General features: G+C 37.5%; 1 protein-coding gene across 2 annotated transcripts; it reads right to left on the bottom strand.

Moving 5' to 3' along the window:
- Nucleotides 1-3,505: 3,505 nt before the first annotated feature.
- RANBP3L (RAN binding protein 3 like) lies at nt 3,506-47,315 on the bottom strand. Of its 2 annotated transcripts, none has more exons than XM_038535307.1 (15): nt 46,722-47,315; nt 26,711-26,769; nt 25,143-25,182; nt 24,584-24,661; nt 23,439-23,513; nt 21,097-21,168; nt 20,419-20,558; nt 17,432-17,535; nt 16,187-16,271; nt 13,714-13,816; nt 13,040-13,170; nt 11,092-11,212; nt 9,276-9,418; nt 5,912-6,101; nt 3,506-4,369 (listed from the first exon to the last, which is right to left on the bottom strand). In XM_038535307.1, exons 1-15 carry the CDS (start codon nt 46,810-46,812, stop codon nt 4,326-4,328), a joined length of 1,476 nt encoding a protein of 491 aa, XP_038391235.1. In that variant the 5' UTR covers nt 46,813-47,315; the 3' UTR covers nt 3,506-4,325. The 2 variants fall into 2 exon arrangements, with proteins under 2 accessions (XP_038391235.1, XP_038391236.1); XM_038535308.1 differs by lacking the exon at nt 46,722-47,315 and adding an exon at nt 36,981-37,059.
- Between the last annotated feature and the right edge of the window lie 16,454 nt (nt 47,316-63,769).

The raw sequence follows: 63,769 nt of genomic DNA, 5'->3' as shown, positions 1-63,769 counted from the left end.
GTCACTTCATCTTGCTGGGCCTCAGCTTCCTTATCTATAAAATGAAGGTGTTTAACTAGAGTGATACCAAGGTTCAGTCAAGCCCCAATTGATTCAGAATCAGGACTCTTGCTTTTCAGCTAGCCGCCACCACCAACATTCATCCATCGGTTCACCGAATATTTATGGGGTCCCTACTGTGTGCCAGGTAGTATATTAGAATAGGAAATACAGAGTGGAGGCTGGTGTCTGCTTTTAGTAGGTCTCTGATCCCTTCTGTCCAGGAGCTATGTCTCACAGCAGGTGCTCCTAGCGACTTGCATTGAACATGGAATCCTCTCTTAACTTCTATGGGGTGTGAATTACTCATCTATAACTTGAACATCCTCAAGGTCCTTCCTCTTCCCACTATTCCAACACCTTGTTTAGTAAGGATTTCCACAGAGGAAACAGCGCGAACAGAAGTATGGAGCAATGAAACAGCAGTTCTGAATTGCTAGAGAATTTAGAGGAGGCAGGCCACAGTGGGAAGTGAGGCTAGGGAGGCAGATGGGGGAAAGACGTGGAAAGTGTTCTATCTATGCTTAGGAACTTGGCCTTTATCCTGCATATTCTAAGAAGCCACTAAGAGGGGAAAATGATATGCTTAGCTTTGCAAAGATTACAAACAGGAATTTCTTAGAAGAAACAAGCAGAGAATAAATGCCTGAAAGATACTCAACCTTATTAGAAGTAGAAAAATGCAAATGAAGGTAATTTCACTGAGTCTTTTACATCCACTAGCTTGGCAGAAATTAAGAAGTTTTGGCAAACTTCTAATTGTTTGAAAACTATTACATCAAATCTTTATTAGGCTATACATTTGCCAGTTATTTCAATAACTTCTCCAATGCCATGGTTTTCCAAATATTGTCTTAGAAACTTTAAATGTGTTCATGTTTCCAGTTTGTCCACTCTTAAGTCTGATGTCAAAAATCATGCAGTACTGTAGGTGTGACCTGCCTATTGCAAAACAAACCAAAGTGCTTGCATTCGTGGATTTAATATGAGTTTCAATACTCTCAAAACTACTAAAATAATCGGTTATGTTACTGAGTTTCAAATTCAAACCCCATCTATGGCAGGGCTGGTGTACTTTTCTAGTAGGTGAGCTTACCCAACCACCTCATAACCACATCTCAAGAAGTTTATTTGTTTTCAACATTTTATGGAGTAAATTATATATCATTGTGATAATCACAATTTGATGGCTTACAAAGGTTAAGATGTATCCTTCCCAATCCCTAGAGCCCCCTCCAACCGACATACATTCTGACTCTATGAAAGATAAACTCCCTCCCCTTTTAAAATGACATCCACATACTCTAGGACTTGTATATTAATCCTTGGAGTCAAAGGATTCCTGGCTTTGGCAGTAATGGATGTAAAATAATATTTTAATAGAGAATGTTTTGATGGTCCATAATTAAGCTGAATAACTTGGTAGAGTCTAAAGCCTTGTTGAAAGAGAAGAATATTAAGGTTACTTGAATATAAGAGATGTATAATTGGATATATTAAATGTATATCTAGTACCTTTGGGAAGTATTTAAATTTTAACAAAAGCAGCTTCTATCAAAATCTAAGAATTATGCTTTGAAATCGTCTATCTAAAAACTTATGAAAATTATTTCATTGTATGATGATCTCTTCACCTTAAAGAGAGGTCAAAGTCTGTAGAAAAAAACAAAAAAGAAGAAGGCTAAATGAAGATAGAGGGCAAAAAAGAAAGTATAAGATGTTTCTACTTTTATTACCCCCTCCAAAATATTACTAAATATTTGCATAATGATCATGAGAAGGCATAATAGTGTGGACGGAAAATTATTTGAAAGTCATAAGCTAAATAAAATGTTTCTGCTGTTGGTAATTGTGTCATAATCCAGAAATTTTCACTCTTTTTTTCTCTGCCTTCCTGATATTCTAATACTATTTTTTATTTTTTATACTGGCATTAACGTATAGATAAGTAATTGAAGTAGTCTAATTTTTTTGTTTGGTATATGCAGAGAAGTACAAGAAAGATCACAGAAAGAAAGAATGAATTCAAATGATACTAAAATATTTGAGGCATTGAGAAAATACTGCTTTATCTTCACCCTCAAGTCAGGGCAAGAATGAACATATCAAGAAGATAAAGAAGATCTCTGTTCTCTGCTTCACTTTAATGATTTAGTGAAATCACAATGTTCCTGTATCAGCTAAGATCCTACAGGAAAAGAGAACCAATTTCTTCTCCAGATGTCTTCCTGTTTATTTTAGCTTCTAAAGAAATTTTCCACTGTGTTCTACATCAAAGGCACTTTTTTGGGGGTTAAGATACCCCAACCAACTTTAAACTTTTGTTTTCCCATTGTTTTTATTCTTCCTTTTACGCTAGAGCTGTTTTTTTTTTTAATTTTTTAAATTATTCTATTCCTCTCTCACATTAACTTTTCTTTTCCATTTCCTGAATCATTGCTTAATTTAGAAGGATGCTATGTTTCTTTTATATTCTCTAAAATGAATGGCCTAAAAGTTAATAGTTAACTTTTACTAAGTTAATACTTACTCAGTTATGAGGAAAGAGCAAAACCCTGAATGATTTATATACTAACCAAATTACAGTCTAAAAGAGTTAATTCAACTTTCATATGCAAAACTATCAGGCATTAGCTCAGGTTTGACTGTATCCATATCTATATGTAAGAATCTATATAATTGCTTTTATTACTATAAAAGGTACTGTAACAAAATAATGTAACTTTTAAAAAATGTGTATTCACATGTATATATCCAAATGAATATTGTTCTTCAAAGTAGCATTTAGTGAAGTTATACTCGTTATTCCAAATATGTTGTCATTGTTGAAAAATTTTTCAGAAATCATTTTGGGATTGTAAATCTTATTTCCTAGTTATGGACAATGTTTGTATTCTCTCCCAAATGTATACGTTGAAGCCCTAATCCCCAATGTGATTGAATTTGGAGATGGGGCTTTGGGAGTTAATTAGGGTTAGATAAATTTATGGGGGTGGGGCCCTAGTCTAATGGGATTAGTGCTCTTATAGGAAGACACACTAGAGAGCTTGCTCTCTCTCTTTGCCTGTGCTCCCACCAAGAGGTCCTGTGAGAACATGAGCCAACAACCAAGAGCACAGGCCTCAGAATGAAACCTATTTTGTTGACCCTTTGATCATCAACTTCTTGAACTGTGAGAAATAAATTTATATTATTGAAGCTGCACAGTGTGGTATTTTGTTAAGGCACCTGAGAAGACTAAAATGCCTCTAACAAGGGAATATTTAGAAGTCATGATCAAAAGTCATTTGAAGTCATGAGGTGATCAAACTGGATTGAAAAATGAAATATGGCTATAAGCACTAATTTTTATAAGTATTTGTAAAGTATCTCTGAGACAAATCTCAAAAGAGGAGCATCCAAACCTTGTTGCACAGTTGTTGAAATCATTATGGTCTACCACAACAAAGGCATTTAAAAAAATTAATTTGGGTATATATGAATATATATATATTTTTTTAAAAAGGTCACTATACAGCTACAACCATTAGACTATTAATGACAATTTAATTACATAAAACAAAGAACAAGTTAACATATTTTACTTTCTGTATACTTACTGTTTTGTTACATAGATAATGTATTTTGCTCATCCTTTCAACAACTACTGGATGCTGAACTGGAGTCAAGCATATACAAGGTAAAATGGATACAGGTCCAAGAACAATACTATCTTTAAAGGAATTCACACCATGAATATACAATAGTATTATAGTATTAGTAAATCCAAAGGTTAAATGAAAATACACATTTCCCAGAAGAGAAACATGACTTCATGAAATGTTAGCATGCGATTACAGTGTTTTGGAAGAAATGACTGGAAATCTTGTAAAATATTTGTTTTATGACCAGACTATGTATGACTGAAAAAATATTTTAGTTAGGTATTTATCAAATCCAGCAATTTATTTTAACTATTATATCCACCAATGTGATGAATAGTCCAAATTAGTTTTTAAATCCTATTCTAAATTAGCTTCTTCAAAAATGATAAATTTTGAACTTCCAAAGTCCATGTATTTCTTAAATTCCGTCATTTTCTCCACAATAATCAAAATGTAAAATCTTGCAATTATTAGACTATATAGAGAAAAATCTTAATTGCAACAAATTATATTTCATGAACTTTACTATAAAAACTCTTCAAGGAATGAATCGGATCTTCTTATTTAGTTAAGATGGTTTAGTATTTTCAGTAAGATGACCAATCTTTTTGTAGATGTTGTCACGTTTATAGTAGATAGCGCTCATGAACAGGCAACCGACTGTCTGTGGGTCCACCTAGAAGGATCTGTGATATAAATTTCAAATATTATAAAATGTTATATCCAGATTAGATTTAATATTGAACACAAATGAACATGAATATGCTTACTGTGAGGAAATGCAATATATAGAATTTACATTTTACACGTAACGTTTGGAAATGTTGCTAATTTTAAACATGACATTTTCAGATAATGAAACCCTTAACTTGTGGGCAGCACAGTTTAAAAAGATTAGACTTTTTATTGCTTTCGTAACAGCTTAGCATTTGTATGCAACGCCTCCTGTGTGAAAAGGGAAAAATGACAGAGGAAGGGTGGGTTCATACGATTGTCGTTTACTTTGCATTATTTCCATTGTTTCTCATTTTGTATGAAGACATTACTCTTTCCTAAAATGGAATAAAGTATAGATTTCATAAGTGTGATTTTGTTGATGAGAGAATTTTGCCATTGAATCCTTATTTCATGTTAATATTTCTAATGGATACCAATTCATTTTCTATTAGATCCTATTTTATTGACAATATAAAATATCACTTATACATCTCACACATTTTAAAGAGTAAGAAACCATTTGTTTAGTAGCGACAAGAAAAATCATATTCACTTAGTTCTCTGGCTCACTGAGTCAAGCAGTTTATAATCCTAATCTGCACATTTTGTGCACTCTTCTTCTTGATTACATTTTTAATATTGGACAAAGGAAGATCTTTCATCAAGTTTTGCACGTGTACTTTGATAGATTCTTAAATTATGATTAAGTTACCTTTAAGATAAAAAATGATTAAAAGTTGGAAAAAATGCTTGCTCACACACTGTCATTGTAAGTATGTTACTCAGTTCTCTGTAGAGCAGAATTCAGGCCTAAATGAAACTATTACTGAAAATACTTGGCACCATTTATATAACAAAACTGGGCTTAATATTTTCTTGACAACGTTTCTTTCCAAAAATAATGATAAATTTTTGTTTTAAATCTACTCACCAGGACAAGCATTGAAGCCTAAAAATCTGCTAACTACTGGTTCCACTTTAACCTTGCTCAATTCATGAATCCTGACACAATAAAAAAAATAATACCTTTTGCCCTAGGCAAAAAAAAGTCCTTGAGAATAAAGCAAATTCAAAAAAGGAGATAAGCGGGAGTTTCAGCATTTCAAGCCAGATTTGTCTGGTGGGCTCCACTGTAATGTGTTTATTAACTTTATAACATATTTATGATTTTTCTATTATAGCCAATAATAGGAAAATGAGAGCAAGTGAAGAGAAATATGAATAAATGGTTAATTTCAGTGTACCAGTATAAGACTTTATGGTATTTTTATTAAATTTATGTGCAAATGACATGCGGGCATCACCCTGAGGATGACTTTTAGCAAAATCCTAATGAAGGCCACATATAGAGACCGTGATTTCCAAACCCACTCCTCTGATCCAAAGAGTGAGGACTCTAATTCCCATCCACTTTAAATAGATCAGTTCCACTTTACAAAAATCTATTTCATATATTAGGATTGTGCAGAAGATTTCTTTCTTAAACCTTTAACCTAAGAAAAGCTATTTACCTGATCTATTTTTAGTGACTTGGATGAAATCATCCTCATCTTCGTCACAGCTTTCGCAGTTTAGTTGTTGGAGGATTGTTTCTGACTGGCTTTCAGCTTGATTTAGATCTTTCTGTTTATCAAAACTTCGAAGTGCAACAAGCCGATGATGTATTGCTGCATACAGACATCCTGTGTCTTTGGCACTGGCCTGCATGAGGAAAATTAAGTTGTTGAGAATAAAAATAAGAGCCCCTGGTGCCTCAGTCAATTAAGCTGCTGACTCTTGATCTCAGCTCAGGTCATGATCTCAGGGTTGTGGGATCCAGCCTCATGTTCCCCACCCAGTGTGAGTCTACTTGAGATTCTCTCTCCCCTTCTCCCTCTGCCCCTCCCCCCTAAAAATGAATAAATAAAATCTTAAAGAGTATAAATAACTTAATAGCCACATTTTAGAGATTTTTAATCTTTCACTATTAATGAGGAAGAAAGGAATTACATGGCATAAATCTAGAATCTAAATAACCCTAAAAAATAAAGAGTAAAAAGCCATTCATCTTGAACCAAATTGATTCTGAAAGTGAATAATTTTATAACAGGTCCCAATTTGTGCATTTAAACTGAGAAAGAAATTTCTGTGATTTAAAATTTCTATTTGAATTTAAGACTATCCTTCCTCCACTATTTTACACTGTAGGAAATTTTAGGGTGGATGAAAAAACCCCTCCATTTCCTTTACATAACCGTGTTTAGATCTCCCCTGCAAGCTTCACAGCTCAGTGGAAAAGCAGAGTTTATTACAGCAATCTATAATATTGCATTGTAGAAGCCCAGGGTACTTTCCATTACACCACAGAGTCACACTTATGATATGTATCATCAATACATCAGAAGTCATTGCTTTCAGTACTTTTCTATGCTGTTTTATGGATGCTGTTAATATGAAAAATGATGGTAACAATATCATTGGTATAATCGTTATGGTTACTACATTACTTTTTATTCAATCCTTACTATAAAACTATGAGTTAACTATTTATTTCATTTATATAAGCAAATGTGCACAGCACAAGTAGTCAATACATACTAATTCCCCTCATGTCTCTACAGATGAGATTAAGGCTCAGAAAGTTACAGTGACTTGCTTGGATTTAATTATCTAGTCAGCAAATTGGTTGGGCTCAAATCCCAGATCTTTGTCATCAAAGTCAGTGCTCTTTCAAGGTAACATGGCAGTAGTTTACATTTTTGCATCCTTTCACAATTTCAAAGAGAATCTAGGTAAATTATCTTTTTGCTACCCCTCCAGAAAGCTGTCTTACTTTTCAAAGTCTAGAACTGAGGGTTGAAAAAAACTACATGCCAACTTTTGGGGAGAAGAGTCTTAATTTCTATTTTTTCATTTGCATGTTCTTAAGTTCCCTTAATTACTGTGGAGGAAAATAACTATAAGTTAAATAAAATATTTTCGTTCCTCATATTGTGCTAAGTATTATATAGTAGATGTTTAGAAAATAATTGTTCACTCCCGAATGATTTAATTTTTACATTATGTGCAAAGGTGTAATTTTTCCTTATTAAGTTGATAAATATTGAAAGGGTATTTGTAATTGAAATATAAATACTACTCTGCCACCTTGACTTTCTAACATTAAAATTTAAATATACCTTCCACCAGTCAATATATTGCCATTTGGCAAACTCATTCAGATATTTTCATTCAAGAAATTCAAACAAGAAATTAAAAATAAAATCACAATGTCATACTTTTTTTGAATAACAAATTATCACTGCTTAAAAATATTATAATTCCCAGGAAGTACCATAAGAAAATGCTGGTGGGAATGAAAATCGATTCAGTCTTTCTGAAGAGAAACTTGTCAAGACAAGTCAAAACCTTATCTCGAGAAAATTAACGTGTATGTACACAGAGAATTCCTCATGTCTTTCTTGCAGAATTTATAATAATGAAAGACATAAATTACCTATTTAACAGAGTAGAATTAATGGAATAAATTATGGTGCATAACAGAATTCTTTTCACCCGTTAAAAGAACTTTTGAAGAATGAGCTATTTAATGCCACAAAAACACTCATTTTCATTGATAAGTGAAAAGGTTATATATGTGTACTTCATAATCAAATATTAGCTATCTAATTTATTCAACCACAAGTATATTATTATTATATTTGGCAGAGGAGTAAAATCAAGTTAAGGAATCTAAATAACCTGTCTGAAGATCATACAGTTTGTACTGTATATACATATTTATGCCCACACATATATGCTAAAATATAAGACAACATTAATAGTGACCATCTCTGGGAATGGAAGTTATTTGCATTTAGTTTGTTTATTCTAGCAAATATCCTACAATTTATGGAGCCAGCATGGGTCAGATATTGAACAGCAGAATCCCATCTAGTTAATGGTCTCAATCTCAGTATCGGTGGCAGGCAGGCTGGCTGCTTTACTCACTCTAAGCTAGGAGATCCAGCCTGGCAGGGTATCAAATATTGTCTCCCTAAATGGTAAATAATGTTTGGGCATTATCTTACTCTAACATCTCAATACTCAACATTACTTACACCTAACAGTGCACTTACTGGTAGTTAATAAAACCTGTGGTTTTTCATCACTGGGTACTTGCCACCTTTTTTACTTATTATACGGAAGCTAATTTACTTGTATTGTTACCTCCTGCTCGAGTCATGTGAGTACTCAGTCTTCTCCAATCTTCTGGGTCTCAGCCCATGTGGGAAACCTAGCCTTTCTTCTGGTCTGATCCCTGCCAGCTCTCTCTCTTTTGTGCCTGGATCTTGTATTTGAGGTCAAGCATTCCTGCTGCCAGGAACAGCTAAAGCTCTGCTCCCATCCTGTTACCTTGGAGACTGACTCATGTCCAGAATTGGAATTTGCTGCTGGACTGATTGTTTTAACTTAGTAGCCCTGTGTTTTTCCATTTCTCACTGGTTTCTTTCCAGGGATCTCAAAGCCTTCTCAATTTCAGCATTCAGTGTAAGCACTGGACTGTGTATTCCACTGGACTCCTAGGAGCCAGTCTTGACAACAGTCTCTTTTGGTCACTGAGTAGGATTGTTGACATAATTTCAGTGGTAAAGAAAAATGTGGAGGTTTGAAGCATATATACCAATACAAATGTCTTGGGACATATACCAATTGATTACTATAGATTTTGGTGTTAATCTGTAAATTTCATATAAAATTTAGGTGTTATATTAAACTGTAAACAACCAAAATGAATGATTGATTTTTTTTTTTTTGGCCAGTAGTGCAGGTTACAATGAAATTAAACAAATTAGCAATTGCAGAGATCTAGAAATACAGTAAGATAATTCTCTATTACTGAGATTTGTCACTTACCTGAATTAAAAACACTTTGATGCTATAGTCTTCTAAGTCAGTCGCTGTTATTCTCAAATTTTTGTGGTTTGCTCTTTGAATCTCCATTTGAGTCCAGAGTTTGCTATTGAGAATCAGCCTCAGGCTGCCTTGATTGCGCATAACTAAAATGGGAAGATGAATATATAAGACTACAGAACAGTTGATTCTTTGACCTTCCTGGGGAATTTGCCATTTTTGAAAGCAAAGTAAATCTTATAGTTGTTTTTCAGACTGAAATACAGTGAAATATCACTAGTGAAAATATTACTATTAAGTTGTAATTTGGGGCAGCCCCGGTGGTGCAGCGGTTTAGCGCCGCCTGCGGCCCGGGGTGTGACCCTGGGGACCCTGGATCGAGTCCCACGTCAGGCTCCCTGCATGGAGCCTGCTTCTCCCTCTGCCTCTCTCTCTGTGTCTCTATGAATAAATAAAGTCTTAAAAAAAAAAAAGAAAAAAGTTGTAATTTGGCTTATTTATCAGTTTTCAAATAGGGCTTTATGATGTTAGAGGACTATTTTTAGCTTAAAAGCTGGAATTCTTTAGGATTAAAATTTTAGAACTTCTTTGAAGATCTAGTGGTCTGAAGAATATTTACCCAAGAATTGCTTACAGTGGAGAAAACTTTGCTTTAAGGGTTCAAAAAATGGAATTAGCTAAATAAATGATGACATGGCTATTCATGATAATATGATGAATCCATTAAGAATTCGCAAGAAAGATAATTACTGATGTGGAAAGGTGATCATGTTATACTACATAAAAGGTAAAGTCAGGTTACACAGCAATAGAAACACCATGGGTCACAAATTTTGGCAGGCAGCGGGATGGGTGGCATTGAACAAGAGTAGATAACAACTAATACTTGCCTTGGGAATACTACTTGGTTGGGTTATTTAGAAACCTGTTTGCCAGTTATAGAACTGAAGACATGGTTCCTATTCTCTTAGTCTGAATTCTATTCCTTACAGATTTCTCGAGCTTGATATCTGAAGCTCAAAAAACATCCATATACATGGATCCAACTTCTACCAGTGGTCCCTGCCACAGCTTTGACTGCCTAATGTTGACCAGTAAACCTACCCACCCTACCCAGATCTCTGCCTGTGCTCACTTCCAGTTTGGGCCTCTGAACGATGCCCAGTGTGTCTCTTCAGGTGCCGAAAACTTTCAGTTTGAGTGACTCTAGATTCTTACCATTGCTCTGGATGTCAGCCACATACAGATTCAGTAACCACATACCTTTATTTCCTTGGAAACTGACCCTTCATCTCAACCCACACGCCATGTTTAGAATGCCAAGAATAAACTATAGGACAAATATTCTCTTTTAGAAAAACTATTTTTCCTTCAAAAATAATGTCATCATATTGTTTTAACCAATATGGAGATTACTACTTAGGTGTGTCCCGGGCTATCTCATAGGTGCTTAACATGCATTATTCCACTGAGTTCTCAGTTGGTCAATAAGTCACAGAGTACTATTATCCCCATTTTAAACTGATGTAACTAGGGCAGGGAGAGATTAAGTACCTTGTCCAAGGTCACTAGTTAGTCAATGATAGAGGAGAAGCAGAACCTGTGTGGTCTGACATCAGAGCCTGCTCTAAACAGGAAGCTCCTATAGTACATTAAAAACAACATTGTTAAACAAACAAACAAACAAACAAAAAAAACCATTGTTTTCAACAGTCTGATTTGTTTACTATTTTATAACACATCTCCAGAAAATGATGTATACCTACTGGAAATTTTACTCTGAGAAGTAGTGGGTTTGCTTTACAAAATGATTCCTTACTTAGTCTTGACTGGAATGTTCCACAGTCACTGCTTGCTGTGTCATTCAGCCTCAAAGCTCCTCTGCCCCTTTCAATCCACGACTGTGTTGTTTTGTTGAATATAAAAAGCTTGCAGTTGATCTAAAGGACAATTTTTTAAAATGTCAGATATATAAAAACGTTTTAAAGTGATTTCTTTCCTATGTTGTAACACTTTTATGTCTGATTTTACCAGAATAACATCTCTTAATGATTTGTAAACCAGCTTTAAAAATTTAACTTTTAAAACATATATTTTTTGAATACTTCAAATATCAAAAAGCAAAAAGATGTACTAAATGAAAAGTCCTTTCCAACCCTACTTCACCATCTGTCAATTTCCACCCCTGGAACAGGTGATCACTGTTACTAATAGTTTATTAGCAACGAATGTCTTCTAGAGATATTTGTATGTATATACATGCCAACACTTATGCCCTCTATTTTTCTATAAATGGTGAATACCGTAATACTTTCTGCATCGTGCCCTTTCACTTAACAATATATTTATATGTAGCAACTTTTAAATGAAATTCCATGTTATTGGGCTGCCTGAGTGGCTCAGCGGTTAAGCATCTGCCTTCTGCTCAGGAAGTGATCCTGGGGTCCTGGGATCAAGTCCCACATTGGGCTCCCCGCAGGGAGCCTGCTTCTCCCTCTACCTGTGTCTCTGCCTCTCTCTGTGTATGTCTTTCATGAATAAATAAATAAAATCTTAAAAAAAAGAAATTCAATGTTATTTGACCCATGTAACATGTGAAAGTAAAGGAATAGTGAAATTATTTGTATGCCTAACCATTTTTTGAAGAATACAGCATCAGAACTAGGATGTGATACCACAGAGTACTGTACTATAATTTAATGCTTACTAGAATTAAATCTTATTGTGTACAAGAATCACCCAGATGACTTATTAAAAATACAGCATGCCAGGGCCTCACCCCTAGCAATTACTTCAATTAATCTCGGTTTAATCTGACCTGAGAGTTATGCCTGGAAGCACACATGCATAGTATATGTATCAGTAAATCATGGGAGAAAAGAAAAGAGATGGAGAGATTTGGGGGTAAAAGCAGATGGAGAAAGAAAAAGGGAAATCTACACCTCATTGAAAAATGATTATGTCATAGCAATTACATTTCACATGCCTAGACCGATAGGTAGGCCGCTCAATACTCAAATCCTACATATGCTACTGTATACTACAACTGTGAAAGTCTTGCTTGATATAAAACCCAAAACTTATATAAAAGAACTTTTCAAAGAAAAACAGAATTTTTTTTATTATCTAGAACTGAAATCTATTCATCTTACCATCATTTTTACAATGTCTACAGTACGTAGATCTTCCACATCATAGGATGATAGCACTGATTATAAAAGCAAGCATAAGTATAAAACATAGGTCTGAATTTGTTTTAAGACACCGTACCTGGCTGTCTTCTTTCTAAGAAACTAATGTGAATGGTTAACGCAATAACCCATTTTCCTGAAAATTACACAAACTAATGTAAGTATACGACAAAATATCAGCTCAGTCATTGGAAGCCTTTCACATTTTTATTGAAGCAGCTCGGACTTCACGAAAAATATACTTCTGCCTTATTTATTTATTTATTTATTTATTTATTTATTTATTTATTTATAAATTTATTTTTTATTGCTGTTCAATGTGCCAACATATAGAATAACACCCAGTGCTCATCCCATCAAGTGCCCCCCTCAGTGTCTGTCACCCTGTCACCCCCACCCCCTCACCCACCTCCCCTTCCACCACCCCTAGTTCATTTCTCAGAGTTAGGAGTCTCTCATGTTCTATCTCCCTTTATGATATATATCTGCCTTTATTTTTAAAGGTATTCCTGCTTGTAGAAACTTGACTTCATGCACATAAATGCTGCCAGAAAGAACAACATGTGATATACAGACCTTTAACACATTATGCTCTGCTTCTTCCCCTGTTACAACATCAATTTTCTCCAGCAAGCATTTTGGTGATGGCTTAGAAGAGAAAGCAGCAGCTGATTCAATTAGGGATATCCTTTGAATAGAGTGTGTGCCTAAGAAAAGATAGGGGAAAAGACACATGAAAGACCTCATTCTCTCTACTGCACAAGCTCTTTACTGTCCCCTTTTACATGCCTCCTTACCTTTTTTTATTTATTCATGAGCGACAATAGAGAGAGAGAGGGAGGCAGAGACACAGGCAGAGGGAGAAGCAGGTTCCATGCAGGGAGCCCAACGCAGTACTTGATCCTGGGTCTCCAGGATCACACCCCGGGCCAAAGGCAGCGCTAAACCGCTGAGCCACTGGGGCTGCCCCTCCTTAGCTTTTTATAACAATGAGTGTTTCCCAAGAAGCGAAATTACTTGAGTTTAGATAAATCTCTTGGATTCCTCATATCCACAAGTAAAAAAATTTTGAAAGCTTATGTATCGCACAACCATATTTGTATGCTTTAATCTTTACCAAAAAGTTTTAAAGCGCCGCATTATTGTTTTTGCATTACATAGATATTAAACAAATGACATGGCAAAACAGGAAATATGCTAATAGTTTTTTATCTTTTTTTTTTTTTTTTTACAAAGGAAATAATTCTTACTTGAGTTTGGAGAGGTAACAGGGAATTCTAGGGTGGATTTGAATGGTTTTTCCTCAGTGTGTGAATCATTTTCCAGTTGAGGTTGGGTGAGATTTTGAGTATCCTAGGTGAGGGAAAAAGATCTATTACTTAATCACATCCCTATATATTTGAACTGGGCGGGGGGGATTCTTCCTATCATCAGAGGACCTTGGTCCTGATCCTCAGGAAGTGTCATCTAGTCACTACAGCCTACTTCAGGCAGGATCTCATTCCAGGGACAATGGGAGAAGGTTTGGAGACCCAGAAGAATGGTCTAGCAGCACTGTTCGATGCCATCACCACACTAACCTGATGCCCAGCAGGAGATACAAATATCATCTCTGTTTCAAGGTATTTCAATATTCCCAGCACTTCACTTTCTATCCAAAATAATAATAAAAGTCACCAAGAGAATGCACTCGCTCTCTCAGAGCTCATCTTAACTTTTCCTCTAAGACAGTGTCTGCCAAGAGTTGCTTTTAAGGTTGTGCCCCTGGTGCCCTGCCCAGGTGCTGTAATCAAGGCCTGGGAAAAAAGACCGAGTCATTACCAGGCCATTTATGATCCTGGAGAGCCCCCTGCAGAACCAGGAGAATCGGAACAGCTTTCTGTCTTTTCCTTTGTGAACTCAAAATTCTTCCACATTAGTTCATCTGGATATTTTTAAATATTTTGGTAAAACTGGCAGAGATGGGTGTGATTATTCCCATTTTAAGGAAATAAACACGAGGGCACAGGAAGTTTAATGACTCATTCGAGCAGCACATGGTCAGCAAACAAATCAGGAGGGCGTTCTGACCCCCAAGTCACAAGGTCACAGGATTATAGGATTAACCAGAGGACAAATACAAGTGATCTCTATAGCTCCTGCTATCCTAGGACGTTATCAATTTAAAGGAACAGGAAGCTCAGTTTCCTTTAGCCAGCCAGATTTAAAGTGCCCATAGGTACACAAGGACCTCCTCAAACCAAATTTCGAATTTCAACTGTAGTTCATTTGCTCAGGTATGTCTCTGTCTCCCTTAGACGATAAGCACCTCTAGAGCACAGTGTCTCCTTTAGCTTTGTGTAACCACTCACCCAGGTGTTTTTCAATCCTGGCTGTACATTCAAATCACCTGATACCTAACCTCGCCAACTGAGACTCTGATCTAATCTGTTTGGGGAGATGCCCGGGCCTAAGAAATCCTTTAGAGGCTCAGCAGATGATTGTTAATATGCAGCCAAACTTCAGACCAACGCCAGTACCCTAGGTATCATAAGAACATAAAATATGTTTGTTAAATTAAATTGAGTGTTAAGGTTGATCCTGTGAGGCTGGGAAAGTATTTTATTTGTGTCCGTGACATCTTCCGGAAGCTGTGACTAATCTAGTGCCAAAGTTAGGAAAGAATGACACAGAAGAAATGTGCCTGAATGCATTGCCTGGGACTCCACTCTGGAAGCTGGTCCATTCTGGTTCAGATCCAAAGATGTGGGTCACCAGCTCGAGACCTGTGGAGCTGGCCTTCATCTTGAGGGTGACAGGGTATCCCTAAGCTAAAGAGCTATGATACTACTCTTGGAGTTTGGGTTTAGCCTGAGGTGGGTGTAGCATAAAAAAAGTCTTAAAAGGGGTTGATTTGTGAAAGCCCTAAAAAAATTTGGAATAAACAGGCCTCACGAGTTGGTCCTTTTGCTATTCCGAGCCTCTGTGCAGTTTTTGAAATCTGTGTAGCCTCTGGATCCTGGATGTGATTAATAGTCCTAATGCAAGCTAGCCACCTTGGCCAATCTCAGCCAAGATTCTGGTCTGGGTGAAAGCCGGAAAGGGTATGAAGATGTGAAAGACCCGAAGAAACCACAGGCACCTCTGCTACACAGCCCTCACTTTGCTGTCTACCTCCAATACAAAATAGGGGTGCTAGTAATACTCGTTAGGGGTTTGCGCTTGGCAAGTATATTTCCCTAGGCAAGTAAAGTACTATGATTTTCCTCTTAAAGCCTGCAGAATAAAAATAGTTATGATAATGTTTTTCACATAAAAGCTTGACGGGGAAGGTTGTGGTTAACAAGAAAAATAATGGCAAATGATTTTAAATGCATCTTGTTATGAAAGATCCTATCAAAAACCTGATATTAAAATATCATTACCAGTTAAGCTCATCTATTGCAAACAATTCTGGGATTCTTTTGGGTACTTTGGGTGTAACACATATCAAAGAACTATTTAATATTTCTCATCAGTAAGAATGTTATAATTATACAATTCCCTTCCTCTGTGGGTCCCTGCCTATTATTCTAAGAACTAAAACTTGCTTCCCAGGAGAATTTTTCTAGTTAAAGAAAGAAAATGTGGCTTTGAACTCAGGAGTTAAGGTATGCTCCAATTTAACACTGTCTTAATTAATTTGCCTCCAGAAACGCAAAGTGACAGTTTTCTATATAATAGAAAAATTTTCCAAATTCTTACCAAAACTCTTTCTACCATGTTTTCTCCAAACACGAAGTCAGAACTGCAGCTTTTAAAAGAATACTTATCTTCATTTGGTTGACATCTAAGGAAAAGAAATAAACATTTGCTATTTGAAATATATGAATAAAGCCATGTTAGACCTTAGCACATGAAATAATCAGATGATTTAACACATTGATATATAAAGCATAAAAACATCTGCTAACTCTTGGTCATCTGCAGTTATTGAGAAATGAAGGAAAAATGGAGATAGGTACTCCCAGGGATGATATTGAAAATATTTGACAGCTGTGACAACACTAGTTGAGACCGTCCAAACACATGTCATGCCCATCACTGTTCCGGCTGTGTGATCAACCAGGGACTGCCTGGATCTTATCTTCTTGCTTTTCCAGCATAGCCTCTCCAATCTCTCATTTCTACTCTCCCCCTCCCCCAAGTGGCCAATGCTTTTAGCCACAAGAGGTCTCCAGAGCAAAAGCAACATCAATCTTTCTTATCAGTTATACTTGACTGTGCTTTTGTTTAATTTGGGTTTTTTCCCCCTGGAACTTTTTTTTTTTAATGTTAAAAGTGTTTTGCATGATGAAAAATTCAAAGACATGCAGCTCTCTATCTGTAGGCTGATGTGCTCTGGGGCCCCCTTGCACCCCCAGTATGCACTGTAGGTAAATGCTATGCAACTACATGGCCCTAATCATGTGAGTCTGGTTTATGTCTCTGGCTCATTTTAATCTTCCCTCAGATCAAACATGCCTTCATTGTGATGACATCAGTAAATAATAACTTTCATTTTGCACAATTACACTGCTTTTTTTTTTTTGTTGTCTAGCCAATGTATGTCCATAAATAATGAATAACACCAGAAATGATTTAAAATGGCGAGGGGGGGGTGGAAGGAATGCGAGGGGAGAGAAAGGGGAGAAAGGGGAGAAAGGGGAGGCTAATCTAGCAGCCAGATAATTAATTCCTAACTAAATAAAATTTTAGCTATAAGTTTTTTAGATATTCTCACCCAAGTCAACAAAACAATAGAGATAATCCAATATTAATATGACAATCTTTAAGTATTAGAGACATTTTGAAAAGCATTTTAAACTTGTGTCGTTTATAAAATCTCAAACAGAAATCTTAGCAATTTATCTGTGCAGTATCAGAGAGCTATTTTCCATAAATGATTATAATGATAAAAGAAAACAAGAATAAAAGGGTATCCTTTCTGAGTCCCCATCATCAGCTTACCCTACTGATGTAGCACCTAAACAATTCTGGTTAGTAGTCAGCTGGACTGAAATTCTGGCACTTGGTAAATTTTCACTTAGCAAACAGGAGTTCCCCTCAGAGATCTGAAAGAAAGGAAATCCATCAGAGAGTTCCTTTAAATTCCCTTACTAGAGGAACATCACACAAGGAAACAATAGAGCTAAATGTATTGAAAACTTACTATGTTTAAGTACTTCCCTATGCATTTTATGTACATTATCTCATTTACTCCTCACAACATCTCTAGACAGGTTATACGTCTATTATTCACATTTTATAGTTTACAGATGAGTAAACTGACCCAAAGTTAAAGAACTTGGTCAGGCTTGGGCAACCAGGAATAGGGCTGACCTTAGAGCCAGAGTCTGTCTGATATCAGAGACTATACACTTTGCCATTATATTCAGAAATCCCACCTCCTCCTTTTGTTATTTTTACCTTTTTAGCTTATATGGAATTAATTCTCATTTCTAGCTTAGCAAATACATCCTTCAGGGCTATTTAATTCTGAAAACACCCTAAGAGCTTCACCAGCATGGCCATCAAACGTCAGAGGAAATCCCATTCATCATCTAAAAGTTTTCCACTGGTAACTTAATCAACTGGGTGACTCTGTCTGATGTATATATATGTACATTACCTGACTAATGTATAAATGAAGGCATGAGCAAATTTAGAACTTGAGGGAGCCCTATAAATGATCTGATCTAGGGTCTCCAATGTTTTATGAACACCTCCTTTCCCCTAGTAGGGATTTGCAAAAATGTTGTAAAGAATTCATATCTTTCAAGGTAGACGGGGTCTGTTTCCACTTTAATTTTATACCAATCAATAAAAATAATTTTGAACATTTTTCCCTTTTTAATAGAATTTGAGACCTGAGAAATACATACGAAGAGAATATATGTTGTTGGTTAGCAACGATCAAAGTGTATGCCCATGACTCGGTTACTCGGATGATTTCTCTCTCAGCCAAAATGGTAGTTTTTACTCATATGTACTAAAGTACTTTTTATTAGGCATATATTGTTTAAATTGTACATAATAAGTGACCATTGATTATTGACAGAATGAATAAAAATTGCTCTGATTTATATACAAGTCATTAAGGAACATGAAAATAATAGCTCAATGAAATTCACCTAGAGATAATTTTCACTAGATCTAGAAATTACATTATTTTGTCAGAATTCTTACATTGCATCTTATATAGCATGCCCTTAAATCTTCAAAGGTCATTATTAGAGAAAATTCAATAACAGGCATATCCAGTTAAGCTGTTCACTAATTAGGAAAAAGTGCTATTCATATGTTTAATACATTGGCTAAAGAAGAAATGCTTATAATTACCTGAATATTTCTCTTATTATCATTTAGAGAGAAAATGCAAGAAAAATATTAACAAATTTTATTTTTCAAATACATAATGCAAGATTTCAATAAGCCATTCAAAAGAAGAAATATTGATTTACTTTTTATATCATAACATAATAAAAATTTTATTATTTTTTAAAGATTTTATTTATTTATTCATGAGAGATACAAAGAGAGAGAGGCAGAGACATAGGCAGAGGGAGAAGCGGGCTCCTATGAGGAGCCCGATGCAGGACTTGATCCCAGGGTCCCAGGATCACACCCTGAGCTGAAGGCAGATGCTCAACCACTGAGCCACCCAGGTGTCCCCATAATAAAAATTTTAATCTATAATTTATAGTACATTCTGTTCCAAAATTATATGCAATATAATATTTTAAAAATTAGTCGACATATCACACTTTCTGTTACATACCTTAACACAAATGAAACAACATGTCGCACTACTTAAATGGATAAAAGAATTTGTGTGATATGATTACGATTCTTAGGTTATATTTAAATGAAAACTTTTAATAATCTGATATGAAATTTAAAACATGTTTTACTTAAAAATCACACCATATGCCATGCAAAAATGATGAAATGATTTTTATAATTCACAATGGGTCGCATGAGATCAGTTCTTACAAAGGAAAATGTTTGGAATTATAAAAATGTTGCCAAATACTGACCAAGTTCAACTCTCTCACTTCACTGATAAAAAGAGAAGATTGGGTGTTTTGTCCAAGAACATAAACATAGTTGGATAGGGGCAGAGGTTGGATTAGTATGGATCTTTTTTCATTGCATGAATGAAATGACTGGTATTTTTCATTTCCATTTGTCACTGTCTCTATTTTCAGTATGGAAAAACAAAACAGGTGACCAACCCTCAACAGTTCAGCTGGAAACAAATGAAGGGTGGAATTATTCTGAAAATCTTGGGTGCCATTCCTCTCAAGTACTGTCTTTTGGAAGACACAGCAACAGAATATCCTCAAACACATATCTGTGTGGCTAGATAGGCCCACAATGAGAGATTCAGCTATCTACAACAATTGGAAGGGAGAATTCTTTGTCTTCAGAAGTTTCCCTAGCCCTCCCAAATCTCTCCCCTATGCAGGTAGGTCCCTGCTCCCATTATCCACGAAGATGGGTCTAGATAGATCCCTGGTGTGACCTGAATTGGCAAAGCACACAAGGATGTCGACCAATTGGGGATGCAGAAAACCCCTGTTCCTTTTTTGACTTCTGGCTCCTTCTCCTGGCCACCTCTCTGCTCCTCCTATTCTCTTGTGAGGTCAGTACACTGGAACAAGACCCCAGAGGTTTCCACCACAAGGGACTCCTCTTTACAGCTTAGAAGATACCACAAAACTACTTCCCAGGAACAACTCTGCAATTTGTTTAATTAAACAAATAAACAAAACAGTTGTTTAATTAAACATGTTTAATAAGGTTACCAAGGACTGTTTGCCATCTATAGTTGGGGTGTTTCTCCAGCCTGGCAGCCGCTTCAGCAACAGAACAAAAGTCAGGCAGCCCATAACAATCTACCAAATGAAAGATGGAGAATTGATATTGGTCCCACTCCAGGAGGTTTTTCTTACCTTATTCTTTGTTTTTTCTTTGGTCTTGCAGGCTTCCAGGGAATTGTGTCCAAATGTTTTTCTCACTTTTTCACACCTTTGAGCTTGAGGTGGCTGCAAAATAGCAGGTCTTAGAACATGTTCAGAATGTTTCACAGGACCTTAAAGGAACAGAATTAAAGGGTCAATGTCTTTAGTGAAATACTTTTTCCTCCGTGTTTTTTATAGATTATTTATTTATTTATTTATTTGAGAGAGAGAGCACATGCCAAGGGGAGAGGCAGAGGGAGAGAGAGAAGCAGACTGCCTGCTGAGCAGGAAGCCGACATGGGGCTCCATCCCAGGACCCTGGGATCATGACCTAAGCCAAAGGTAGATGCTTAACAGACTGAGCCAGTCAGGCACCCCCATTCTTCTTCCATATTTTTGGCTAATTTAATATTTACTTTCTAAAGTCATCATTAGATGAGGGATTAATGTTAACTGCTCAATGTCTAAATAGCCAGTGAATCACTTAGTGCTTACTTCTGACCTATCTTTTACCCAATAACTATTCATTTTGGCCATGGGACTTGGCTTACCAAATATGTTTTTTCATGTTTTGTCACTTGGACCTACATACCCCAACACACACACAACAAAGTAAAATATAAGTGGTAAAATGTAAAATTTCAGAGGTTCTTGTAAAAAACTACATACCTTGTTCTGTACTGTTCATGTCAGCATTCCTTTGCACAAGAGATGATGTCATAAAAACATTGTTTTTCTTCACTGTAAGAAAAAATATTTTAACACATTTAAATCTAAGTGTTGGTTTCTATAGGATTTGGGTTTTAAGAATCCTTGTACTAAACTCACCAGTAGATGTCGCTGTTGGCACTAATAACTGTAGGTAGTGCTCAGAGAAAGCAGGTCCGCTAAAAATGGGTGATGGCAATGAGTTTTGCCACATAGTTCTGTTTACTTTCAGAAATATAAGTGAAAATTGGTCCACTAATGGAATAGGCAGTCTCCTTTAGAATCATGAAAATGAGTACCGATTACAAAATCTGATGGTAGTGAAGCCTCTGGGTGCATTAATACGTATTAATGCATATTAGTGCATATATATATATATATATATGAAAGGAAGATTTCATATATATATGGATTTGCTAATGGTTTCATAACACTTTATAAAAAATACAATATATATATATATTTTTTTTTGTCCCTCTCCTCTCTAGAGAGATGACTGTCACGCTAGGTGATTTTTCTGTGAAATGTGTTGGTGGCGAAAGACTATGGTAGTGGCTGCAAGTATAGGATTACTATCCATTTCAAAGAGATTACCTACCTCTTGGTTGCAAATGGCAGAAACACCAACCTTTGAGCATTTGATTAATGGAAATGAGAATAGAATAAAAATTGCTTCTTCCGAGTATTAAAACATTATAAATGCTGGGCATAGAATTGCTTCTCTAATTCAAAGTTCAATTAAATGGTTTATGATCTTTATGATTAAAAACCGGCAACAAATGGGGCTTATAAAATGGTGCCATTTTCTCCTTTCCAGTATCACCAACATTCTGCACAACATAAAATGGAATGGTACTTACTGATGTCAGTGTATGTCTAATTTAAAATAATAATGAATCGAAGCAGTTATTCAGATAACTTAGAGCCATCCCTTCACTTTATGCACAAATACAATAAAACAAATTCTCTAGGATTAGGACCCCTTTTCCTCTTAATGTCTGTAACTTGTTAGTCAGGCTTAAATGGGGCCTATTGAACTTGAAAATATTTCTTCTGTATCTGAAAAGTATACATGGTACTCAGTCATATTTGGAATTATTAATAAGAATATAAATTCGTTAGTTTGAAAACCCTGTGGCTCCCGGGTAGAGAGGGATCAGTTAAAAGGAAGTGAATAGTTTTTGTTTTTGTTTTTTTTTAATTTCTTAGTGGCAAGAAATTTCACATGGAAAAGGCAGCTGGTTGTTCAGTAGAAACAAGAACAAAAAGAATATAAATTTTAATTATTTAAAAAAAGATTTTATTTATGTATTCATGAGAGACACAGAGTGAGAGGCAGAGACACAGGCAGAGGGAGAAGCAGGTTCCCCGTGGAGAGCCAGATGGGGAACTCGATCCCAGGACCCCAGGATCACGAGCTGAGCTGAAAGCAGATGCTCAACCACTGAGCCACCAGGCACCCTATAAATTGTAATTTTAATATAATGTTCCAACCATTTCAAATATTTTATAACGATAAAATATTTATTTAGCAAAGCACTACAAATTTCAAATAAAAAGAAGTAATGTTTTAATTAGTGAAAAGTTTAAGAGGAATCATATTCTAAAAAAATAAATAAAAATAAAAGGAATCACATTTTAAACTTTAGATACATTCACCTAAAGCATAAACTTTAGAATAAGAATTTAAAACATAGCTATATATTTTGAGTACTCTAAGTATATATGTGTAAATATATATATTTAAGGATTTAAATATATATATATATATTTAAGGATTTAATTACTTGAGAGAGAATGAGTGAGAGAAAGCATGAGCAAGGGGAGGGGCAGAGGGAGAAGCAAGCTCCCTACTGAGCAGGGAGCCCAATGCTGGCTCGATCCCAGGACACTGGGATCATGACCTGAGCTGAAGGCAGACACTTAACTGACTGAGCCACTTGGGTACCCTTGAGTACTATATATATTATAAACTGTACAGATGAACAATAATAAGTAAAATAAAGCAAGTTATTTTATAAAGCTGTCTTATATAACATATTACTATCATAAACATGAATTCCTTAAAAACATCATCAAGTTCAAAATTTCTACCAAAAATAAACAAACACACTGCTTGGATTTGTGGAGTTGGAATTCATAAGGGATTCTTCTAATCATACTTTGCAAAGGCTTCTATTTTATTTGCCACTCACTACAATGCCAGCATTTTATAGTAGCTGAGTAGGAAAGCTCAACATTCTTGAGAATGGATTTTGAAAAGTCAGAGTGTCAAGCTCAAAGTTCTAGAAGCTGTTTATTACCTGGCCCAGAAGGGGGGAAGGTCAGGAGGTTGGTGAAGGATGATGATCTCATTCGATTCTGGGACAAGCTTGATGCTAGAAGCAAATTGCAAACTGAAGTCAGTGAGGAAGTGGGGTTTTGTGTTTCTTTTGATTTGGACTTTTGCTGTTTCAGGAAGATTTCTATATCACTGATTTAGAAAATGTTTTGTATTGTTATCAATAGAAATAAAATGTGCCTATGGTGGGAATTATAAATTAATTTCTATTTGATTCAATAAATATTGGAGTGATCCCCATGTGTAAGACACTCTATCATGCATGAAGACGACCTCACGGAAGTCACATGGAAGAGACAGACATACACAGAGACAGCTGTATTACAAGGCAGAAGGCAATGAGGTCATTTCTTTTCTTTTCTTTTTTTTTTAATGCGGTCATTTCTAAAAGGAATTACGGAGTACTTTGAGTGTAGGAGAGAGGCAAACTAAGTTACTGATTTACTCAGAATACAGTATGTGCTGAAGTTCCTAAAGGGTTCTTTTCAAGGCAGACATCTATTTAAGTAGATGGATACTCAGGGAGAAATGACAGTTTCCCCTAATTACAAAGCTAATACATACTTAATGCAGATACTTTGGAAGCACAACAAAATGCAGAATGGGTGGGAAACCCCAAATCACCTGCACTCCCATTACCTAAGATAACCATTGCTGACATTATGGCTTCTGTCCTTTCAATCTTTCATCCAATGTTGATAAATTGAATTTCTATTTAGTTATTTGTATTTTTTAAGGATTTGTTATTTATTTGAGAGTGAAAGTGAGTGAGAGAGAGAGAACGAGAGAGGGAGCACATGAGCCGGGAGAGGGGCAGAAGGAGAGGGAGAAGCTGACTCCCCACTGAGCAAGGAATCAGACTCAGGGACCCGGGGGTCATGATCTGAGCCAAAGGCAGAGGCTCAACTGACTAAGCCACCCAGGTGCCCCTGATAAATTGAATTTTTAAAGTGACTCGCTGTACAATCCATTTTATAGACTGCTCTTTTCACGCAACAATTTATTATAAACGTGGGCTTAAACATTTCCCATTTGAAAAGTCTCTCAGTGCTTTCACACTCAGAGAAAACAGAATGGTGAACAGACAACACTCAGGGCTATACCTACCTCCTGGGGACTGAGGATGTGTAGTGTGCAAAGTAAAAGATGAAGACCTTACGCGCTTTCTCAGAAAACCATTGCATTCTGCAAGAAATTCAACATGATGAGTAAAATTGCTGACAATGACAAGCTATCCTCAACCAAAGGATAAACAGAATTACCTTTTGCTGCATAGATCATCATCTGATAACTCGTTAACTCCCAAAGGCCAAGTTTAAATGCCGGGCTTAATAGCTTGGTGGCCGTAGAGCTACAGGCACACCAGCCTCATAAGAAACAATGAGAAACAAGTGACTTCAGCAAGAAACTGCATGTGAATTTTGAGATGGTAAAGAGACTGTTTGGCGGGTTGAGACACAGGGCAATGGAGAGATGAGGGCCTTCAGCGTCACTAACGTCAGTGCTCTGGGGACTGGTGTGTCATCTCTCAAAACAAGAGCCAATTTGGTGTTTAAACATGAGAAAAACCATGAAGTTTTACATCTTGCCACATGCCCAAATATTTGTGCCTGTGTATTTTCCTTGTAGGAAGATGGGTTTGGAAATCCCAGAGGTAAGTCCTTACCATGTTCTGATGCTTCATAGGTGGAGTCCTCTGCAGGTCTCTGGAAGGAAACAAAGCTGCCAGTGAGAGCTGAGTGTTTGCTGTTTTTACAACAGAATTCCACCCTGTGGCTCCATCAGAGATTTCTCAAAAGCCAGGTCTGCTCAGCTAGGCCAGGGCGAAGCCTCTCACCCTTACTCCTTCACTCGCTAGGCACATATTCAAGACAAAACAAAGCCTCAGTAGAGCGGTTTTGTATTTCAGGGACTGTAGAATGCCTTGTCAGAAATTGTTTAAAAGGAAGATTTGGTGTCCATCGAAAGATGAATGGATAAAGAAGATGTGGTCTATGTATACAATGGAATATTCCTCAGCCATTAGAAACGACAAATACCCACCATTTGTTTCAATGTGGATGAAACTGGAGGGTATTATGCTGAGTGAAATAAGTCAATCGGAGAAGGACAAACATTATATGGTCTCATTCATTTGGGGAATATAAGAAATAGTGAAAGGGAATAAAGGGGAAAAGAGAAAAAAATGAGCAGGAAATATCAGAGAGGGAGACAGAACATGAGAGACTCCTAACTCTGGGAATCGAACAAGGGGTGGTAGAAAGGGAGGTGGGCAGGGGGGTGGGAGTGACTGGGTGACGGGCACTAAGGGGGGCACTTGATGGGATGAGCACTGGGTGTTATGCTATATATTAGCAAATTGAACACCAATAAAAAAAAAAAAAAAAGAAATTGTTTAAAAGGAAGATTTGGAAACACCAGCTCTCAAGATCTGGAGCTGTTGACCTGGGGTGGAGCCCAGGAAATGGACTTATCTTTGACTGGGGCTTGGGGGTTGAGCTTTTCTTTAGTCAGTTTTGTGGGTAGGAAGGTAAATGACTTGCATAAGCAGAACCCAATAACAGGAAAATACCAATCAAGCTAAAGTGGAAAGCTACTAATCTTATCATTGGTCTTTCAAAGCTGGTGGTTTTAGTGTGATGCAGGTAGGGTCCTTCAGACCCCTTTTATTTTTTTTTAATTTTTATGTCTTGTATACACATTTAGTTTTATTGTAAGAAAGCAGCTTATACACTTTTCATGTTTAAAACTGAGCATCATCTTTCCTTTCTAGCGAAACAAAAAGAAAATTTAAAAATCAACAGGAACAAAATTATAATAGAGAATGTCAATTCCAAATAAGATCCGACAGGTTCACTTTTAAGTCAAGCATCCCAGTTTAGGACTTTACACCCAGTTGTAAGCTAGGTCAGTGGTGGAGACCCACGCGGAGTCTCTGCCCTGCTAACCTCTTTCAGTCCCGCCCTTTTCCAAGTCACTAAAAAACTCTATAATTTTGGTAAAGATGACGTGTTATTCATAGCTTCAACACAAGGCAGGCCTCTGGCCTCCCATTTTGGCCAAATTGCTACCAGTAAAAACCCACTATATAAATATTCTAGAGGCACAACTCTGCTAAGTGAAGAGCAAGAGGATAAACTAAGGCAATCGTATATCATTTAGCCTCACTAGCTTCTTGAAACAATTTTCTTTGCTAAAGTGAAAATCAAACAAAGAAAATTAGCTCGAGCTTACCTTAAAAGTTTGTTCTCTCTTTGCAAAAACAAATATTGGTTGAGCAATGACAGATTTTTCTGTACAAGGAAAAGAATAGGGAGAAAGTCAAACTATATTCGGACATTTCTAACACCAACTAAAAATATTAGAAGTTTTTTGTTTGTTTGTTTCACTTTGTATTTTTCCCTGCCTTTGGGTAAAATCCAAACTGTTTTTACATGGACGCTATAACTTCTGTATTTACAAATTATTTTAGCAGTTAATTACAGAAATAAGGACTTGGGGAAAGTGATAATAACGTGTTCCCATAAGCAGTGAGATCATCCCATTAAAAGAACACACTTTAAGTGTTTAAGGAAAACAAAGTATAATTATCTTCATTTACAATATCATTAGGACATAATGATTAACATCTTTGCTTTTAGAATGAAAAATTGCAAGGGGTGAAAAATCTCATCTAAGAATAGTTCTTCTACTTGAGTTGGATCTCAAGGTAAGAATGGTGGGGATGTATTGCATTCTATCCTCAGATTGTTCCAGAAATAATCCATATTTCCTTCATTAGAGCAGTCATATACTAAGCCATATTTTCAATATTTAGACTGAGAATCAGTCTTTTGTCTTCAGCCCTGCTGACCTCATGAATCTTTTATATTTTCCTCTCTTAGGTAAAACAACAGAGAGAAGCTCATTTACTCTAGGGTATAAATGAGTGATAACAGTTTAGCCACTCCAGAATTCTTAGGGAAGATGACATGTTTGTTAAAAGCTTGGGCCCTGGAGTTAGTTAGGCATGTGTAGCACTAATACTTGGGGGAAATAATAGGTTTGTAACTTTAGTTTCCTCATCTGAAAACAAAATGAAAATTATAACAGTACTTACCTCACAGAGTTTATATGATGATTAAATGGATTTTTAGATATAATTATTTATATTTTTACAAGACCAGAGAGAGAGAGAGAGAGAGAAAAAAAAAAAGCTTTAAAGAAAGGATATTAAATAATGTGGCATGCCACCAATCTCCATTCCAAAACTCTTAGCTGACATTGCCAATTCATGACAACATTTTCTTTCTTTTTAAAATTGAAGTATAAATGACAACACTTTCTTAATGAGCCCAAATATGATCTCATAAGTCTCCCCATAATAGATTTCCAGCAGCCATTACCAATATATTGTCCTGGCACACAAGCCGAGGTATTTGCCATCCCTGGGCTGAATAATTAAAACTCTCACAGAGGAGTTTCAAGGAACTAGCAGACAATTACATTTTTTTAATATGCCAGGAAGAGGTTCTCCAGTTCCCCATAATCTAATCCCATAAGAGAGTATTGAATCTCTGCCACACCATCCTTGCCATGCTCCTGGGCCCTGTGAGCTTGGGTACATTCTTTCAGTCCAGTGAGATAAACTGCTCACTTTTTCATGCAAGTGCTTACCACATAGTCTGCCCTTGGAACCAAGTGAGCCCCAGCAGAAAATGCTCAAGAACACATCAGCATTCCCATCCATATTAAACTATAGTTCAACTTTTTGTTGCTTCCCTAACAAGCTCCTCTTCCAGCGATTACATTAGATTTAAGAAAAGAGAAATCTAGTGACTTTGAAAGAAAATAGTCTTCGTGGATGTTCAGAGGATACATATGAATTAGAATTATAAATTTGCTCTTCTAAACTGGATTTAGGATAGTTCTGGCTAAAACATCATGATGAGGTCTAATCTGTGACAAAGGGCATGTTGACTTTCTTTCCCTTGATCAAAACATTCAGCTAAACACAGGCAAAAACAATCTTCCATGCGGCGTTAAGGAAGAAACCACAAACGGTTACTTGCAGCTTAGAGGATATATGGTAAAGTAAGTACATCACTTTTATTCATTAATTCAATGAAAACTTATTGAGCATCTTTTTTGTGCCAGCCACTGTGCTGGATGTAGGTATACATTGTATACCTACAATACAAAGGCATATTAGCCTCAGCACAGTCACCTTCTCTTGCCCACCGACATTGTCTGACACATTGGTTGGAAAACAGAGACTTTCCATACCTCCTCCTCCCTCTGAGTTCTCTCCCCTTCTCCCAAGCAACTCTTTTGGCTCCAAAGACAATGCCGAAAGCAAGCATTTATCAAGCCACCGGGTCTGTAACAATTTTCTTACTTGACCCAGTAGGAAAATTTAGAAATAAAAGCAAGGTTCTTAGGATTTTATATTTTTTAATTTATCCTTTTCTTTGTTGGCAAATTGAATTTACATAAAATATTTAAAAACTTTTTAAAAAAGAAAAATAAATTTATCCTCTTTTCTTTCTCATATATTCATTAATCAATCCATTTATTCAAAAAAGGTTTACTGAGGGTTGACTATGTTCAAGACACCATGCAAGTCAAGAGAGAGAAGACAGTGGTACAAGATGAGGCTGAAGGAGAGTGAATATAAACTTCTTTTTCTCCTATTTTAATATGTATCATAATTTCCCCCAATTTTAGATAGGTTATAAGGCCTTGTCCCTACCCTTTATTTCCATATGTTTAATTGACAGTCTCTGACAAACCTATTTCATCTAGGCAAGTAACTGGAGGATTTTCTCAAGGAATCATCTCAGAGAAGGAGGTTCAAAAGGATCTAGGGAGCCAAAAGCAGATCCAGAAGAGGAGGAAGGCACTTGACGTGGAGTACCATTGACTCAGAGTCCCCAAAGGAGTGGGGGCAGGTATCGCCAGGGTCCCCAAGTGTCTGCTATACAGTTTCTCCCATGTAGAGTCCTGCAGACCGTCTCTTACTGCATTGCTGGTTTAGGGAAGGTGAAAACTGAGTCGTCCACGCTGGATAGAACCAGGCAACTCTGGGCAGAGCCAGAAAGGTTATAGAAACACTCTTGGCAGGAAAGAGAGTGGCAACAACCCCCCCTGCAGAGGGGCAGGCGCTGCCAAATGGGTCACCTCTTAATTGCTACCAGGACTGGAATTATCCACTTGGACCGCAGCCCTGGCAGGACTTGCATTTTCCTCTGCCTTTCTTCCTGGACCTATCCTCATGTTTGCCACATCCTCCTCTCTAATTTCTTCTTGTGCACTGTCTTATCCCAGGCTCCAATACAGTTCTTTATGCCCCCATCCTCTTTAACTTGTGTCCGGCTCTCTGACTGGTCAAAGCATGGATTTTGGAGCTCTGATATCGAATAGTCCTAGAGTTGATTTTTTTTTTAATTACTCTAAGCCTCAGCTATTTCTTCTCTCTCTGTATATATTTTTAAAAGTTTGTCATGAGGATTGAAGTCACGTATGCAGATGCGAGCACCTAGTACACCTTCCTCTTCAAACCTGTTTGGAACAGAGCAGAACTTCTGTCTGTCTGTCTATCTATCTATCTATCTATCTATCTATCTATCTATCTATCTGTCTATCCATTCTCCATATATGCACACATCTCTCTATACATCTAGATATTTACAGCATATTCCATATCATCTATTTATCTATCTATCTATCTATCTATCTACCTATCTATCTATCATCTATCCATAAACATATAGCATAGATCAGACGACAGGTTGCACGGAAGACATTCACTAAAAGTAAGATTCCCTGCCCTCCTCCTCTCCAATCCAATGGTATAGGCAGGTTCCAGTGACTCTTATTAGTTTGGGGGAAACGTCTCATTGTTCCTCAAAGGTCTTTCTTTTTCCTTTCACTCATTACCTTATTCTTACAGCTACTATCCTCAGTTCTCCTCATTGAGCTCTTATATCTCTTCTTCTTTTAATAGGAGCAAATTTCTGAATTCAGGCTGTGGCCCCTACATAGTTTTAGAGATTGTTGGTCCTCAAAGTGTGGTCCCGATAGTAGTCCTATAGACTACTTCGGGCTTCTGTCACCCGAGACCAAACTTAGGAAGATGGCAGTGGAGGCTCATGGAGTCAGTGACTAAACCTCCAGGTATTCGGAATTACCTGACAATTTGTGAGAGAATGGTTACTATTCAAACCACATACTATGATTATTATGATTCAATGTAAGGTGAAGTCAAGGGCTGTGCTGAGGACTTAAAAAGAAATCCCTGTAGTAAGGATATTAAAATATTGACATTGATATTGAAATCAGTCATTCAAATATTTTGCTTGAAGCAATTATGATTTTCCTCTCTGATGCAAAAGTTTGTTTGCTGCTTTGATGTATCTGATTTCTGACCTTTTTTTTCTTGAAAAATGCTTTTAGAAAACGTCTCTGCTTGAAATTATTAAATGTTAATTTCTGCCAGGCAAAAAAATAGGCTGGAAGCATAAACTACATCAAAAACTTTGTCATGGTACTAAGATTCTTCAGCAAAAACCCGAAACATCTGAAGCTTCAAATCTAAAAATGAGGTCTTCTGTAGAAAATAACAGGCAAATCATAGCAAGTGACCTTAATCTCTGTATGGGACCCCAGAAAGAGGAGACACAGAGGGTCTGAATAATCTTGATTTTTTTAAAAAAACAACTCAACCTCATATTAAAATATTCCAAGACAGTTTTATAAGGGCAAGTTGCAACCCCAGAACATAAAGTGATCTGTGCCAATTTACAACGGAAGCACAAGCATGAGACATTCTGTAACTTATTTCCAGCCATACACAGAGGAGTTCTATAAAAATGTAAAAGGAATGAAATAAACAACAAATTACCCACCAATATATACAGATGTATGTCTTTACAGAGAGGATGGTAGGAACACAGAGTGACATTATTAACTGTGATGGAACACTCTTGGTTCTATTTTCTGAGATGCTGCATATGCTTTAAAGGTGAAGTAACCGGGACCCCAGAGAAACACAGAGGAACACAGAGAGTTTACATGGGAAGTTTCCAAGCTGATTCACAAAATATTAGCTCAACTTGAGAAACAAGATGAATGGACCCTCTAGAACGATTCCAGCCCTGGTTGTTGCTGCTGAAGTCATAACCAATTTTGTGTACTATAAATACAAAACTGTTGTAATAAACACCTAATATGAAGTAGAAGGGGAAAGCATTCACACTTTCAATTAACTTCTAAATTTTTTGAGATGCTTTAAGTTCTTGTTGAAAATGAAGCTATTAACTGCCCACTCCAAGAAATATAGCATTTCTTGTTTTGTTTTATTATGAGAAGCACACACTGGAGACAAAAAGAATTGACATTAGAATAGAACCAGAAAGCTATTCCTCTTCTCGTCAATGTTGGTAAAGAAATCACTCAATTTCAGAATGGGAATCATATCAGAATAGGAAATTAGAGAAGATGAGAAAAGTCTCTCTCAATCCACTAAAAACAACCATCACCACCCAGAGTTTATTCAATCCATCCGATTTTCTGAACTCATCCGCTTCTCATGCTGATAATCTTCAAGAGATCTGTTCATTGGTAAGGTTTTTTTTAAAGATTTTATTTATTTATTCATGAAAGACACAGAAAGAAAGAGGCAGAGACAGAGGCAGAAGCAGGCTCCATGCAGGGAGCCCAATGTGGGACTCGATACCAGGACCACGCCCTGAGCCCCAAAGGCAGCCGCTCAGCTGCTGAGCCACCCAGGTGTCCCTGTTCATTGTTAAGTTTTGAAGAGTCTAGACTCTTTCCTCCACTGTTTTGTACATTGGTCTAGATCTAGACACAGACCAATTTTGGAAAACCAAGGCATAGAGATAATAAAAGTCTCTGGTGTGAGCAAGAAGCAAGAAGACTCTGAGGTTGTGTCATTTATAGGTCTTGCTACCATTCTGGAGGTAGGAACAAGCCCTGAGAATTCTGTGCTGAATGCACTCACCCAACGTCACCTCTAAACTGTGCTGCTTAATTTATCATCCAGTTATATGTGGTAGTGGGAGATAGCCAGTAAATTAACTTCATTTCAATCTTAGACTCTGGTGATTTGTAGCAGCAGTAATTCAATTGAAGAAAAATTATTATTTTTTAAAGTCATTTACTTCACTAATGTCTATATAAACAGAGAAGTGTACAGATTAAAGAACAGATCATTGTAATTAAATCATTTAGTATAGAACATCTGGCCAAATCACTCTGTCATCCAAAACATAATGGTGAGGGGAAAAAACTGGCTTCATATTTTTGAGAATATTCTGTAATTGTCCCCCCAAAAGATATGGCCATCTTGTGCAGTGTGCTTTATATTTGGGGGTGATCGGTGACTTTTCAATAGATATCATAGCATACTTCCTTAAATTTTACTATTATTCCAGTGTCAGAATAGACCTATTTGAATTATTTCCTTTTTCATTCGTAAAGACAGTAGCCTCCTTATGATATGCGTATGTATGTCATGACTAGTCTTTATCCTTTCGCCTTTTGAAGTATTTAACTCAATATGACCTTAAGAAGTAGCAGAAAAAGTTAGACCTTGGTGATCTCCCAAGATGCTTCTTTTATCCACCAGTGTAATAGAAAAACTTAATTTGCATCACACATCACTTACTACAAAACAGATTTAAATATATCAGTTTTTGGTGACTAAATGAATGGCTACTAGGGACCAGAATGTATGGTTTTAAAAATCTAAGCTTTGGCAGAAAACTGACCTGGATTCAAATTCCATCTCCTGAATTTACTAACTACGAGCTAGGGCAGGTTTCCTCATCTATGAGATGAAGAGCATAAAGCATTCTTCACAGAGTTGTAAGGATTAAGTAAGGTAAGGTAGGCAATAAGCTGCTGCTCTTACTGCATTGGGGGATTTTCTAAAGGTAGGTTATTAAACCCTGTGCTCATGAGAAAAGAAAGGCTCTAAAATTATGGGATGTGCCCAAGGTCAAACAGCCAATACTTAGGGACTAAAGCAAGCAAGGACTCTAAGTCTCGAGCTCCCCACCCAGCACCCCCAACCCCCTAAAGAAAGCTTCCCCCCTTCTTCCATACCACCCCCCCCCACACACACACACACCGCTTCCATTGTCAGTAAAATGACTATGGGATGGCTTCCTGTCTTCTGAGCTGTGATACGCCTGGGCTGCGATAGCTCTCCTGCTTCCGTGGTCTGTACTGTACCAGCCTCACTGAGACGTGATCTCAGACCGTGTCAGTCTCCCTACACGTGGGGTTTGCTCTCTGTAATCACTGTAAGATGCTTCACTTAGTCTCACTGTTTTCTGTTCACATTCTGAAGAAAGAGGTTTTTCGAGAATGTCGTCAGACAAGTGAGAGCCTTGCCATCTAAAATCCCCATGTCGGGAGGCCTGGGTGGCTCAGTGGTTGAGCGTCTGCCTTTGGCTCAGGTCATGATCCTGGGATCCTCGGATTGAATCCAGCATCGAGCTCCCTGCAGAGAGCCTGCCTCTCCCTTGGCCTATGTCTCTGCCTCTCTCTCTCTGTATCTCTCATGAATAAATAAATAAAATCTTAAAAAAAAATAAAAAATAAAATCCTCATGTCAATATATATATTCAACCACTAATAAAATAACTCAGATGTATGTATTACTTTTGACAGACCATACCCACTTCTCCGTAATTTGGAGGTGCTATTTCATTTATAAATAAAACAGTTTTGTGATAAGGTTACTTGTAATCTTTGATTACTTGAATACTTTTACCAGCAACAAGTGTGGGACTTCTGGATTGAGAATACCAAAAGGGGCTGTTTGTTTCTTTCTCGACACTGTTCCTTCATTTATGCCCATGGGGTTATAAAGATGGGGAATGTGTCCTAGGATGTGCTTGGTCAACTTAGTACCATTTGGAAATACATATTTCATTTGACAGCATTTATAAATCACATATTTTCCCCTCAGAATAACTTGCAGTGTGAAACTGCTTCCATATGTTAGAAATGGGTCTCTCCATTTTGCTGAGGGAGGGGGAAGAGAAATATAGTCTAGGTCCTATGACATGTTGAAGATTAATATTGAACAGGCACATGCACAGGTTTAAAATGGTATCTTTTTATTTCAAGTAATTCTCCAGTGTTTCTGTGCTGCTAAAATTAAAGAGGTGATTTTGACACAAAGTATCCTATTAGTAAGAATTAAGTCACTCTTCACATAGGCTATTAATAAGTCAATATGGCTGAAGCATAGCTTGGTACGTTGAATTCAGATAAATTTAAGCTCTTCCTCTTCAGTAAAGAAGCACACTATTTTTAAATCCCTTCATGGATTCCAAGGACACAGGCCGGATGGAGAAGTTTGATTGCAACTTCTTCTAATTCCAAATCTCTTTTCCTTAAACTTATTCCTCTTTGAGCCTTTGAGCAAGCAGGAGAAAAGGCTCCTTGTTTTCTTGTTTCCACAGGAATAAATGGATGTTATTCCCCTGAGAACAAGACCTTGGAGGCCTAGGCCAGAAGAAAGGAGCAGAGCTGCCCACCCAAGGCGCTCATAAACCCAGAAGGCCTGGGCCTCATTCTCTTCTTGGGAACTCGCAGAAGCCGGCAGGCGGGCTGACGTCCCTGAAATGCCCCGCTGGCCCTCAGGCACAGAAATGAGCAGGAATACAGTGATGCCTGCTGCAGACACCTTCTTGAATGGACTTAGAGCTAATTTGGCAGAAGTATAGGCCAGGTAGCAATTTGTAAAACTTCCCAGAAACGTTTTGTTCACCATGCTACAAGAGACAAACTTACACTTTTCAAATTTATGTGACTTGGAAGATTCTCAAGAAAACAGAGACGAATCCTTTAAATTTATTCATTTTTTTCCTTCAAGTTTTCATAATCATTGAATTATCATGACAAGTCGGGATGGATTAGAGGAGATACAGTAATCAAGTGATTTAAATGTTGTTTTTTGGTTTTTACTGCGGAAAATATACATAAAATTTCTCATTTAACTATTTAAAATGTACAGTTCAGTGACATTAAGTATATTCGCACTGAGGCATAACTATCACCACCATCCATCTCGAGAACTTTTTCATCATCCCAGACTGAAACGCTGCCCACGAAGCACTAACCCCTCATCTGACTGTCCCCAGACCCTGTAACCACACTCAGCTCTCTCATTCTATGAATCCAACTGCTCTAGGACACCTTGTGTAAGTGGAGTCATACAATATTCATCATTTTGTATCTGACTTATTTCTCTGAGCATAATACCTTCAAGGTTCATCTATGCTGGAGCATGTATGAAGAATTTCATTCCTTTATAAGGCTGAATAAATATTCCAGTGTGTGTATGTAGCATATTTTGGCCCTTTTTTTTTTTTAAATCAGCTTTTTTTCCTTTGCCTTCTCTTCTTTTCCTTGTTCTCATATTGGCTGCATATTTCTCTCTAGCGCCCGGTTCCTTGCCTCCTCACATTTCCTGTTTCTCCTTCCTCGCCCCTTGTATACTCATCATTTTCTCTACATGCTTAATATTAGGATTATTATACAAATAAGTACTCTTTCAACGGGTATTCTAAATGAGATAAAATGCAAGTTTATCTTGTCTTAATTTTTTTAGCCATTTTAGGTCCTTTTTCTTATGCTGGCCCTTACATGATAAAATTCTCAGACATAGAAGGAGTACAGTACCAGCTTTTTGCCCTAACTATAAACTTTGAGTAAGTCACTTCTCTCCTCTGATTTTAGTGTTCTGGTGACGATCAGTTGGCCTAAGTGGAGTGTGAAGCTCTAGTATTCAGTGATTGAGGAATATTAACCACTTGGATGAACTTTGAGGGGGATAAGTCATGATTTATTTAATAAACATTATGTGCCTGGTATGAGCATGGTCATCAACAATAACAATATTTTGAATTTAAGCCTTAAAATGTGAGAAATATTTACAAAGATAGAAAGATGTTTGGCACCTCTATTATGGTGTTTTTTGAAGATTTGGTTTCTAAATCTTTGTTTTTTTCCCTTTATGTTTGTAGCTGGAGTTGTTTGCTACGAGTCCCTTAAAATCTACTTTGCTTTATCCTACAATCACTTCTACTATTTAAATTTAGCTTAGTCAATTTTCAGAAAGAAAAATGGCAAATAATATCAAAACATTAATCCATACTTGAGAATGAAGTTCCTTATGTCAAAGTTGGTCTTGTTGAAGAAACAGCTCCTCATAATCCGTGGCACTGGTATAAGTCTTACTCACACTCAGTTTATAAAAACACACATACACACAAATCATTATCTGTGCCTCCATTTCTCTGCAAGACAACTAAAGTTTAACACAGCCTTAGACCTAAAACACCCATTTCCAAAAAGAAGGCTATCTTCCTTGCTTAACTCTGTCCTCTCCAGATGGTCACATACTTTCTTGTCATGAATTACCTCCTTTTATGAGAGCAAGAAAGGTTGGTGCCAATTATTTAAACCAGTCATTACAGATCCCTACCTGAGAGGGACAATCAAATTACTGAGCTGTAGTGTCTGGAGGTCTGGTAGTTTCTCTGCATCTGCTGAGGGAAAGGAATTTGTGTCCTGTTAGCCTTGGGTTCTTTTCAGACATGAAGCCCATCTTGCACTGATACAGGACACTTACAAAAGTCTTTCTTCTTTCTCCTGTTCGAGTATATAGGTCAGTTTGCATTTCCTCCGTTAGAGTTTAACCTCTGTCTCCTGGACAAAGCCCTTTTGCTGTGGCTCTAGTTAGTATCAAAAGCCACCTTCAGACTATCAGCTCTTGCCAGTAGTCTGGATCTTTCTCCTATGACCTTGCGCTTACTTATTGCCCATCCACACAGGGTGAGTCATTTGATCACTAGGTAGAAGGAAGACGGGTATTTACTGCATTTTGAATCCTGACTTTTGGATGTTATGCTAGTTTTACCAGCAGATTTCATTAAAAAGCAACTCAGGTGTGAAACTTACCTTGCTTAAATGTTAAGATTTCAAGTCAAGTTAATGATTTAATATAATAGTTGAGCCAGCACTTTGAATAGAGTCTTCAGTTTAAATAAAATAACGAATGATAATAATGGCTCTTACTTAACCCCTTTTTAATTTGGAGTTTTGGACACTTCTTGTTTCTTTTGTTAAAATCCAAATCATTTCTCCAAGGCCATATCGGCCCAGTTCTAAAAGTGGTACATTGCTATCTTTCACACTTTGTGCAGTGTAAGAGATGGAGACCATGAAGCTATTTAGATTTAAGTGAAAACCACTAGCCTGGTAAACAGGCCACTTTATCACCTTATTTGTTTTAGAGTCAAATACACCCTGTTGGGAGACAGTTGGATGTGGTGAGCAGTTTATATAGAAATTGATTGCTGACTTCAATAACAACACCTTTTAAACTGAACCACAAACTGAGTTCAAGGGCCAGCCACCACACAGATCATTTTCAGGTACTTAGTTGAGCATCTATTTTGTGCCCCCATAAGAGGAAGAGACCATGGGCTAAAGCACAGGATCTGGAGTTTCTTAGGTTAGGATCTTAGAGAAGACCCCAGCTATGAGGTCTTGATATTATCTACCTCACAGGACTTTCATAAAGAAATGAGCTAACACATGCAAAGTGCTTAAAACAGTGCCTGGCATATGACAAAATGTGATTTGTTTATAGGTGACATGTTAGCACCGTGCTTGTCCTGGTATAAACCCAGGCAACTGCTCCCAAAGAACTGTTACAACACAGTTGAGGAGACAACATCAAAATGAATGAAAGAATTAGGGGCAGTCGCAGAATCTTGGTTTTGAAAGGATCTTATAGGCCTCCTAGTAGAACTTACCATCTGAGGTGTCTAGAGCATCCTCAATAGATGGCCTTCTGTAACACAGCATACGGATTAGGATGGATGCTATTGCCAGAGGTTACCAGCCTGTGTGCAGCAGCACCCTGCTATCTAAGCTACATGTGTGCCAAGATTCATCCCATAGGGCCAGCCTCTTGTCTTCAACCCCAAAATGTCGTACAATCTCAGATTCATCTATGTGGTTACGTGTATCAGTAAATTTATTCCTTTTCTACTACTGGGTAGTATTCCAGTTTACGGACATGCCACAGTTTGCTTATCCATTTATCTGCTTATGTACATCTGGGTTGTTCACATGTTGGAGTTCACAGGTATACAATCTACTATGAACATTCCTCTGCAAGCTTTTGGTGGACCTGTCATTTCCATTTCTCTTGGGAAAATACCTAAGAATGTAATAGAGGGGGCAGCCTGGGTGGCTCAGTGGTTTAGCGCTGCCTTTAGCCCAGGGCCTGATCCTAGAGATCCGGGATTGAGTCCCATGTCGGGTTCCCTGCATGGAGCCTGCTTCTCCCTCTGCCTGTCTCTCTCACTCTCTCTCTCTGTCTCTTATGAATAAATAAATAAATAAAATCTTTTTTTTTTTTAAAGAATGTAATAGAGGATCATAGGGTAGGCATAGATTTAACTATAAAAGAAACTGCCAGACTATTTTCCAAAGTGGTCATACCACTTCACAACAATAAATGGGACTTCTGGTTGTTCCATGTTCTCCGCAACACATCATCATTGGTGTTTTTAACTTGAGCCATTCTAGTGGATGTGAAGTGATCTCTCACAGTGCTCTCTCTCTCTCTCTCTTTTTTTTTAAGATTTTATTTATTTATTCATGAGAGACACAGAGAGAGGCAGAGATTGAAGCAGCCTCCATGCAGGGAGCCTGATGTGGGACTTGATCCCAGGACTCCGGGATCATGCCCTGGGCCGAAGGCATGTGTAACCACTGAACCACCCAGGCGTCCCTCTCACAGTGTTTTTAATTTGCATTTTTCTGATGACTAATTATGTTCAGCATTTTCTGATGTGCTTATTGGACATTTGTATAACCTTTTTCTAAAGTGTCAGATCATTTGCCTATTTTTAAATCAAATGGTTTATGCTGAGTTCTTTACATATTCCGATTACAAGCTTTTTTTTCAGATCTATATATCACAAATGTTTTCTCCCAGTCTTCTCTCTTTTTTTTTAATACTTTATTATTTGAGAGAGAGAGACAGAGATAGTGACAGAGATAGCAAGAGCGAGGAGGAAAGGGAAAAGAAGGCTCCTCACTGAGCAGTGAGCCCTACATGGGGCTAGATCCCAGGACCCCAGGGTTCTGATATAAGCCGAAGGCAGATGCTTAACTGACTGAGCTACCCAGGTGCCCCTCAGTCTTCTCTTTTCTTGTATCAATAATGCTATCTTTTAAACAACAAATAGTTTTAATGTTTATAGTCTAGTTTATTTTTTCGTGTCTGTCTAAAAATTATCTATTACAAATTTGTGAAAATATTTTCCTATGTGTTCCTAAGCTTTTGTGTTTTCATATTTATCTCAAACTAAGTTTTGTGTGAGGACGGTAACAAGGTCCATTTTAAGTGACATCTTTAGCCATTTGTTCCAGAGCTATTTCAAAAAATACCATCTTTTCTTTCTTTGAATCATCTTAGTATCTTTGTCAAAAATCAATTGGCCAAAAATGAATGTGTCAATTTCTGGGCTCCCTCTTCTGTTTCAATAATCAATTTTCTCTCCTTATACCAATATTACGCCATCTTGATTATTATGGCCTGAAATCCAAAGCATAAGTTGCCACCTTTGTTCTTCTTTTTCAAGATTCATCTAGCTATTTTAGCTTCTTTGCATTTACTTATAAATTTTAAATTAGCTTGTCAATGAAAAAGAAAAGTGTCTGGAGGAATTTTGATTGAGATGACCTTGACTCTTTAGATCCATCTGAGGAGGATTGATATCTTAACAATATTGAGCCTTCCAATTTGTGTATTTAGTTCATCTTCTTTAATTTTTCTCTGCAATGTTTACTTGTTTTAAGTGTATAGGTCTTGCACATATTTTGTTAAATTAATACTTAAGTATTTTTTTATAAAAAAGGTACTACTAAAAGAATAAAAAATTTCAATTTCCATTCATTCTTTGCTAATATATAGAAATACTTTTTTTTTTTGTATATTGACTTTGTACACTGTTATCCTGTGACCTTGGTAAACTCATTTATTAGTTCTACTATTTTTTCCTAAAGTAGATTCCTAAAGATTTTTCTATACCGAGTATCATTCATCTGTGAATATAGTTTTTCTTTCCAATATGTGAGACTTCTATTTCTTTTTCTTAACCTACTACACTGGCTAGGACCTTCAGTCCTATTCCATAATGTTGAATAGAAGTGCTTATAGCAGACATCCTTATTTTCTTCCCAATCTTAGTAGGAAAGTATTAAATCTTTCATTGATAGTGAAAGTACTATGTTAGCTGTCAGTTTTTCAAATATATTCTTTATCAGGTTGAGGAAATTCCCTTCTATTCTAAATCCTTTTAGAGTTTCTGCATGAATGGCAGTTGAAAAAAATTTTTTTTGCATCTTTCTGGCACAGCGTTAATCATAATATTCCTTTATTATCCTTCTAATAGCTATAGGATCTATAATGACACTCTCTGTCATTTCTAATAGAGGTAATGTTTTGTTTCCTTTTATGGAAATTAAGAGTTTATTAATTTCATTAAAATTTTCAAAAAACTAACTCTTGGGAATCAGAGATGAGCAGGATGTTTTCTTCTAGTTTTGGTTTTAGGAAAAGTGAAAATGAAGGTTGTTTTGTCTTTGCTTTTTTTAAACAATATTTTATTTATTTATTCATGAGAGACACAGAGAGAGGCAGAGACACAGGCAGAGGGAGAAGCAGGCTCCATGCAGGGAGTCCGATGTGGGACTTGATCTCGGGACTCCGGGACTACGCCCTGGGCCGAAGGCAGGCACTAAACCACTGAGCAACCCAGGCATCCTGGTTTTTACTATTTAAAGTTCATATTCAGAAATTTAATTAGGGCTGGCTTTGGGCAGCTCTGGCTTTAAAAAATTTTTGGTAAAATACAGATACCATAAATTAGCATCTTAATCATTTTTAAGTGAGCAGTTCAATAGTGCTAACTGCATTCACACTGTTGTGCAACCAATCTTTAGAACCTATTCATCTCACAAAACTGAAACACTATAACATTAAATAATAACCTCTTATTCCCTCTCCCAGCCCTTGGCAACTGCCATTCTGCTTTCTGTTTTGGTGAATGACAACTCTAGCAATCTCATATTAGTAGAATCATGTAGTATTTATCTTTTTGTGACTTGCTTATTTCATTTGGCATAATGTCCTCAAGATTCATCCATGCCGTAGCATGTGTCAGAATTTCCTTTCTCTTTAAGGCTGAATAATATTTTATCATATGTATACACCACATTTTGTCCATCTATTCATTTGTCAATGGACGATGGGTTGCTTCCACTTTTTGGCTATTGTGAATAATGCTGCTAATGAGCGTTGGTGTAAAGTATCTATTTGAGTCTCTGCTGTCACTTCTTTTCGGTTTATACCCAAAAGTAAAATTGTTGGATCACGTGATAATTCTATTTTTAGTTTTTGAGGGACTGTCATACCGTTTTCCACAGCAGATGTACCATTTTGTATTCCCACCAACAATGGATAAGAATTCTAATTTCTCCACATTCATGCCAACACTTGTTATTTTCCAAGTTTTTTTTCTTTTGATAGTAGCCATCCTAATGAGTGTGAGGTGGGAAAATGAAATTTAAGCCATCACATATATTTTCCAAATCCTTATATATATATGGCCATCCATTAAGGAGTTTTCAATGGAAAGGACTCCTGTAGTGGGTGGGAGCTTGAATGTGATCAAATCTAATAGAATATGAACTCTCTCCTTTCTAATTATTTTAAAGTAGTCTATATTTGTTTCCACCAATCTGTGCCTTTAAATGTGAGTAAAATGGTTTTGCAGACAGAACAAGACTCCTAGTTGGTGATCTTACTGATGTTCTGGAAGAGTGGTATAACCTGACTCCACGAGGACAGAACTCCTGTGCTCAGAGCCTTCCCACACCTTGCCTTATGTATCTCTTCAGCAGGCTATTCATTTACTTCCCTTATAATAAAATGGTAATAAAAAATACAGGGCTTTCTTGAGTTCTATGAGTCATTTAGCAAATTTTAAAACCTGGGAGAGTTGTGGGAAGCCTTCAATTTGTAGCCATGGAGGCAGAAATGCAGGTGGCTTGGAGACACCTGAAATTTGTGGCTGATGTTTTGAAATGATCAGTCTTATGAGACTGAGCCCTCAACTTTTTGAGTTACTAAGTCTGGATAATGCCAGAATTGGATTAATTAGTAGCACACCCAGCTGGTGTCAGAACAAGCAAATTCAGAAGGAATCTCAATGCATCTTGAGTATTTGCAGAGAAGATCCTTTGATATGAATCAATGAAGAAAATTAAACATTGTAACATTAGGAATAATGGATTTTACGAGTTAGCTATATATAGCAGAAAGTAGGCCTAAATAACTACATAACCTTGGAAAAATCACTTGACTTTGAGGATTCCCAGTTTTCACATCTTTGAAATTGAGGATAATGCTGCATTATCCATTAACAATGGCTGAACATTAACAATGGTTAACTTTATGTGTCAACTTGGCTGCACCACAGTGCCTGATATCTGGTCAAACATTATTCTGGATGTTTTGTGAGGGTGCTTTTGGATGAGATTGACATTTAAACTGATAGACTGTGAGTAGAGCAGATTGCTCTCTAGGATGTTGGTGGGCCTTGTCTAATCAGCTGTAGGTCTGGACATAACAAAAGACTGACCTGCCCTAAGCAAGAAGGAATTCTACCAGTAGACTGCTTTCGGATTTCAACCACAACGTTGGTCAGCTCTTTGCCTGGGACTATAGCCTGATGGCCCACACAGAGGATTTTGGACTTGCCAGTTTCCCAATTGTGTGAGGCAATATCTTAAAATATATATTTTTTTATTTTAAAAGATTATTTATTTATTTGAAAGACAGAGAGAGAGAGAATGCAAGTACAGGGAGGGGCAGAAGGAAAGGGAGAGAGTCTCAAGCAGACTCCACACCAAGCTCGGAGCCCCAGTGGAGGCTCAATTCCAGGACCCTAAGATCTTGACCTGAGCCGAATTCAAGTCAGACACTCAACTGACTGAGCCACCCAGGTTCCCCTTCAATAAATTTCTATCTTTATCTCTGTCTCTGTCTCTATCTATCCACACACATACACACATACACAAACACATCCTATAGATTCTGTTTCTCTGGAGAATCTTGATTAATATACTACCTCACCTGATTATTGTAAGAATTGAATAAGGAAATGTATTGAAAATTGTGTAATTTTTAGCCTACAGCATTATAAAACATAAATCTGGTTAAGTTTGCCTAGTACATACAGTAATGTGTACTGAACTTTGTTGAAATTTTGTAGGCATAAATCAATGTTTACAAATATAGTCTCAGATCAATGTTATAGATAAACGGATTTGAACTCTCACAGAAGCTATCAGACAGCAACAGTTAGAGAGAGGAGCCAGCCTACTGACCTTTGGTTCTGGACTATATTGAATCTGTTGCTGTAGAATATAAATACCACGTAGACTGGAAACCGTGGCTTAGTTGGCTTGATTCAACTGATGTGCCCAGTGACTGGCACAGTGCTTTGCATAGTCATTGTTCAGATAGCTGCTAAAGAATAAGTGACTTTTATCTAAGTGATCATCCAAAAAGTAGTTTTATAACATAAAGCGCTTTAACATAGAGCATGGAGGGTTAGAAAGTATATACATGTTGAATCTGGTTATGCCCTCTCAAGAGTTAAATGTCAGTTAATTATGATCTATATGTTAACTTAAAAAGCTGGAACCTTGGTGTGGCTGAGGGTAGGCCAAAACCACAAACTCAGAATGCTTCCGTGAATAAATCCACAGCTGGACCTCACTCTCTGAAACTAATGGCTTTGCTTTCTTGGAACTTCGCTAAACTTTGCATAATAGCAAGGTGCAAATATAGCTTGGAGGAAAAACCAAGGCCACCATACTCAATGAATACTTTTAAACTCTCAAACACTAACTAGTATGCTATTTAACAGCATAGCAAACACTGCCCAGTGTCACTTGTCAATTCAGACCTCTCAATGACAGTTCTTGCAGCAGTCAATGGCCAGTCTGGATCGCATTAGCATACTTTACAACTTTATGGATTGTGGTTTATGTGGGCTGATATTTTGAGACTCGGTTGTGGAAGAATATGGTTGCTTTCAAAACATTCTAGGCAAAAGCTTCAGTATGAGTAAAGAGACCAGACTTCTAGTCTTGTTGGTATTTTGGGAAGTATGTCATCATAATGATTTTTCCAGTGTCCTCTGGTTATGGCCAATAAGAGGAGAGAACATTAAGACAGCCTGCCTTAAATTAAAACAACAGCGGGATGGTATTTCCGCTTATAAAATTGGGGGAGATTTTTAAAAATAATGCCTAGTACTACTGAGAATATACCCCTGAACTTCTGATTGGAGGACCAATTGGCAAAAAAACGAACACAAAATCTTAGAAACATACATATCCTTGACCTCACAATTCCACCACTAAGAATGTATCCCCCCAAAATAATCTTATCTCTGCAATTATTTACCCATTAGCTTATGTGAAACACATGTTGTTTGTAATAGTGAAAAATAAAAATAAAATATCTAATCATAGAGAACTGCCTAAGAAATTTGTTATATCCATATAAAGGAATAGTATGCAACTGTTAAAAATAAGGTTGTAGAAGAATATATGATGACATGGAAATTTGTTCATAATCAATTATTAAATTAAAAAGCAGTTTACAAAACAATGACATATGAAATAACTCTATTTAAAAATCAAGCAAAAGAATAAGTTGTACATATGCACAGAAGCAAAGGCTACAAGACTATACATTAAAATGTTAATAGCAACTATCTTTGGGTGATGATTTTTACCACCTCCTTTATGCTCCCCTAACAAATTTTATATAATAAATATGTTAGGAATTGGAGGGGGGAGGTTACTTTAGACATTTAAAACAAAATGAAAAGCCAACAAAAAAACCTATGATGAATTAGGGTTTACTAATTGAAGGGCAAGAATTTTACAGTGCTGTGATTAAACCCTGGCACATTCCAGGACTTTACATCCTAAGGCAGTTAGTTTAAAATAACTTATATAATCCCTGATGATACAGAATGGTCCTAAAAGTTTTTGCTGTTTCCATTTATTATATTTTCTATCCACACTATGCCAAGCCTTGTGCAGCATGAGGTCCAGGAACTAATGCAGGGAGGTGGCCTGACAGCTCACGCAAATGTCAGCACACAGATGCCACCTTGGAAATGGGAGGTTTTAGCCTGCTAGCCAACACTTTCCATTCCACTAAAATCTAAAACTATGTCTATGGAAAAGTAAATAAAAAGCTCTTAGCCTAGATCCATACATAGACAGATCCATCAGCAGCTATTGAAGGCAAGTTAGAAATATCTGAGGCCATTCTTAACCTCTGGGGAGTGATGATGTCATCTATGACAGCACCCTGCCTTTTTCTCAAGTGTCCCTTGCTGTCAGTGACAGAATGGATTGGAGGGATCATCTTGTCTACTCATGTCAACCATCTGCCACTAATTGATGCAGCTGGGTAGTGGATTTGAAATTTTAAAAAGATTGATGGTGAAAATGGCTGCCAGGTAGATAGTTTAGTCTGAATGAGCACCCATCGTGTGAAATGCGACACTTTCCCCTGCCTGGCTCCAGCTGTTCCTACATTATAACAGGGAAAGAGCCAAGAATATATTTATTTTTCCCACAAACAAATGAGTCAGAGATCCAGGCAAAAATTAGGTTTAAACTTTAAATCCAAAAGTGTGACATTAGTGGCAGGACGGGGAAGATAGTTCCAGGCTAACTTAAAGCTGGTGTCAGCAAATTCCCTTTGTAGCTGATTCAGCTTTACCTGGATGGGTATTTTGAATTACCCAAGGCTAGTATACTCTAGAAAAATGACAGTGGCCAGAAGTTTAAGCACATAAACTTCATAATGACAAGTCCAAGGAATGTGCATTCTTGATAGTCTCCCATAGTCCTTTAAAACCAATAGTGAATCCAAGTTAACTCACCCTTAGGCATCACTATTATGCCTATTCTCAGAGTTAAAAAATCAAATATTGTAAAGCATTTCACAACCAGGTTCCCCAGGTCCTTCCCCAGCCTACCATTCTTCCTGGAGTGCAAATGGCCAGGAAATCACTGAACACATAGTGCATTAGCCTGGCTGACTCACCTTGCTGTCGCTGGTCTTCTGGAAACTTCAGTTTACAGGTGGACAAACTGTCAAACAGGTGGCTGCTGCCTTTTCTTTGTATAGTAGACATGGTGCTGGCAATATGGCTGTGGGTCCAGTATCACTGGGGCATTTCCTGCCCTTGGTCAGTTACCTAAAATGATCTTCACCAGATACCCAGAGCCACAGAGGTACATGCAGATCCTGTCCTTGAGTGTAAAACATTTACTTCTCTAATAAACTTCCAAAGTGCTTCCTGGTCATGGTTCTTGAAATAAATATTTGCTAGCATAACTTCCCCTACATATAAAGATGCCAATTCGTTTGGATAAAAACACAACTTAATTCTTCTTTCATTTCAGAGCACTTTGGAGCTTTCCCCTTATAATGTAAAATCCTACAAAATAACTATTTCTAACCAATTACAGTTTTTGGCAGTTTTTGACATCTGCTGACATGAAATCTAATGCCTCTGGTATTTAGAGAGGACTGCTAGAGTAATAGACACAAAATTTTTAAAGTGCTGCTGAGTTAAATCAAGTGATTCCTAAGCCTGGTCTGAGTTACCCTCCGTGACAGCTGAAAGTGAACAGTTCTTAAGGGAAGCTGAAGGAGGAGGAGCCGAGTGAGCTAGGCTGATTAGCATAAAGAGGCAGGCAAGAAATGGCATTGGAGTTGCTTTGAATAATGGTGACCAAAGCAGGGATTCTAAAAGGATGCCCTGATGTTACAGTAATTACATATCTGACTTTGCTACGTTGTAATTAAAACAAAATATCAGAGCAGGGGTTTATACTGCATGGATACTCATTTGTATAGGCAACATCTAAAGGATATAACAGAACTGGTAATGAGCTCATGGAAATATACTGCTGGAACTTTCAGTTTCTGTAAACACCTCTGAGTCTTCAGAAGCGGGCAGTTATAGAGCAGCCTGCCTGCCAATGCAACTATTTGGAGTTCTGGAAGACAAATAAACACATTAGACATCTTTCCAGAAATCTATCTCTGTTTCCCCTTAGACTATTTCCACTTCCAGGTCATAAAACAAAGCTTTTTCCAGTTTCCTTGTACTGAAATAGCATATTTCATTGAAAAATTCATTGAAATAATAGAATATTTAATTACTGTTCAAAGAACATACCCTGAACACATTTCATATAACTTGGAAGCCTCCTACCTCTGAAGTTGTAATGAATGCTGGTAGATCCTGCCCTTCAAGATTCACAGCTCTGTAGATTTTTGAACAAGTTAGGGGGGGCCTGGAACGAAGGAGGAAGGCAGAGTGTCCAGCCTCAAAGTCTGGGTGCTGCAGCTTCCTGAGCATATTTGGAAATTGGTGCTAAACCTGACCCCCCCCCAAAAGAATAAACCTGACCCCCTAACTAGGTGACCCCCAAGCCAGATGTAGACAGGTGTCCTCCTTGTACTTTGATGCAATTAACAATAATTCCCCAAGCATACTCTGAGTTATGAAAACTCTTACGATATGTTGATTGCTCTTTCATAATTACTATGATTTATTAAACTGTTTTTATTATTTTAATAGTTTACCTATTGCAGTTTTAGGCCTCTCACAGTGCGACAGGTTGTAGAAGTATGCAGCTATTTGGAAAGAGTTACGAGAGAACCATTGTTTCTGCTTTACCGGTTGGCATTTATCTCCTACGGTCATGGTGGAAGGCTGGTGGAGGCATAAAGCTATTGATATTCTATCAAGTTGTGGACCTCACCAATAAGCATATTATTATATAGGTCAAATAACCCACAAAATTGTAAGCCAACCCTTGAGGAAATTGGATTCTTAAAAACATGGTTCTTAGTGAGAAATTTAAAATGTGTATATGATGGGCAGCCCGGGTGGCTCAGTGGTTTAGCGCCGCCTTCAGCCCAGGGCTGAAGATCCTGGAGATCTGGAATCAAGTCCCATGTCGGGCTCCCTGCATGGAGCCTGCTTCTCCCTCTGCCTGTGTCTCTGCTTCTCTCTCTCTCTCTCTCTGTGTCTCTCATGAGTAAATACATAAAATCTTTAAAAAAATAAAAATAAATAATAAAATAAAATGTGTATATGAATAGGTAGAAAGAATAGCATAATAAGTCCTATACGTCATCACTTGGATTCAATCATTGTCAACTCATGGCCAATCTTATTTCAAATCTATTTCATCACAGCCACTCCCACACCCCACCCCACCATTGGATTTAAAGCTTCCCACAGACCGTTGCATTCATAAAAATTTCAATATGTATTTCTAAAATGCAAAGACTCTGAAAAATAGAGCCATAATAAAATTGTCACCTTTTAAATATTTAAACACAACTCCTTAATGTAATTGAATATTAAAATGGTGGTCTTATTTTCTTGGTATCCCATAATTAAAAGAAAAAAATACATTTTGTTCAAATTGGGACCCCAAGGTCCACATACTGTCTTTGGTTGATATGTATCCTAAGTCTTTTTCATTCTGTAGGTTTCTTTCTGAGACAAAATGTTGCATACGGATTAATAACTACACTTACCCTGATTTATGTCTGATTTTTCAAGGAAGCCCCTAGATGTCTCCATTTTTCTTATGCATATAAAACTGAGGGGAAAAAAAAAGGAAAAGGAATGGTTAACTAACCACAGAGGCTATGACAGCCAACTTTCTAGCTTTCCGTTAGCGTCCTGTGTAATCTTGAAGCAAGTACATGACATCTCTGAGTTTGTGTCTTCATTCGTCAAAAGAAACAGACATTTGGGGCAGCCCCAGTAGTGCAGTGGTTTAGCGCCGCCTGCAACCTGGAGTGTGATCCTGGAGACCTGGGATCGAGTCCCACATCGGGCTCCCTGCATGGAGCCTGCTTCTCCTTCCTCCTGTGTCTCTGCCTCTCTCTCTCTCTCTATGTCTATCATAAATAAGTAAATAAATCTTAAAAAAAAAAAGAAACAGACATTTGGCAAGCAATGCAAGAAATTATTCAACATTCATTCTGTGGCTATAAAGACCTGTGAAAGGAAGGAGTACCCTGCTTTGTCTTTGGCTATGGCCTGAAGAGAAAGAAGTAGATTTAAACCTAAAAATATGAGTAGGATTTGGGAATGTATTTGAAAATCTAAGCCCTCGATTTTCAAACCTGGCTGTGTAATTACTCTGGGAATGTCATAAAGATAGATTCCTGAGCCCCAACTACAGAGTTGGAGGTATGGGGTAGTGTCTGGAATATATATGTATATACACACACACATATATTAAGAATATGTATTATATATATTATATACATGCATATATATAATATATATATTCTTTTTAACCTGACTTTCTCCCTCCAGCTTCATTGACACAATGAACACATAACCATTGTGTAAGTTCAAGGTGTACAACATGGTGATTAGACACTTTTATATCTTGAAAGATGATCACCACTATAAGGTTAGTTACCACCTCTAGCTTGTCACACAATTACCATTTGTTTTTTGTGGTGGGAATGTTTAAGATCTATTTATTCTCTTAGTAACATTCAAGTATATGATATTGTAGGATTAGCTATAATCAACGATCCTATACATTAGACCTCCAAACTTGTTAATCTTGTAACTGTGAAGTTTTACTCTTTGACCAATACACTTCCCACTTCCCCCACCACCAATCCCTTGTAACCATCACACTACTCTCTATTGTTCTGAATTTGGCTTTTTTAGATGGAATATTTTTAAAGTCCTCTTATCAGGGTAAATAAACAATCTGCTTACATAGACCTGGTTTTCTCCATTATTTCATTCATTATATCTTTCCTGAAAGCTGATGCAACCAAACAAGAACTCCTTAAATGTAGTTTCCAATGCCACAACATAGGGAAGGGACTAGGGACCATACCGGGGGAGACTCCCTGAGCGGCTCCTCTTTGTCCTATGGTTGTGCATCATTGAGTCAGCCCTGGGCAGTGACCCCGCGATTGATTACTTGAGTTAAGGAGATTCCTGAGCTCCTACATTGCATGTTGAGTCACATGCCTCCTCTGGGAGGAGTCTCTGTTTTGGCTCACCAGTTTCCACTGGAAATAACCCAGTGCAGCTGAAAGCAGTGTGTTATAGGAATAAATGAACTAACATCAGCTGTATCAGCCATAGTAAGAATCAGCGATAGTAAGCCATACCCTTATTTTTCAGAGACACTACTAAGTTAGTAGTTCATATGGGCATAATATGCTTTGCTCTTTGGTTGTAAATAAAGGAATGAGTCAGACTATAGAAAGTCTGGTTGGGTTAAAAAAAAGGTGAATAATTTAGTATTTTTTACTTGCAATTTGATTAAATATTAATTAGAATTTCTATGAAATTCAAGGTTCTTTCTTTGTCAACTCTCTGTGGTGTCAAAAAGATGCCACTGTTTTTCTTGGCCTGGTTCTTCCTTCTCTCTTGTATTCTCTTTGCCTAACCTGTGTCTTTGTACTCCCAGAGGGGTAGAGTGGAACGGCATGTCACAGGTAAATAATCGATCTTATCAACTGGTGCGTTTGGGGTGGATACTGGCAAATTGATATTTAATGATGGGAATTTATAGCTCAGAAAGCATAGTACTTGGCTGAATAATATAAATGGCCTTAAGTTTATAGGAGAGTTTTGGTCTTTCAGTTGAACCATATTTAAAAAGTGGGAACATATGCATTGTACATTAGTATGCAAGTGAATTATTTGTTTAATTAATAACCTGCCTGTTTCAAAAGTATTTATGATATTTAGCATACAAGTATATCTACTCTTTGAAAGTCTTCAGGCTGATTTGCATGACAAGTATAATATAAATAAAAAGCATTTATCACTCTTATCCTCAAAGAATAGGATAAAAGACCCTCAATAGAAGGCAAACATGAAAACCATGAAACCCTGGCCAGAGCCTCACTATGACCCCTAAAGTACTGCAGGATCACTACATTCTCATTTTAGCTTAAGACTGATGAACTAGTATTAAGACTTTAGATTTTCTATTGATTTTTAAATAATAGTTCCTCTGCTCCTTTATATCATCGCATGGTAGATTTTTTTTTTTTTCTAAATCACTCTTCCTTCCGCCAAAGACATGGTGGACAAGCATGTTGAGTTTCAGGATCTCACAATGGCTTATGCAATGTGTATATCATAAAACACCAGCATGGCAGGCTTTGTGGCTGTCTATAGTTGTGTTACCTCTAAGTCACTGTATGTTTTTAGCTCGGCTAGCACAGTTGGCTGGATCCACATAATTGCTAATTGTCAAAACGTACGAGATGCAAATGGTTGCATTAGAGATTGTTCTGCTTCAACACATGTTCCTCTCCATGAATTCAGGAGGCTACACTGGCGGAGTCCCAAACTGCTTACTTGTTAAAGGTGTTCACTATGCTGAAATTGCTACCATTGATCTGTAATCCATTGAACACCAACATTTGGGTCTCGGTTATCAGAAATATTGCCTCACTCCATAAACATTGCCTTGGCATTTGAAACAAAATTACTTTTGGCCTTTTCTCAGATGAGCCTCAGATTTGGCTGCCACAGGGCTCCCTCTGGAGGTCAGGAGAGTCCAAGGTCAGTTAGTAAAACAGCCTTGGCTTCAGTGCAAAATCAACCCGTCTTTTCATCTGGTGCTTTCAGAATGGGGTCTTTGCATTTGTGAGCTCAGGAAATGATTATCAGTGTCTGAGGTTGTAGGAAAGTTACCTGATTATTCTCCTACGGGTGCAATTTGATTGTTACTGTGCACGAGTATTTAATCTCTGTAGCCTTACGTTTTTTCTAGCTTTATCAAAGCCTTTTAGCCAAAGTGAAAACAAGACAAAATAAAACCAAAGGGCAGAAAAATGCAGAGTTTTATTTTGTTTGTTTTAAGTGGCAAGGAAACTCAGAGTATGGTGGTTCTGGTTCCATAATGTCCACCATCTGGGTAGGATCAAATGATCCTACAGAGTCTGAATTCCACCTAAAATTGTTTGAAGTACACGGGCACGGGGTCAATGGGTTTGCAGCAGAACTGAACTCTTTGAAGGTAAACACTCATTAACTGGGATCATTTCCAAAATAAAGCAAATTAACTTGCATCAGACCAAACTTTTGTTACTTGATATGAATTTACATTCACAGGAATAAAATAATAACCAAGCTATGTTTCTCCCCCCTCTACCTCTCTCATACCTTCCTTCCTTCATTAGTTAGCTTGTTGGTTCCTTCCTTCCCTTCTTTTTCACTCTTTTTTTTTCTATTTCTTCTTCTATTCATTTCGTTTTATGTTAATTTAGTGGAGTAAGATATAATTTTGGTAAGTTGAAAATGAAATTATATGTCTGGAATTTGCTTCAAAATAATTTCAGTTAGGAAGATATGGAACATATAGATGACATAAATCATGCCATAAATTTTACTGTATTTTAACCAGTGGTTAGAGGAAAAGTAGTGCCTGAAAAGAAAACAAGTCATTTCTCCTTTTTGAAAGTAAACTAAAACATAAAAAAAATTGTATTTTTTGTTCAGTAAAAATGGGATAGAATCTCAATGTCCCTAGCCATGAGGGACCAGTTTCACTGAGAAGACTGGTGGTGACTCAAAATTTTGAAAACATTTGGGGATAGGAAAAATTAATTTCTGTTAACTTTAACTTTCTGTTCCAGTGAGACTGTTTTTGTTGGGATGTGTTATGTTGTATGTACACATACCTATACTAGAATTTCTGCTGAGTTTATAAGGTTCAGAAAAGATGCTTGATAAAACCATCTTACGGTTTTATGGAGGAGGGTTTTTTAAAAAAATATTATTTATTTATTTGAGAGAGAAAGGTAGGGAGAGAGCCAGCAGGTGGGAGGCGAGAGCATCTGAAGCAGACTCCACACTGGGCAGAGAGCCTGACATGGGGCTCCATCCCACCACTGAAAGAGCATGACCTGAGCAGAAACCAAGAGTCAGATACGCAACTGACTGAGCCACCCAGGCACCTGATAAAATCTTGCTTTTTGTTTATCTCAATAAAAGCCCACTGGAACTCCCCCCCCAAAAAAGACTTGCCATAAATTGATAATTATTAAAATGAAGTGATGAATACATGAGATTTACTATTCCTTCATGACTTTTATATACATATTTTTAATTTCCAAAATAAAAAAATTTGGGCATTGTGAATGGGAATGGGCATTGTGACTTACTAGGATGTGAAGAGAAACCTCCAAATTTCTTTTCCTATTTAACTTTTTACTTTCTATATTATAAAATATATATGAAGATAGGAAATGTTGACATAATGTATTTGTGGGGCAGCACATGAATACAATTTATAAATGAACAAACGCACATCAAGGTATACTCGGAGACACTTGCCGTTGGCAAGGGGCTGTGACTGCCAAGTTTAGGAGCCTCTGGGACAGAGGAAGAAGGCTGGATCTTACATGAGGATGACACACTCATTTTTAAAGAAAACCAGAGTCATTTTACTCATTGTTTCTCAATTGTACATATGTTTTCTTCTGTTCCATTTTTCTAATTGTATTACTGTTTTACTATTTATATTTAAAATTTCTATTAAAAATGTAATTAGGTTGTATCTTAGTTTGGGCTGGTGTAACAAAGTACCATAAACTGATGGCTTATAAACAATAGAAATGTATTTCTCACAGTTCTGTGGGATGAAAGCCCAAGTTCAGGGTGCCAGTATGGTTGGGTTCTGGCAAGCACCCTCTTCTTGGCTGCAGGCTGAAGCCTTCTCACTGTGCCTCACGGAGCAGGAAGATGGTGAGAGAACTCTCTGGGGTCCCTTTTATGAGGGCACTAATTCCATTCAGGAGGGCTCCTTCCTCATGACCTAATCACCTCCTAACGGCTCCACTTAACACCATCACATTTGGAGATTAACATTTCAACATATGAACTAGGGGTAGGGGAGGACACAAACTGTCCATAACAGGTTAAGTTTTCAAGGATGGAGGAGAGCTTTTAATCTAAATTCAGCTCCTTGGTGGGGCATTGGAGAAAAAATATCGAGGAGGTTTTTATATTCCCTCATATATGACTTCAGAGGTCTATGCATGATAGTCAATAAATATCAACTAACTTCTTACTGTAGGACTACAGCCACTTCTTGCCTCCCAAATCCCCCCACCCCAGACACACATTCCTCTAATCCCCCTAGTGTTCACGACTGGCATGTGAGGATGAGGTCTCGTAGCTCAAATATTGATCTTCAACTTCAAATAACAAGACCCAGTGAACTGTAGCACAGGGGCTTCCTGAACAGTGGGATCGGTATCAGGGCCACTGAAGCCATTCCTTTATTGTTCAGTGAGGACACAGGGCCACTGAGCTTGACAAAGATGAAAGGGTCAGAATACAAGATCCTGCTCATTGTCTCAGGGGTCCAGTGAGGTAAATCAAGAAACAATCAGCCTTTTACTTGGGATCCCTTAAACTGTTTCTCAGTTAGGAGAAGCTTGAAGCTCTCCCAGAAACTCTGAAGCCTAGATTTAAGTGTTATTGGCACAACTGGATAAAACTCCTGGTATGTTTTCCTGTACATTACACATATCAATTATATCAGCAAACATATACTTCTTTATTCTCACCTTTCCTAAGTAAACCAATGTAGATAATCAATCCTAAATAAACATTTAAAGAAGGCAGTAGAGAAGAGATGTTTTAAACTTACCCATAGGAAAGACCAATCAAAATAAGGAGCTCAGCACAGATTTCCAAATCCATTTAGATGATATGAAAAGCTATACAAAGGGATGACTAAAAAATGTAGGTGATGTTGATTAGAAAATTATCTTTATGTGTGTGCCATCACTGGATGAGAAATTATGAAGACTTACAAGATAAAAGAGTGGGGGAATCTAAACAGAGTGGAATAAACCATAGTAAGAGAAGAAGTTTGGTGTCAATTAAGATGAGTAACTGGTCAATCATCATATATTATTGACAAAACTGCATGTGGAATAGTAGTGTTTATCCACAGGATAAATCCTGACAATTTAAGAATGTGAGCTATCTGCCTGGAAGTGCCTCTTAAACAGGGACCAGAAAAAGAAGTGGAGCCAAAACACCCTACGACTGCCCACCTCCCACATTCCACATGGAAAGAGACTAGAGAGAGAGAAAAGTAGATCTTCTCAGGAAAGAAATGTGCTGAAGCCTTCCACAGTCAAAGTCAAGTCCTAGTTTGTGGTAATTGGAGGATGTCTTCAGGATGCCTGTCTGCTTTACATCCACGAACCCCAAAGTCTGTCAATACAACCAGTGTACGTACACAGAGCATGCAACCAACCCTTAGGAGAAGCCTGCTGGGGAAAAAGACCCACACGGCTGCAGAGGAAAATCCTGCTAACTCTCCATACAAATCAACCTACATTTTCATTCCTAAATGTGAATGGCCAATGCAAGATCATCAGATATTTGAGGAAAACCAATAAAAGAAGGGAAAAGGACCAGATGAGCAAACAGAACAGATGACCCTGAAAAAAAGTAGAAATAATGCAGGAAATCAAAGAGAACTTTAAAAAAATAATTTAAATTAGTGTCTTCAGAACAGAAAGGATTGCATTCATAATATAAGAACAGGTTGACATGAAAAAAAGGAGCTACCAGAGCACTAGAAAAATTCTTGGAAATAAAAAATATGATTGCCAAAAGCCCCACACCTCATTTAAAAAGTGAACTAAATAATGAACATGATTAAAGGTAGAATTAGTCATATAGAAGGTAAAGTTAAGGAAATTTCAGTGTGCAGAGCAAAAAGGCAGACAAAAATTGTGAACAAGTTGAAACATGGAAAGTCCATCTAGGAGGTTCACATACTCCTCAAATTATTAGTTGTGACCTTGGACAAGTGGAATAATGCTAACATCCAGCCTTAAGTATGTGCTTACTGTTTGCCAGCACTGTCCTAAGTCCTTACACGTTAACCCATCTAATCTCAGCAGCCCTCTGTAGGCTATCTTTCCATTTGCCATGGTTTACTGCATCCTTAATCATCCTTAACTCAAGGAGCTGGGTGTTCTGTAGTATTTCTACTGATAAATTAATTTTTGTATAAAGTACAGAGTAAGAGTCTACAACCTACCTTTCATGTTCTCCTTTCAAATGATGGCCAGGGATCCCCTCTCTGCCTCCCTGCAAGTATTGTTGTGCCCATGGTGGAGACAAAACACAGAAGCAACCAGTCACACAGCCAAGAAGTGTTGGAGGCAAGAACCAATGCCAAAGGGGCAGTGGTAATGCACAGACATGTGGTTTTGCCCTAAACAGATCTTCAAGTAATATTGAACTAAGAATAAACCTTAAAGAGAGAGAGAGAGAGAGAGAGAGACCTGTAGATTTTATATAAAATTCTAAATTTCAGTTTCTGGCAACAATATCAGAAAATTTTGTCCCCCTTCAAAAGAAGGCAGCAAGTGTGTTAGGATAGGCTGTTTTAATAAATAGGCTCTAAAATTAACAGTGCCTCAGGGTGCCTGGTAGCTCAGTCAGTTAAGTGTCTGCCTTTGGGTCAGGTCATAATCCCTGGGTCCTGGGATCAAGCCCCACTTTGGACTCCCTGCTTAGTGGGGAGCCTGCTTCTCCCTCTCCCCCTCTTATGCTCTCTCTCACTATGTCTCTCTCTTAAATAAATAAATAAATAAATAAATAAATAAATAAATAAATAAAATCTTTTTTAAAATATAAAATACAGTGCCTCAAAGAAGATAGAAATTTCTTTCTTGTATAATAACCCAGGGATGTGCAAGTGATCCAGTCTAGGTAGGCATGTTTATCTGAGGTCATCCAGGATCTCTGGCTTCCATTTTGTTGTTCAAAAAAAAACCATTTTTATTTACCATCTTTGACTTTAGAAAATGCTACTTTCACCAGAAAACAAATTCCTTGCCCTTCTGTAGGTATTCAGATATGGAATGAATGAAGGTAAATTTAAATCTCCAGCACCTTGCAGATGATGAATAAAAATTTCAAAACACTTTTATAAAGCACTGTTTAAAGATACTAAAGATATGACAAAACAAAACAAAACTAATGAAAAGTCCTCTACAGACCATTATATGTGACCGATAGTGATATGCATAGTACTAAGAAAACATGCAATGGTCCTTCTTCATTAGTACACGGATGCATCATCTGTACTTCACAGCAAATGTCAAATGTCAACCACCTAGTGCCTCCATTTTCTTATTTGCTCCATAGTAGACATTGTTGAGTGCCTGTCCAGCAGCCATTTCCTCCCTCCTTTTTGTTCACAGAACACTGATCTTGTGCAGCCATTTGCCTTGGGAGAGGTGGGTCTCATCTCCATCATTGGGGATTGGTCTAAATCATCACGAAGACCCCACTCTGCTCAGATTAATGGTTTTTATAACAAACAGAAAAAGTCCTGATAACAAATTATGATATTTAGTATCATAATTTCCAGGAGAGAGAAGTCTCTCCATCCACACGGACTGGCATGGTGCCATTCTTGCAGCTGCCTCACCTTCCACACTAATACCACTGAGAGCAACAGGAGACTTGTCTTTGGAAATCAGGCACACTTTGCCAATATCAATACAACACTTGTTTGGCTCTGACCTTTCTGCATCTCCATTCCTCTTCTTAATATTGCATTTAGTAGACACTGATAAAGGAATCTGTAGCCAACAAAGACACACTTGGGCTTTTCATACTCTGTGCTCTCTCCCTGAATTGCTCTTTCTCTGGCCTACTCATTTTTCAAGCATCAAGATCAAACATCTGGGTGAAAGATTCCTTGGCACCACCTTCTTCAGGATAGAGTCAATCATACTCTTTTCTGGGCTGGAACTGTATTTTGGATATATTTCTATTATTGAGTCTATGTACTTCCTGATAATTTTCTGTACTTATATGTTTCTTCCTACTAAGATATTAGTGCATTGGGCCTAATATATGGTGCTTTTGAATTAAGAATTAAAGGACAGAAAGGAAAAGGGATGATAAGAAAGAAGACAGGGAAGGATGGAGAAAGGAAGGAAGAAAAGTTCTATGGTTTCTTTCTTTTTTCTCAATGAGACCATGATGAAAAAACCAACTTGTGGCATGTTTAGATCTTAGCAGATTGTTCCCCAAATTGGGAAAACTTCTGCTTCATCTATGGTTAAGAAACCAAATTGAGAAGATTACAGTCAATTTTTTTTAATGGTTGGGGAAAGTAGATTCATTAAATGGTTGACATCCAGAATACATAAAAAGAATAAAATGCTACTGACCTAAGAACCAAAGGCTGACTTTAATATTATTAAATGAGCTCAAGATCATTAACTGGGAAGAGCTCTGAAATCAGGCAGCAGGCAGGCCTGCTGGAGTCAGGGCTTCATCTTTTGCTAACTGTGTGATCATGAGCAACTGTTCATCTTCTAGCTTCCATTTCTGCATCACACAAAATGAATGCAGTAATCCCTATCTTATGAGATTAATACACATTAGATGAGATAACTGTACTTAGCTCAATGCTGGGCACAAGCTGTTTAGATGCTAGCGTCTTTCCATGTATAGCAAGTACTGAACTAGAAAATATATATTTCTTACCATATTTATACTGTTCTGGTTTAGGATGAGTCCACTCTCTATAAAATGAACATGCTTGGGTAAACTGATAAATTTGAATTATCGAATTTGAGCCCTGTGGATTTCAGGGGTCTAAACAAGAGGAAATCAAGATTTTCTGTGGACAGGGACCATGTCTAATTTGACTTTGGGTCCAAATGTAGAGCAGAGACTGGCACACCATGGATGGCAATGAGTTTTACTGGCAGAATGAATTCATGAAATCACACTCAAGGCCTTATCTGAGCCAAATTGCTAAAATTTGTATCAACAGCACAGCCCAGAACTCCTGGCAGGATTTTTCTCTGATAATTTAAAACCTGCATAATATCAAGCAGAAAAGCAGTGGGGCTTCATTCCTCCTTGACTTTCTCACATTCCCATTTTCTCTCAAAGAAACCTTTTTCAGCTCGATGGCTGAGGGACAGCCAGCTTTTCAGCTGTGGGGATTTTCCAGTTGCATGAGAACTTCATTAGAAACCATCTCCACTCTTGCTCTCAAAAGAACCCCCCCTCAAAACAAACAAAAAAGAACAGACATTTTTTCTTTCTCTTTTCCCAATTCTATTATTATGGGTTGTGAAACGCATGTTTAAAATTATGTCATTTTTATGATTTACAAAGTTCTAAATAAAATACTATTTACAATCACACAAAGCATGAAAGATGTTAACTAGATATGATGGAAAGATGGAGATAGTTGTCCAGTGTGAACTGAAGAGGAGAACTTCATTGGGAGTCAACTAACATCAATTGTTTAGTTAGCATTTGGCAGACCCAGTAAATTACAGACATAGCAGATACCAAGCGGAATTATCTTCAGTGCATTTGAGAGAGCCAACCATGCTTGGGATAAGCAATACTGTTTCATCCAAGGGAATTAGTATTATGAAATAGAGTTAAGTATGTATGTCTAAAATCTATTATATAAAAATATATGATTTTCTCTCTTTCAAGCTCATATGAAACAAACTTTGTGTCATTTTGAGTTTAAACGTAGGCAAGCATTTTGTAGTTTAAGAGACTAAAGCAAACAGAAAATTATGATATCTGAATTGTCTAGCAGAACAGGGTAGAGATTTCTGAAAAAAATCCTTGTATGGTTTGGGAAGCTGGCACAGACTGTGTTACACTCTAGGGCAAAAAAAAAAAAAAAAAAGAATGTCATGAACGTCATGAAAAAAGTGATGTCCACCAACCCACAACGTGGTATCAAGCCTGGTCCACCACAACCAGGTGGTGAGCAGTCCTTGGATGGCTTCAAAATGGCAGTCTACAATTCTTACATTCTCCCCCTGGCAAGAACCCCTTCCTGGGAGAACAGACTTAAATACAGACGTGTAGGCTCAGTGAGGACCAGCCAGGTGTGAGTCCAAAACAGTGGTGCACACCAGAAGTGAATTTGATGCCTCACTCCACCGCTAGAGGGTGGGCTACAGAGAGATTAGAGAGAGACTGGGAAGACTTCTTCAAGAGATCTTCAAGTGTCAGATTGGAAGCTTCTTTATTTCCCTATGCCCCCACCTTTGAGAAGGGGGAGCATTCCCCGTGGTTTCCTGCAAAGAGGATCCCCAGAGAATAGCCTGTGAAGTTCAGGGACACATCCGAACATAGAGGCTGGCACCAGCTTCTCCTCTGGAATGTGCTGAATGGCAGAAACCATGGGCATGTCCCGGGCTGCCAGGGAACAGGCAAAGGACACACAGAGGGCTTTGGACACAGGCAGAGGGCTCAGAGGGGGGCAGGACAAGTCAGGAATGGCTACAGATTACCTCCCAGCGTCCCATGGAGCCAAGGTGGCTCTATCAAGAAGTCCAAGCTTCCTAGGGCCCCAGAGATCCAATAAGATGGTCAGAAGCGCAGATCGCTTGCTAAGAAAATCCTCACTCCCCAAAAGACACACAAGAAGCCCTAGTCTCAGGCAGTTAGGACCCCTGTCCTGGACCCCGTCTTCACAGGGCTCTGCAAATCACCAGCAAATGCATGTGCTGAAGAATACATGGTGCTGCTGCCACTCAGGATTTGAGGTCAGAGTTGGCACAGACCAACGTAAAACCCTACACCTCTGCTCTCTGATACTATTCAGGCCCCAGGGAAACTTTCTCTTCTCCTTTAGGTACTCTAAACAGAAGGCAGTTGTGTCCATAGCCAGGAAGGTTTGTGGTCTGTGTTTGTACAGAGGCTGCTTGGGAGTGTGGGGAGGATTATAGCAGTACATTTGGTGAAAACGCTTTGGGGAGAAAGAAGCAAATTAATTAACTTATAAATCCTTCCTCTCAAATAGTGTGAATATAGAACTTTCTTCTACAATGAGATATCGATTACCTCATTGTGCCAACTGTCTTCTTTCTCCTCATTTTTTGTTTGTACTTCCAGAGGTGCTCATGAATTTGCCATTATTTTCGATAGCTAACCCCACAGCTGAGAAATAATTGCAGTATTGCTCATATTCCCCTTAAATGCATATATATTGTAGGTGTAGTGTAGCAGGCATGAAGCACAATTACTTTCGTTTATAGTGGCAATTTCATGGGCATTACATTTTAGAATTACAAATAGTTCTGATTCTATAAAAACATTTAATATGAATTAAAAATGTTTAAGTTTTCAGTTTTAATTGAAAACTGAAATTTTTTTTGAAAATTGAAATTTTAATTTAATTTCCATTTGTGGAAAATGAACTGATGTTCATTATAGTTTGTAGTTTGCCTTTTAATTTTAATAAATAATTTTAAATATTTTAGAAGAAATCTTATTTAACAATGTAGGAAAAATAATTTTATTTGTTTACATTTACTTCTTTTTTAAAGATTTTATTTATTTATTTATTTATTTATTTATTTATTTATTTGAGAGAGAGAGAGTGAGAGAGAGAGAGAACACAGCAAGGGGAGTGGCAGAGGCAGGCTCCCCACTAAGCAGGGAGCCAGATGCCAGGCTCGATCCCAGAATCCTGGGATCATGACCTGAGCCAAAGGCAAACACTTAACCGACTGAAACACCCAGGTGCCCCTTTCATATTTACTTTAAATTTTCTTAAAAATTCATAGACATTTTATACAGTTTCAATACAATTACATTTTACTTTTTAATCCACGTGTTCATTAGTGAACACAAGAATACAAGTTATGTGTGAAAGTTTTGAATATATCACCAAAATTAGTGACTTTACTTGAAATAATGGCTCAAAAAATTTAGATTACAAAAACAAATATATACTAATTTTTGAACTGTTACTCATCCTAACATTGCCATCCTGTCCAGAGACTGCCTGGGCATGTGCAATACAAATTAAATACAATTGTATTCGACTGACATTTTGCTAACTTTCAGCTTTATATATATTTTCCTGATTTGCCCTTACAAAATATATATATCAGGTTAGGAGGATAGAACATATTTCATTTGGCAATTTATTAACCTGACTTATAACTCCTAAATAGATAGATTTGAGATACGTGTGCCTCCACCTGCCTCAGGCTTTATAACACTTGGTGGGCATGAAGGAAACCCACAGAGACTCAGGATAGGTCAGCACTCTGAGGACAAAACAGAAGGGAATCGCAGGTTGCCAGAACATTCATGGACCACTGAGCCAGCAGGGAGATACCCACAACCAGACTGGGTGAGGACACCGGCATCTGAAACCAGCAGAGAAGTGACTGGAACCAGCTTCTCAGTTTCCTGCCCCAAGGACCTGTATCAGTCAGCGCACTCTTCCTGAGTTCATCTTCCTGCTACTTTCACAAAAGTCAAGTGTGAGATTTCTTCCCCGGAAATTCAGTAAGAGTAGGAGTGAAGGCAATTCATAGAAAGGATTTTGAACTGGATCGCGATTGAAATGGTTTGACCTGAACTTGACTACAGACATAGTAAATTAGATGGATGTTTTCCTGATTACACTAAATTGTATTCTGCTGCAGCACAGAAATGGGGGCTTGTAAGAGGAAAATGGGCACCAGTACCAAAATACAGGGAAGATCATATCTGCCAACATCTGACTTGGCATTCCTCTAACACACATCTCTTACTGGTGGTGTCTTATTGGAGAATAGGACATCTTTTGAATGGGAGAGACTAACAAAGATAAAAAGATGGGGATTATTAATTTCTTGGCTTGACACAGTAATATGCAACCCTAGAGATACAATCAACTTGCCTAAGAGCTTTAAAAATATTCAAATATTGAGTCTGAATCACTGGGTATAGGGTTTAGCTCTATATGCTATAAAAATAACTCAAGTAATTCTGAAGAGCAGCCAGGGTTGTAACGCACAGAGCAAGTATCTTCCCGGTCAATTCTTTGTGTCTACGTCCCCCAATCCTGGCAGATTCACCAGTTAATGCTGTACTGTTTCCTCTCTCCCTGTCTATGCTGTCATGGTCCAAGATCCTGCCAACTGATTAGGTCCTGTGCCTCAGGTGCCTTGAATATCAGCTTATTTACTGAGAGGTGTGTGACAGCCACATCACCAACCTGGGGAAATTAGCCCTGTGTCAA

The sequence above is a fragment of the Canis lupus genome, chromosome 4, assembly GCF_011100685.1.
Source record: "Canis lupus familiaris isolate Mischka breed German Shepherd chromosome 4, alternate assembly UU_Cfam_GSD_1.0, whole genome shotgun sequence".
Classification (NCBI taxonomy): Eukaryota; Metazoa; Chordata; class Mammalia; order Carnivora; family Canidae; genus Canis; species Canis lupus.
The sequence above is the reverse complement of the archived record's forward strand: the minus strand, read 5'-3'. Positions and strand labels throughout refer to the sequence as shown.

Excerpts from the sequence above, each read along its gene's own strand:
- RANBP3L (XM_038535307.1), bottom strand. The coding sequence starts at position 46,812 with ATGTCTACTATACAAAGAAAAGGCAGCAGCCACCTGTTTGACAGTTTG. Across the intron at positions 25,183-26,710 it reads AGAGAGAACAAACTTTTAAG|AGACCTGCAGAGGACTCCAC; the intron begins GTAAGCTCGAGC and ends GTTTCCTTCCAG. Across the intron at positions 23,514-24,583 it reads ACATCCTCAGTCCCCAGGAG|CATCAAGCTTGTCCCAGAAT; the intron begins GTAGGTATAGCC and ends ATTTGCTTCTAG.